This window comes from Mytilus californianus, unplaced genomic scaffold, assembly GCF_021869535.1.
Source record: "Mytilus californianus isolate M0D057914Y unplaced genomic scaffold, xbMytCali1.0.p SCAF_8, whole genome shotgun sequence".
Lineage (NCBI taxonomy): Eukaryota > Metazoa > Mollusca > Bivalvia > Mytilida > Mytilidae > Mytilus > Mytilus californianus.
In genome coordinates, this window is record NW_026262734.1 from 28167792 (window position 1) to 28228739 (window position 60948).

General features: G+C 32.1%; 2 protein-coding genes across 2 annotated transcripts; both read right to left on the minus strand.

Moving 5' to 3' along the window:
- Window positions 1–10637: 10637 nt before the first annotated feature.
- Window positions 10638–26214, minus strand: LOC127711968 (uncharacterized). Its single transcript, XM_052218124.1, has 4 exons — window positions 26126–26214; window positions 16085–16423; window positions 12822–13057; window positions 10638–11405 (listed from the first exon to the last, which is right to left on the minus strand). Exons 2-4 carry the CDS (start codon window positions 16293–16295, stop codon window positions 10638–10640), a joined length of 1215 nt encoding a protein of 404 aa, XP_052074084.1. The 5' UTR covers window positions 16296–16423; window positions 26126–26214.
- Window positions 16410–58395, minus strand: LOC127711969 (uncharacterized). Its single transcript, XM_052218125.1, has 7 exons — window positions 58231–58395; window positions 57623–57800; window positions 56577–56671; window positions 55828–55902; window positions 51839–51850; window positions 51268–51279; window positions 16410–16423 (listed from the first exon to the last, which is right to left on the minus strand). The coding sequence occupies exons 1-7, from the start codon at window positions 58286–58288 to the stop codon at window positions 16410–16412; spliced, it is 444 nt and encodes a 147-aa protein (XP_052074085.1). The 5' UTR covers window positions 58289–58395.
- Window positions 58396–60948: the final 2553 nt, after the last annotated feature.

The following is a 60948-nucleotide window of genomic DNA, read 5'->3' on the forward strand; positions in this document are numbered from 1 at the left end:
TTTTAGAAAAATGTTTTTTACTATTTTTAACTTATTAATCTCCAAATTTGATTTCTCGAATTTACTGGTGTTCTTATAACCTTCGCTCTCTGCCTGCATGCATGCTGCAGTTAGAGCAGACTGAATGTCTATGCTGTTGCTTTTTTTCCATTATCAGGTTTGCTACATAGCAATGTGCATTCTTGCATGCGAAGGTCAATATTTCTTTTTTATTTAAGCATACTGGGAGGATAGCATTAAAAACATTATCAGGAATAAGAGGTTTCTGTAAAATTGAAATAATAATTGGAGTCAAGTCTCTTGAAGTACTGTCAATTTTTGAATAAAGAAAATTAAACAAATCTTTATTACGACAAAATTCATTTGAGTCATGAAATCTATATACATCATCTTCATCAAGAAATATTTCTAGACTGGAATAGGCATCAAATGTTTTACAACAAGATGCAAGATAAACGACTGTATCAAACAACTTGCATTGGCAAGCCGTTCTTATGATGAAGTTAGTTTGAACTACTTCTTGATCTGCAAATCTTTTTATCATCCATTCCAGTGGCTTATAAGATAATGATGACTTAGATCCTATCCAATGCTTACTATAAACCATCTCCAAAAACAAAGGAACATCAAATAGAGTCTCGTTGTATTTTGAAAGTAGGTACTCTAATATGGGTTCATTAAATGTTTCATATGCCTTCCAAATGCAAAATGTAAGAAAAACGTATGTGGTATCACATCTATCACATGTATCACAATTCTAATAAAATCCGAATGTTGTGAATCCTATATGTGAAAGACTAATACCTTGATCAAGTAAAACGGGTATTTTGGTTTCTTCTACTATATCCAAGGTGGCTTTAACAAATTGTACATCTTTAGTAGAGCAGATTTCATATAAAGATGATACTAACGCAGATTTTATGACATAAAGAGTGCAAACATCATTGTTCGTTTTGATTATTTGATTAAGCTCCTGCAATATAAAGTTATACATCTCAAATGTCGTTTCTGATTTGTCTGAATCACTAAGTAAAGTAGTGAGAAAAAATGTTTTGTTCTTCAGATGTACATAAAGATTATTCAATTGACGAGATTTAATCATATTTTCAGTATGTTTATCTTTGATATCTTCCGTTTCAAAAGCCTCTAGTAAATAAGTCAGCAGCAATAAACCCTCTTGTTGGAATATTTCAGAATCATATAACTCCGTTACAAAATCATATACACCATATATATCCTTCACTGTTGCCAAGTGTGCATCCACTAATCTATAAGCCAATAGTTTATAACTTTTAGTTGAAATTCTCAACACAACCTCTCCTTTCTTTTCTTTGTATGAATCTGGTTTTACCATTTTATGAAAAAATGAACAGCTGAGTAAAGGTATGATCTTATATTTATTTTCTTCATCTACTTGAGCAAAAGATAGGATAACACTTTCCAGTAGACTTTGATGGTGGAATCTGTAAATCTGGTGATTTGGAATATTTACTAAATAACTTCCTTCAAGTTCTTTGACAGCATCCGATATGTTGTATTTTTTCAATCTAATGGTCTGTTCGTAGATTGCCTCAATCATTTTGTTAACTTCTGATACATTCGAGGTATCATCAAGGTTAATACTGTTTTCATTAATTGCTATGTAGACCAAAATGGCATAGCGTATCATGAATTTTCGTTCATCCTCACCCTTGCATCTTATATCGTTTATTTCTTACAATATGGCCTCTGTAGGCCTGTCAAAAAATTTACATCCAAGCTGGAAATATTTTTCATTATGGACAAACTGATAAATTGCTAGTGGAAACCCTTTGACTGGATTCCCCAATATAATTCCTAAAACTTCCTCCTCCTCTACAATTACAACTCCATTATAGTCCACAAATCCTGTTTTCATTATGTAGTTTGATTGTCGAACTGTTTTCATGTATTTGGTGAGAATACTTTTTTTCTCAAATATGTCAAGTTCATAATTATCTGAACTAAGATCAATAAACTCAAACTTAAATAACCTATGATTTTCAAACACTTCTTGACATTGACGTTTGACTGTATCTCTGATTGTTATAATGACTTTAATATTACCTTTACATATATATGCTTGGACCTTGTCTAAAATTGGTACATCTTTCTCTCTATTATAAATACAATTTGTTTCCCCGAAAATGTCATCAAGTAAAACCATAACATGTTCATCTCTACGTATCATAGTTTCCCATTCTTCCAATTTATTAAGCTTCAAGTATTTGTATGTGTTGTTTTTTGAACAAACTATATGAAGTATATGACGACTAATCCGACTTTTTCCTGTACCTGCATGCCCAGTAATCAACAAGACTCCATTTTGTTTCAGCAGTAACAAGCCATCTTTCACTGCTTTAGTCGTCACAAACGTATCCTCTTTTATATAATCCTCGATAACGGCTTTAGTATCATCTACGAATATTTTTATACAGATAAATATGTTGATAATATAATATCAATGCAAGTCAAGTACTGATAATAAAATCAATAATTAAGGAAAAAAACAACTTATGTTAAACAGGAAAACTTTGAGTTGACTCATAAATGCATATCCCAGCTTTAAATATCTGACTATCCAGTCACTGGTTTTTGGAGTTGTTATGGATAAAAACTGCTTACCACCATCTGTCATGTTCGTAAATTTATATGTATATCAAAAATGCATATCGTGGTAACGGAAACTCAGAAAATAAATAAGATAATACTTAGTAAGCTTTTCAAGACGACGGCACTTTATAATAAAGATTCTCTCCAACAAATCAAACAGATAAAATAAAGGCAACAATAGAATACCGCTGTTCAAAAGTCATCAATCGATTAAGAGAAAACAAATCCAGGTTACAAACTAAAACCGAGGGAAACACATCGTCTATGAGAGGAAAACAATGGAACAACAGAAACACTTAACTGCAACAAAACCAAACGCCAACATACATAGAAACGGACTATTAGATAACAACTGCCATATTCCTGACTTGATACAGGCCATTTTAAGAAAAAATGGTGGGTTGAACCTGGTTTTATGGCTAGCTAAACCTCCCGCTTATATGGCAATGTAAAATAATATCGCTAAAATGACAACACTACGTGACAGGAATACAGTACAAACAAACGCAAGAACACTCAGTTGTATGAAAGAAACCCCCCCCCCCCCAAAAAAAAGTTTTCAATGCAAAGTGTACATGGACGAAAAAGTAGACGAATGTTTACAATTATTGCTATTGATCACCCAATTCTGCTAGAGGTTTATTAGAAAACTTATGCCTAGAGATGTTGATATATCCTTCTTCGACAGACCAGAGCACAATTAGGTATTATATGACAAGTTCCAGCTCATCCCTATTATTTACCAAAGGTTCCAAGTAGTGAAGTTGTAATCATCCCTTTGTAAATTTAACGGACGAGTTGGTTGACCGTTATGGAATATCTGTTTCGCAGTTGACGACGGATATATTCCAATTGTCGTAACCACAATCCCGTTCTCCTTCCCCTAATGTGTTCTACCGAATTAGACCTTATCACAGGGTTTGAACTTACATAAGCAACATGAAGGTTGTCACATGTGGAGCAGGATCTGCTTACCCTTCCAGAGCACCAGAGATCAACCCCGGTTTTTGGTGGGGTTTGTGTTGCTCAGTCTTCAGTTTTCTATGTTGTGTTTTGTATACTGTTGTTTATCTTTTGATCGTTTTTTTTGCCCAGGCGTTTAATAGTTTATTTTCGACTTTTATGAGTTTGACTGACCCTTTGTATTTTTCGACTCTCTTTCACAAGGTGTAAATTAATTTTATAGATTCTTCAATATATCTAATAACATTTTTAATTCTTAATAGCCAAAACTATTTTAAACGCAAAGCTCACATAGGCATTCATGCCGCTCCCGTTAGATATCTGAAAGTCCATGTTCTTACTGTCAAATTATGAAAATCAATCACCTATGGAACAATATTGTTATTGACACAAGATACTGTTACCATTAACAAAAAAAGTCCCAATAAAAATATACCCCTGGGGACCTACTCTATATATCATTCAATTTAAACTCATTATCTAAATGGCCCCCCCACTAAGAAGTCATCACAATATAAAAGACCGTAAGAAAATATTTGTAAATCGCAACTTGCTTGTTTATCAATTTAACTAATTCAATTTCCCAAAACATCAATATTTTATAAAAATTATCATTAGAGGGCAATACATCTTACATGCAGTCAATTGATATTTTTTTTACATGTTTGCATTTTTGTAGATCATGCATTTGGCTGTTCAATTTTGCTGTTTCCAGTTTTTGCCTATCTATTATAGTTTTGAAATAAGAGGTAAAAAACTCGAAAATGAACAAAGAATCGTTATTGAAGGGCAATAACTCCAATAAAGAGTCATCCTTTGGGTTTGTTCAAAATGGCATTTTTGTAAATCGTGTGTTGATGGACATGTTTTCTGTTTACAGTTTCTACTGTATCTATAAGAATTTTGCAAGATAATGAAGAAGAACCCACAAATTAGTTAAAGTCGTCATTTGAGACATAAAGTTATATCATCATCTGATGGTTTCGGTCTCAAAGCATATTTATAGATCTTTAATTGCTGATAATTTTTTCAGCTTACATTTTCTGTCTTTCTATTTAAAGATTTGGGATAAAAGGCAGAATAACAAAAATTGTCATTTAAGGTCAAGTTACAGGAAATGGGGTATGTCACATATTTTGATAACATTTTACATACATCTTTGACTCGTTGAGCTATAAATGAAAATCGAAAAAAATACTGCATTTCTCTCTTTTATTGTCTGAAATATTACTGATTAAATTCTTTCAAAATAGGTGAACATTTGTATAGAAAGCAGATAAAATCGGGGAAAAATGTTCTTAAATATGTCATAAAATCATCAACTCTCTAATTTCAAGTGCATACATTTTTCTGAAAAAAATACGTTATTGGTACATAAATTTCCGTTTTAATGATGTAAAATGATAATGGGGTCACCGACTTCGTTTTTACGATACCGGTATATGTACATTATTGAAAGAAGTCTTCTATGTATAAATAAACGTCAACATATGCGTAACGTCATCGCGTTGTAGGCCGTAAAACGTCGATTTTTGACGTTTTTCACTACCAACTAGATAATGGATTGGTTAATATCCTAAAAACGAAGTCGGTGACCCTATGGTTATTTTATATCATTAAAACGGAAATGTATGTATCAACAACATATATTTTTAAGAGAAATCTATGGACTTGAATTGGAAATTTGATGATTTTAAGTCAAATTTAAGAACGTTTTTCGCTTATTTCTTGTTCTTTCTCTACAAATGTTAATATATTTTGATAAATTTAATCAGTAATATTCTAGACAATATAAGAGATAAATGCATTATTTTTTTTCGATTTTCTGTTATATTTCAACGAGCCAATTTGTATGCATATTTTAACAAAATCTGTGACATAACCTATTTACTGTTCCTTGACCTAAGGCCAATAACTCCTATAAAGAGAAATCGGATACTTTGGTGGAAAAGGGAAAAAGGAAGAACTTGACATCTTTAGCATGTTTGCCCAGTATGATTTTCTCAACCTATTAAGGTTTTCATGAAATTAAACAAAAAAAACCAACTTTTCCTTATGTTATAATGGTAGCCACGTTTCTGTTATCGATATGAACGACAAGTATGTTGTACTTTGCTTAATACCATAAGAATGATTCACATCTTGACATCCTGGGCCTGTTTGCCTAGTATGATTTTTTCTACCTATAATGGTTTTCATTAGAGTAAATAAATAACATGGTGGCCATGTGTTTTATTGATAGAAAAAAGTTGTATTATGTCCAGTGGTGTCAGATGAGAAGATTAAAAAAAAAATTCTGGACGACGCCGACAGCCAAGTGATAACAATAGCTCACATGACTCATAGTGTAAAGTGAGCTTAACAGAGATCTATAATGACTCTAGAAATAGTCTGTGAAAGTTTCATTGAAGTCCAATTACTTGGTCAGGAGAAATTGCAGATAATAAATGCCTGGATCCTGTTGCAGATATTGAAAGGTTAATTTAAACAGAAACTAGATATGGACAATGCCCCCCTTTTCTGCTCTGCCATATGCATGAGTATAGTTCCACATATTTTAGATTTGACAAACAGTGATGTTGGCATACAACTTGAAATTGTTACGCTGTCTGAAAGACACAAATGATGCCCCGCTTGACAATAGGAAATTATAAATTTAACACTATGCATGATGATGTAACTGTAGGAGGAGATAGCCGCACAAACCATGATCTCTTTATGCAGCTAGTACCAAAACAATGACTAAGTCCAACTACCTGTCATTTTCAGAATATTTGAAAAAAAAATCAAAATCCTGTGGCCATGCACACCTCCATTATGTGTATGAACATCCTACAAAATATTAAAGCTGTACCTTCTAAAACTGTAGGAGGAGATTGCCGGACAAACCATGATCTCTTTATGCAGCTAGTACCAAAAAATGACTAAGTCCAACTACCTGTCATTCAGAATATTTAAAAAAAAATCAATATCCTGTTGCCATGCACACCTTCATTATGTGTATGAACATCCTACAAAATATTAAAGTTGTACCTCCAAAACTGTAGGAGGAGATAGCCGGACAAACAATGTATCCGAATCCGGACGAACAGACGGACAGACGGACAGACGGGTGTAAATTAATATGGCCCCCGACATTTTGTCGAAGGGGGCATAAAAAATCATGGAATGAAATAATTTAACAGGAATGGATGTGTACTAATTGATACTTTTGTCTGGGAAAACATGATTTATCTATAAGTTGTAATGGGCTTCACGCAAATCTATAGAGTCGTCAAGCCATTTCCAACAGATTTTTACCATTCTTTCTTATGTTGTGATGTCATTGGTTAGTGTTGATTGAAACTTTAGTCTGGGCGAACACGGTTAATTTATTAATTGTAATTGGCCATGAACAAGCATTTAGAAACTGCAAGTACTCCTATAGCGGTGTTTTGTGTCTTATTTTTTTTAATGTTAGTTGCTTTTTTGTTCTCCGTACCGACGCGTACCAGTTACAACTGATTTTTAAAAAGTTGTTATAATGGTGTCCTGTTACACCACTGTCCCTGGTAAGAGGATGTTTGAGCTCTCACAAGCACGTTTTACCACGCCACATTCTTTTGGTTCCTGTCCCATGTCAGCAGCCTGTATTTCAGTGGTTGTTGTTGCTTCATGTTTGTCATAATTGATTTTATAAATCAAATCGTTATAAATCAGGCCATTAGTTTTTTCGTATGCAATTTTCACATTATTCTTGAAGGGACATTTTATAGCTGACTATACGGTTTAAGTGTTTTCTCCTTGCTGAAAGTCCGAAAGGTGACCATTTATTGCTAATATTCTTATATAGATTTAGCCCTTGTCATAAATGCTTCTATCTGTCATATTTGTTTTTCGTTTATTGTTTTGCCCTGAATCAGGTGTTTTCTGGTTTGAATTGTTTCAAACTTTGTCTGTTATTACTGTTGAATGCCATATGGTGACCTAATAGTTGCTATATACTGTTGAATGCCATATGGTGACCTAATAGTTGCTATATACTGTTGAATGCCATATGGTGACCTAATAGTTGCTAACATCCACATCATTTGTTGGATGGTTGTCGCATTGCTTGTCATACCACATATCCTTATCGTTACTGAGGTAAAGTGTTCAACATGAAAACAATCTTACCACTGGAGTGTGCAATTGATTACGGGATATCTCAGATATATAAGAGACAGACATATACTTTTCATACTGAATTTACATTTATAGTAGTATTTGTCTGGTAAAATTACTGAGGACGGAACCTCAACCTGAAAACATAACCTGATCATGCTGATCCCTCTAGAATAAAATCAAGGCCACGGTCGTTTAATTTTTTTTGAAGAACATATCATTATATTCCTCCAAACCAAATCGTTGACATGTACTAGGTACTGAGAAACAGACCTAATTATGAACATTACCTATACCTTATGTTATAAGTACTGAGAAACAGAGTTCATTCTTAAAATTAACATTACCACATTGATCAATAAAACGTGAAATGGAGAATACTCGTTTAAAACAACCGTTTTTAACTTAAAACCAAGGTTTCAACTCCCTAAGGCAAAGTTTACCTTAGATGGGTTTGGCTTTTATTTCATGTCCTATTTGTTTCGGTTCTTATACATTTTTGGCTTTCAAATATTCGGCTTTGAGCATTCCTGATAAAGGTATATCCAGAAAAGCGCTTTGGACGGATGCAACTTATAAAGTGTTGTTTTCATTTATTATTGGAAATACTGGGGCACTTTCTCATATACTATTATGTACATGTAATTGAGATACACTGTTGCTGTTAATAGTAATAACAAAATATATAGCAGGCAGCATAAGTATATATTCTGAAATGGCTTAATCAGAAAACTTAATATCAGGAATTCAAGATACAATCGTCATAAAAAAACGAATTATCAATGCCTCAATTCGAACAGACTGGAACAGAATAAGGAATAGAATCAAAAAATGCAAATCGGCATTAAATACCCTGCTTCATTTATAAGGGATTACAAAAAAAAACGTGATAGCAACGAAATGTCACCATCAGTACAAAAACAAAGGAAAACATTGTAATCCTTTTCATGGTGAGTTAAAGATAAAAGGACTTATGTGCACTATACAGCCAGATTATCAGGTTAAACAAATACTTAAACAATGAATCAGAAATTAACACATAAATCATTGTGCACCATGTTGTACTGATTGAACAAAGGAAAATAATTATGAATGACTTGAGATATGGAAACATGAATCACTATACACCTTAGCCTAATGAAAAGGGTAAACATAAACATTATTATATTGTAATGGATCCAACAAAATAAAAAAATGACGGTAAACTTATGAAAAAAAAAATAGTTATTGATAATCTAACTAAATAATTACCCTCTAGTCTTTTTTGTTTTTCTTCAACTGAAAAATAAACATCTGTTATATTTACAATAAAATTGTTGAACACAAAACATTGATAACGTTATCAATTTTTCTATAAAGAAGTTTTCCTTCTCTGAAAAGAAACATACCAGTATCACCTATGTACTATGATGTTAACATTTCAAACTTAATGATTTGCTATTCAAAGGGTTATGTCAAGTACAAAAAAATCACTGATTGAGCATGTCCACTGTATATTAGTAATATGATGGTAACATACAGAATAATAGTTTGTTCTTTGTACTTGGCAAAAGATATAACATTGAAAGAGCGCAATTTTTGTATTAGGTAATATGATGTTATCAGTATAAGAGAGGCAAAAGATACCAAAAGGACATTTAAACACAAACTGACAACATCATGACAAAAAACGAAAAAGGACCAAAAGACAAACAGCAGTATACAAAACACCTTAGTTGCTCCACAAGGGTATGCGGATCCTGCTTCACGTGTGGTCACATTCGATGTAAAGATGGTGGGATTGTGTGTAGGACAACTGGTACATATCAGTCGTCATTTGTGAAACAGATATTCCATAAAGGTCAACTATCTCGTGATGGCGTCCGTAAAATGTTCGAAGGGATGATCTCCACTTCACCTATTGGAACTCTTGTTTTAATAGCTTCCTTATGAGCAGCAACCCTTTATCAAGGAAATTATGATAGAAAATTCAAGATTGTTTTCCAATACTCTTAAGACTGTTGCTCATATTTATGAAAAATCAAATTTACCCAAAAGTATGTGAAAATTGGTATTAATTTATAACATGTTTATGAAGTCACCATGACATCACAGGTGACCAAACTATAATATACAATTCTTTTATCAAAAATATTAAATAATTTTAAAATAAGAAGAATTTTACATTTTTGAAATTCAAAAAGCAGCAAAACAGTATCACTAACTTATTACCAGATCGTGAGGGTAAAAACAAGTTTGTTGTCTTTCATCAATATACAAATAATATGTAATTAACTAACAAATATTTATACGTTTTTGATAATAACTATTGCCAAGAGAAAGCTGAGATCAATCATTTAGTTCTCGTTTTTTGACAATAAAAACTTGCCAATCGTCCTCCATGTTTAATAATGTAAGATTGTAAGTCCGATATACAAAAAACAGTAAAATCCTGTTGGAAAATTGTGAAATTATTTTAAATCAAGGAATATAAGCCCTTCAATCAAAGCCCTAATTCCATTTCCGATTCTTGCTATACTTTTTGTCATTTATGAATTTATCAGCACTTATATTCTGAATTGAAGTTTTGGATTTTCAAATATTTTGGCCTCGAGCCTCACTGAAGAGAAATTAATTGTCGAAATACACATCTGGTACAGTAAAATTGGTACTGTTATTGTTATTACTACCACTGGGTTCATACCTTTGCTTGTGGACTGTTAGTCCCCGAGGGTATCACCAGCCCAGTAGCCAGTACTTTGGAAAATACTAATATTGTCTTATTGAAATTTGCTGTTACAAAATTATTTTAAATTTAAATTACCTGATGAGACATCAGTATCATGCTGTTTCTTCTTCATATTGTCAATGTCTTTTACACATGTTGCCATCTGTGTATCATGTTTTGCCATCTGTTCACCTCACTTCTTCATCTGTTCATCATGGTTTGCCAACTGACCATCATGTTTTGCCAACAGTTCACCTTGATTTACCATCTGTTTATCTTGTTTTGTCATCTGTTCATCATGTTTTGCCAACTGTTCATCATGTATTGCCATCTTTTCTCCTTGTTTTGCCAACTGTCCATTATGTTTTGCCATATATTGTCCTTGTGCCAACTGTCCTTCAAGTTTTGCCAACTGTTCACCATGTATTGTCATCTGTTCATCATGTTTTGCCAAATGTCCATCATGTTTTGCCATCTGTTTACCTTGTATTGCCATCTGTTCATCAAATTCCTTAGACTTTTTATCATGTTTGCAATCTAGTCCAACTAAATGCTGTGTCAATTCATCAACTTTGTTCTGTCTGTCCAATGCTTTTGCTTGTACCCCTTTCATTAGATGGCCCATCTTCTCTATTTCTTTCAAACATGCTTCAATCTCCTCTTGACATTTGTCTATAGTTCCTTTGTGATCAGAAAGTTCAGAAGCAAGTTTCTGTGCCTCACCTTCTCCTTGCTGTAGAGAATCATTAAGTCGCTGAATTTTATTTTCATGTTCTTCTTTAATGGTCTTTTGATTATCAATGTCCATCTGAAGATTATCTATCTTTTCTGTATGTTCTGCAACATTATTCACACAAATTCTTAACTTGTTTAACATCTGTATTAGTGATTGGTCTAAAACAATATGTTGTGCAGACTGAGCTTCCTTCAGCAGTGTTTTTCCTCCAAGACGTTCAATAGCCTGTATAAAATGATAAAAATGTTTTTTGCGTCTATACAGTATATGTACAATATGTCAAGCTCTAAATTGTCCTTAGTCTATAAAAATTGTGAATAATTCTAACTGAAACAATCAAAGATCTGCCAATCAAACCCAATCCTTACAAGAACAAACTACAATAAGATATGACATATGACAGATACTGACTTGAAATAAGCACATAAAAATGTGTTTTTTATTTATCTTTTTAATCTATATCAGTAGATGAACAAAATGTACATAAAAGAATATACAATAAAAGACAAATATTGGAAAAGCATTTTTCTCCAAATAATTAATATGTTACAAAAAACCTTTTTTGACTCTGTTTTGTCAACAGTTTTAGGACCAGAACTTACAAAGTTTTCTCCTTTTTACTTCTTCTGTCAACAGACGCGATAGAAACTGACTCTAAAGGGCTAAATAAACCATAATCTACTCTGACATATAACATTTCGTCAGCCATTTTGAAAAAGTAACACAACTAAAATCATTAAGAAATGCAATAAGTTTGACCATCCAAACATCTTTGTCATTCTTAAAATTGTCTGAAGGATAGAAACCAGTTGCGAAAGTGAGCATTCAAATAGTAAACTCGTATTCCTGAAAATGTTTTACGTGCAACTATAGATGAGAAATCATTTAACAGATTAGCACTGATGCACATGCATTACAATTTACACTTTTGCTCGCAGACATCTAAGCAAATGATGATGGATGCCTGTTTAATGTCTGTTGTATATTCAGGATGAGACCATGGAAATGATTATGAGTGAATACCCGACTTTGTACCAGACCCTCGTCCTGAAAATGCATGAAATATTTGCCACTGGACTTTATATTGAAAACATCTTTCAAACAATTTTTCCAGGTCATGAACAAAGTTACGTTTAGTCAGACTTTAAACGTGCTATTTCACATTGAAACAGTCTACAGAAAGACATGTCACCCTACCTGGATTCATTATTCTGGCTCCACGTCAACCACTCTTTGCCGTTGCTACTAATTGCAGTGTATTTAAAGAAGAAGCAGCAAACACGAATTATTAAGTCTCTGGTTCGACCCGTCAGGGTTCGAATCCACGATCTCCCGCTATCAAGGTGAGCATGCTTCCACAAAACCAACGAGGCAGTCAAAAGACAATGAAATTAGAATCAATTTTGTAAACCATGTTACCATAAATTTGCTTCGTTACTACGTATACCTTAGTACTTGACAACCTTCTTTGATCTCCAAGATAGAACTACCAATCTCTAGTTAAAATGTTGTTATACACAATTTTCATAGGAAAAGTATATATTATTTGTTACAATGGTGTAATAAACACGAAGTCAGTGTCAGAAAAAAAATGCTAACTTCATACCTTGATATTATTGTGATAATGATCTGTATACTTACACCTTCAAGATCTCCCCAGTACTGATTGAAATCTGCTGGAGACAATTTCCCAACCTCGCTATGTGCTAGCTTGTTTCGGTACCATTTAACTCTGGCGAGGTCTGCTCCTGTACTGGTATCACCTGGGTGTGGTAAGTTATCAAATCCTGTTATAGGGGCACACTCACATGGTGTCATGTTACGTAAAAGGCAAACTATCAGTGTTGTATCAAAGTGTTCTGATCTGACAGTACTTCCTGTAACAGAGTAACAGATATTATATAAATGAATCATAATTATAAAAAAACATAATCATGGTTTAATTGCTATACACAATATTCTCATGTTCTTTTGTTGTAAACAAACTGAAGACGCACATCAGGTCTTTGATTATTCTACAGAAATTTCAGAAAAGGACTACAGGTGCCTATTATATCATCCTGAAACTTGATACATGTACTTAATCTAATAAAATGCTTCGCCGAGCGCAGCCTGATACGACCGCAGAGGTCGAACCCTGAACAGTTGGGGCAAGTTTGGACACAATATTCAAGCTTGATACTGTCTGAATTTGGATTGTGATCAAGTTTTTTTACATAATATAGGTTTCTGACACAAAATAAATGTAGTCAAAGATCTTAAAAATTTGAAATGGGAAATTTAATTTACCTAGTATGGTCTGATATCCAAAATCTAACAACATGGTTAGATTCAGCATATAAAAAAAACACCAAAAATTTTATTTTAGTTAAAATCAGACAAAGTTTAATTTTGTTTTATGTTTTAATCTTTTATGCCTTCCCTTTATGAAATTGGACCCCTCAAACCTTAATATGTACTAATTTGAAACTAGAAAAATGCTTGTTTTATGCCCCTTTTTTGCCCCTAATTCCTGATCGTTTGGGGCAATTAGCCCCAAACTCAATCCCAGCCTTCCCTTTATGTTATGGAACCTTGTGGTACAATTTCAGAGAGATCAATAATATATTTTGAATCTGTTCAATATAAACACTGATTTAATCATAAACAAGTTGATTTTTTGTCAAATGTTTAGCATTGTTCCTATTGAGATTTGCATTTTTTTGTTTTTGTTTAGTTAAAAAATACATTTAAGAAGGCCTTAATTTAATCATTGTCATTTTCCAGTTTTTATTTGTAAAACACCAAAAAAAATAAATTCAATAGGAACAATGTGGAAAATTTTGTCAGAAATCAACTTTTAATGTTTGAATCAGTGTTTACATTGAACAGATTGAAAATATATCATTGATATTGAATAAATACAACATCACATGCAGTTTTGTGAGTTAAAACATGTATTTTCAGCTTTTAGAAGATATTTTTTTTACTCAGGTAACTTAACCAATGAGTGATGGATTTCTCTAAGAAGAAATTCAAAGGTCCCAGTGAATAAACAACAGAGAGACCAATAGCTATTGTATTTATTCAATGGGACAATAGAACTGACAAAAGTTTAAATAGATTGAGCAATAGATGACTCTCTGGAGAAGTTGCATTTGGTTTGCAATTAAAGCATTGGTCAAGTGGTTCTTAAGCTAACACACATAAACAGCTGGAACTGCCTGCCATTTACCCTGTCTGCTGAATAACACCAAGACCAAAACAGGAATTTCCTTGGAAAATCTGATTAAAATAGATAAATGAGTAGAAATTATCATTTAAGACAAACACCAACCATAAGGAGTAAATTAACATTTCAGCTAATGATGACCTCTTGTCTTGCTGTTCACTATTATCTTCAAAGTTTCTATCTATTTATATTCAAGATGATAAGGGCCTTGTAAAGATACCAGTCGATTGTCGAAAACAGTTGTTTGCCCATTAGATGTTGTTTTGGTTAGTTTTGATGTTTGGTTACTGTCTCATTAACATATACCCCACAATTTTTTTTTCAATAAGAGTGATAACTTTGATAAATAAATCATTTTAAAAAAGGTAGAATAATGGTGGACAGATAATATGCAGAAACTTGGAACTTTAAACGGGTGGCACATGTGAAGTAGTATCTGCTTACCCTCCCGGAGCAACTGAGATCACTACTGGTTTTTAGTAGGGTTCGTGTTGCTCAGTCTTTAGTTTTCTGTGTTGTGTTATGTGTACTGTTGTTTGTCTTTTTGTCGTTTTTTTGTTTTTTGCCATATCATTGTCAGTTTGTTTTCAACATATGATTTTGAATATCCCTTTGGTATCTTTCGCCTTTATTTTATACATATAATATGTTAATATGGTGGGGCCTGTGAGATGTGTTTGAAGATAAATTATATATTGGGGATAAAATAAATCAGGCAGGAGGAGTTTTTTTTTGGCTGATTTATTCATTTTCACATGTTGCTAGTCTGGTTTATTTATTTGGTGCGCCCAAGTCCAAAGAAAAATATTTTCACTCTTGTTCACAATTCTTTCCAGCATTTTGTGGGACAAATATACATTTTCAATTTATCCATGTACAAAATGTAGTCACTGATTTTTTTTATTTATATACGTGCAAGGTAAACATGACAGGTGCCACTTGTAGCAGGATCAGTTTACCTTTCCAGAACACCTGAGATACGTCCCATTTTTGGTGAGTTTCTTGTTGCTCAGTCCTAAGTTTTCTATGCTGTACTTTATAGATTTTTGTTTGTATTTTTGTTGTTTTTTTTGCCATGGTTTTGCCACTTATGTTTTTCAACTTGTGAGTTTGAATATCCCTTTAATATCTTCTGTCTCTTTTGTTCATCAAGACTTTTCAAAGTCAGAATATTCATTTCCAAAATTCTACTATGAATTATTTTTTAAGTTACAGTCTAAGCAAAATGATTATTTAGATATACTTGTATGTTGGAGTCCAATAACATGTATGAGAAAAGTCCAAGGACATGTACGAGGAAAGTCCTTAGGTCATGTATGAGGAAAGTCCTAGGTCATGTATGAGGAAAATCCAAGGACATGTAAGAAGAAAGAAAGTCCTAGGTCATGTATGAGGAAAGTCCAAGGAGATGTATGAAGAAGTGAGTGGACTTCCAAGGAAAATATTTCATGGAAGTATGAGGTAGTGTCACAATACTTCACACATTTAATGAATTCCATGTATGTCAAAGTATTTGTGTCACCAACGTACATAGAAATGTGTCCTCAGCAATGCCTGAATACAAAGTGGACAAGGTTTGCCATGGACGTTCATGGAAAAGGTTAAAAAGAATTGTAGAAGGGGAATTGGAAATTCTATTTTCATTTCTCTCATTCACACTGGAAAATATACAATATAAGTTCATGCAACTTACCAGTAATAGGGTATAATGTTTGCAGTTGTAGTTTCGTTATAAACCGAAGTCCTTTCAAGGTTACTGAAGTAGAACTCTTTCCAAGCTCTCCTGCAAGTCCAGATGGTGGATGAACAGAATCAAAATATACCCTGACAGCCTTTGAAGCAACTTTCAAATTAAGGTAGTAAAATTTGAGAAAGTTTGACTCTTCTAATGATAACTGACTCATGTTGATTCCTCTAGAAGTTATAATTTCTTAACAATTGTCTACTTCAATGGCTACAGTACTGCCCTTTAACAGCACTCTAGCCAAACCAATGCCAAGTTTCAAACTACATCCTGTCTATATGAATGTACCTGCAAAATAAAACAAACTAAAGTTATATAATGTGTAAGTTAACTAACATTTTGAGGGCAAATTGGACCCACAAAACAAAAATCCTAGAGTAATTTTGTCAGGGCAGCTTTATAGTACAAGAAATATGAAAAAAAAATGCATGTGTTGTCTTGCTAAACTTACCCATATGTATTAAATTTTACCATAGTATCTTTTCTTTAGTCTGTTTTATCAGCTAGGTGGTACCTATTGCTATACACATTATTTTGAAATTTAAATTATCTGCAAGGATCCTATATATCAAATATCGTTATCCTCTTACTCATACATGTCAATCTCGTAATAAGCGAGTATTTTAATTTACAAAAAAAAAATATTCATTTTTTCAAACAGTCATTAAACCATGTGAAAATGAGGCCAAGGAGAATGGACATATGACAGATACTTAGTAACAACATAAGTCATCGGCATACAAGGTATGAAGCATCAAGGTCTTCTACCTTTTGAAATTAAAAGCTATACGGAAAAATGATGCCATCGTCACCAGATTGTAATCCCTATGTTTCGCTTTCTGCAACATTTGTAATTTTGCAACATTTGTAATTTCTATCACAGGTAATTTACCTAATAAACTATTTTGTCTTGCCTGCAACATTTGTTACAGGCAAGACAAATTAGGGTTATTTGGGAAATTACCGGTGATAAATAACATGCTGATTTGTTTACAATAGAAAACCAAATGATATGGGGTATCCATCCATGACACAAAATCAGTACATGCACAGCAAAAAACACACAAACAGCAAAGGATCCCGGAACAGTGCTTTTATCGCAGTTCTTCATCTCAAAGTCACAGTGAGCTTATTTGTTTGCCTTTGTAATTTTAATGTAAAAAAATTACTGTAATGTCACCTAAAAACATTGGTGGCCTCATTTGAAATTATTTTATTAATTCATAATTGAAACAAGAGCCTTTTAAGTACGGAAGTGCCATGCAAAAATAAAGTTTCAACTTGTGCGCATGAGTTACTAACTGGTGCGTAAGAGTTACACAACTTGTGCGCACAAGTTACTAACTCAAGTGTTCTTATTGACATACGCACATTTTGCTTATAGGTTGCAGCTGTTTCACAAGCCACGCCTCTTTTGGGGAGATATATAATATTCATAGATATTTAATTTTGTTAACGTACTGGTTCCCAAATATGATCTCTATGTTTCATCTCATAGAGAAATAACTTGGGAATGTTACCAGTATAAAAACAGATGGTAGCGACGATAATTGAATTCTGAGGGACACCCAAAGTGGAGGTAGAGATAGTACAGTATTTTAGTGTAAGTTTAAACTCTTAGAAGTTCGGGGCAGATAAATGTTGAAAATATGCCGCACAGCCCTATGTTTTGATCTTTGAATAAAAAAGTAGTGCATATCAACTTTCCGTTCTAGGATATAATTTTTTACGAAACTTCATAGTAAAAGTGGCACAGCTTTAGCCGCAAAGGGAGTTCCTATAGGAAATTGCATTGTCTATATTTACAGAAGTGCAACCTAGAAAGCTTAGACCTTCCTGTTTAGACTAACATTTCATAGGAAATTAATTTTTAGGCAAATTTTAATTCACTGTAACCAAGGATTCAGAGAACAGAAATTGGGAACTGTTAAGTGGTCAGTTACCGAAGTTTCTTTTTAATTTGTAGCTTGTATTTACTATATTAATTTTTTTATAAATACTAATGTAATGAGGTTATTTGTTCACTTAGTTTCAATGCAGTGGATGTGTGTATTAACCAATTGTTATTACACCAGATGAAAAGATTATTAAGATCAAATTAAGTCACTGGTAGCTCGTTCGCACGACTTGTAATTTTATTTTTGCATAGCACTCCAGGGCTTCCGTACTTAAGAGCCTGAATTTCTCGCCTTGAAAAATATATATGCCTATTTGATATTTTTATTTTTGCTTTTAGGGAACACAAATTCAACTTAAAGAGGTGTTAGGGTTTTTAGGAAAAAAGTATTGTGATTCCAATGAGAAGAACAATAAACAATATGTCGCAGCATTGGCCAAAAAAATATAGTATGTTACACAAACTTATGGGAAAAAAATTCTAGTTCAGGTGTATCTTCGTTTAAATCAAATCCAAGAGTTGCTTGAAAAATCTCAAAGCATTTAAAAAAAAATATGCTTTAGACCATATTTACATACCCAACTTGCTTCATTTTGAACTTAAGGTGGTAATGGAGTACAAACAAATAAAGAGCTGCGCCATGAGCGGATGATATGCCCATCGCTTTTTCAACGAATAAAGTTCAACAACTCCTCAATGTCATATCAGAAATTTATAAAAAAAAACTAAAGGGAACTTATCTTAAGAGATATAAACCAATAACCAAAGTTTAATGAAAACTACGCAAAGTTTTTTTTGGTTATTGTCTAAATATGGAAAATACCCCCTTTTTATGAATAAAGTCCCAATACTCAAAAATGAAAAATAAAAACAAAAAAACAAAAAAAAAAGGAAAGGGAACTTATGTCAATATATAAAAACAATTCCTCAAAGTTTCATGAAAATTGCTCAAAGCATTTTTCGAGTTATAGTCCCCCATTTCTTATGAATAAAATCCCACAACTTGGAAACGTAAAATCGAAAGTTTATAAAAATCAAAAGGTAGTTTACCCCAATAGATATGAACAGAAATATGTTCAAAAGTATTATAAACATGAAAGATTACTGAGCTTGTTTTTAAGGTACAATAACATTTGGTGAAAAAAGACCCATTTTGTATGAATTATACAGAGAAAAAGAATCATTAGGTGAATAGAAGGAAAACTAAAGAATAGAATTTTAAAATAAAATATGAGAAGATAGCTCTCATAAATTGCTTTCAGAATGTTAAACGAAAAATTGGGGTCACCCTTCATTTTTTTCTGCTTTAATATAAAATAGAAAAAAATCATGTAGATTCCTTTATAAAATATATTATCTATAAGTTACCTCCCCTTAATATGCAAAATTCAAAAATATTGAAATCAAGCAAAACTATTCTACTTTTGTAAAATTATGAGTAATTCTAACTTAAAATCGTATAAATTTGATCATTAAAATGAAATTCTGATTAGTAAGTTGCATTCTTGTATCGAAATTTGCTGACTCAATTAAAAATCTAGACCTATTTAGTGCTGCTATTTTACAATCCAAGATGGCTGAACATACCACCTTAAGAGTTTTTCTTTGTTTGTTCTTTCAAAGCAACATTCAGAGAATAGAAATATTATACCGCCTAATATCAAGACAAAATAAAATAAATAACACCATGTTAATGGTTTCGAACAAACTGTTTGTTTTTTGTTGTTACTTGCCATTTGAACCATTATTGTCCTTCATCCATATTTAAGGATGCAATCAATCGTTCTTATGTGGACTGGTGATCATTCCAAATTTTTTGAATTTTTTCACTTTCCCAAATTTTGGACGAAATGTCTTCATGAAAAATGAAGCCAATTTAGGTAATACTTATGTTAATACCACTTTAATATTTTCCTGTGTATATGGTTTGTATTATAATGCAAAGATGTCCAATGCATTGAATTTGTTATGTATAGACAACTGGTTTCTCTTTCGTATTTATTTAAATATCAATAATAAGACAAAGAAATAGTATTGATTATAATATAGTCAAGTACCATTTCTTTGTTCTTAACCAAAAACACAAAAATATTAAAATATTTTGTCATTTAAGTGCACCAACTCCTTCAGAATTTTTTACTATGATTGTCAGTTCCTGCCAAAGGTCATGGTTTTATCCGGGCATTCCAGCCTCAACCACCATATAAAAGTGACCGCTACGAGATAGCCAATAATGCTGAAAGTGGCATCAAACAGCAAATCAATCAATCAAATACTTAAAAATTCATCAAATGGTTTTTGTCCTATTGCCTTTTTTTGTAGATCTTTTCATTTCTGTTGATGGAGGCTGCCATGTTGTAAAGCATTAGAATTTTTCGCAAATTTGTTTAAATACAATGTATCTGATTACCAAAGAGTATTACAAAAATTACTGACTTTGTCCTCTTTCACAGGTAACACCTGTCTCATATTAGTTTTTTGAGATAACAGCCAAAAACATACTAAACTGTTGACACAGAGATATGACTTGCCTTTATGTAATTTTTATAGTACAATGCAAATGTTGAAATTAATATTTCAATACTTTAACATGTATAAACTATGCAAAACATTCAACGAATCATGACTGAAGGTGCAGGGCCAAATAATTTCCATGGAAATGAGAAATCCCAATGCTTTATACAACTGCATACCATATACCATTGACTTAGCATAAGTGGTTTCCTTTAAAATGACCTAAATACAAACTTTTTATATATGTTAGTATGCAAAAGTTTCAAAGTTTAATGCACCATGATGAGGGAACCACCATATAATTTCTATGGAAATGAGACTAACAAATGCTAATACAACTGCATACCTAATCAACTAACCATTAGTTGTTCATCTTAAACTGACTTTAACTAAGCTAAAGTTTCAATTAAAGTCAAGAGACCATGACTGAGGGGACAGGGCCAAATGATCTCCATGGAAATGAGATGTGACAATGCTAAAACAACTGCATATCAAATATCCTTTATCTACCCCTTGTGGTTTCCCTTCAACCGATGTAACTACAAACTAATAAGATATTAATGCCGCAGCTAGATACAGCACATCTAAGTTTTGGTTGCTAGACTTTCTCTGGGTGGAAAAAATATTAGAAAAATATGGTCTTTCAAGGACAATTACTCCTTTAAGGTGACATCCAATAATTTTGGTTTAAATACAAAGTAGGTAGATCTCATTCTGAGCATTTTGCCTTGGTCAGATTCTCTATCTATTATTGCTTTCAAGATATGAGACAACTCATGCATATTACATTATGTTCTATGCTTAGACATAGGCAATGTTTGTTGATTGACTCGAATAAAAAAACACAAACTTTACACAAGATAACCCATGGATCAGTCATCCAAAGTGTGGATAAAATTTGTTCAGTTTCAGACTTATGTCAGAGACGAAGATCTTTGAAAAAATGTTTACAACATGGCCTTTTATTCTCCCTCCTTATGGAACTACATGTACATATATATGGTAAATACAAAAACTTTTCACAAACCGCACTCCTAACATTGCCTTGTTGCCCCCCGCCCCCTTTCCTTTTTGAAAAACCCTGGATTCACTGTCAGTGTTGCCTTATTGACTCAATACTTTTATAACTCCTTAATATCTGTTTTCTATAAATATACAGAGCCTGTAAGAATCATAGTACAAAATACTATAAAAATGAACTTGCAGCAAAGATATCAAGAAATATATGACCATAAGATATCATCTCTTGATCAAAATAGTAAACTCCTTTTATTTTAACAAATAAAGACTGAAAATAAACAAGAATTTTATTTGACATTCTCTAATCTTGATACAAGAAATATGCAAATTTAGAATTATTAATCATCCCCTCTCTATTGAGACTGGAAGATATAAAAATATTCCACGCCCTCAAAGACTTTGTAATAAGTGCAAAGTTAGATGCATGATGAATCCCATTTCTTGTTATTATGTAAAATAAATAATGATTTGATACATGTCTTTTTTGACGATTTAAAAACCCAATCTAAAATATAACAGCTAGATATTTTTTAGTTATAATGAGAACTAAAATATTCACTTATTAACCAAACTGTGTGTATATATAAGTTTTTAAGTTTTTAAAACCAGATAAATGAAATAATGATATTGTGAACATGCACCCATCCCTAGATTTTCCTTTGTCTATCAAGGAATTCCATGGAAATATTTGTCCATGGAATTCCATGGAGTATTGGAACCTTTTTTCAATGGACTACCATGGAAAATAAAAAGAGAAATAAACTGTTAACACAGAGATATGTCTCGCCTATTTGTTATTTTGATAATGCAAATGTTGAAATTAAAATTACAATACTTTAACATGTAAGTTATGCAAATATTCAAAGTCAATGAACCATGACTGAATGTACTGGGCTAAACAGTCTCCATGGAAATGAGATGTGCCAATGCTAATACAACTGAAAACCAAATACCATTGACTTTTCATAAGTCGTTCCCTTTAAACAAACCTAAACACAAACATTAACTTGTAAACTATGTAAAAGTTTCATAGTCAATGAACCATAATTAGGGGGTGGGGATATATAATCTACATGGAAATGAAACTTGCAAATGCCAATACATTTGCATACCGAATAACATTGACTCAACATTAGTGGTTCATCTTAAACTGACCTAATCACAAACGAATACATGTAAACTAAGCAAAAGTTTCAAAGTCAATAGACCATGACTGAGAAGTAAGGACCAAATATTCTCCATGGAAATAAGATGTGCTAATGCTTCTACAACTTCTACAATTATCATTGACCTACCACTAACAGTTCCCCTTAAACTAACCTAATCACAAACTAATACATGTAAAATAAGCAAAGTTTCAAAGTCAATAGACCTTGACTGAGGGGGTGGGGCCAAATAATCTCCATGGTAATGAGATGTGCCAATGCTAATACAACTGCATACCAAATATCATTGACCTACCACTAGTGGTTCACCATGAACTAGACCTAATCACAAACTAATACATTGTTGACGCCGCCGCCGACGCCGGAAACAGCATACCTATGTCTCGCTTTTTGACTCCGTCAAGGCGAGACAAAAAAAGAAAAAATAATACTTCCATCTAGAAACATTTTCCATGGAATTCAATGGAAATATTTCTATCATTTTCCTTTTAAAATGTACTGCTCAAATAAACCTATTGGCGAAGGTTATCTGTGTAAACTTATCTGTAATAATGAACATAAAAAAACTAGGTGCAATGCATTGTTTCAGTTTGGTAAGGTCTTTTGAGTCTTACGCTGGTCAGTAAAATCAATAAAACTGACTGCCTTTTACTGAAATATCTAGATTCAACTTCAAACATCATTCTAACCTTAACTTCAGATTAATCTGATTAAATATGATAAATACAATGAACAAACACAAATTTTGGTATATGTTTACAGTGCCTTTTTATAACAGGAAAATTTAGTTCATTAATGTCACTTTTGCCGACATGGCTTCAGTAGATCCATCTCGTTGAACAGCATTTCCCATGTTTGGAGTTTCATTTATTCCTCATGATACCTAAAAAAATATAACTTTATTGTGATAAATAATTAAATATACTCTAAATAATGTCCGTAAAGCAATAATGATTAATAACTTTAGTAGGTGACATATTTATTTGAATCTAATTTTATGGGGAAATCTCAACCAAAAGGAATCAATCTAATCATTAATAGAAATGTTTATTTGGAATTTGTAATGTCTAACAAAATATTCTTTTCCCCCGCCCCCTTCAAAATTCTTGATTCACAACTGGTATTTAACTGTAGAATACATTTGACCTCACTTTAGTGTTATATGTACCTATCCCGAGACACTGGTGCATGAATTTTAGAGGTTGTTCTGGCCTTTGTCTTTAATATTTGTTTTTCATTGTATGTAAACATCATGGGTCTTGTCTATTTTTTAAATCTAAGTTTTGATCTGTAGCTGTGTTTATGAAGATACACTTTTTTGTCTTTTGTGGACAGATGTCTCATAGGCAGTCATACCACATATCTTTAATGTTTTAAACAAATTACTTCATTAGTAGATTATTAGTTTATATATAAAACATTATAAAAACAGTTTGTCTTGGAAAGATAAACACTATGTCTCTTGTCTTACACAATCATCATATCTATATGCATAAATCTATCATCTAGGTCTTTTCTTGACTCTTATTATCATTATGTTGAACTAAAGGAGCATGCACACATTCAAAATGGAGGAATCTAATTCATTGTACTTACCAAAAGATATGATCCAAAATACACATAAACATCAATGCTCCTAAATCCACAAGTCATGTCATCAGAAGAATACATCTGCGTGTTCATTGCAAGTTCAAATTTTAAATGTGTTGGGGTTGTTTAAGGACCGAGTTGTCTGATTTCTTTAAAATGTGCCCCGAATGAATACTGTTAATTACCTATATCTTGAATATTTGGTATATATCATAATAAAAATTATCCATTTATTGTTTATTTATCATCTTTATGTTTTAAGTTATAGTAATCGCAGAAAAATGTATAAAGCCATGTGCTCCCCTTCAATTGGCCTCATATTACTTCCTGTCCACTACACAGAGATTAAAGGAAAACAGATGGGTCATTACATTTCTTTCACTGGCTCACATGTCTAATTGATGATAAAAAAATAATGCATGGAAATAATTTGTGTGTACATTAAGATACTTGAAATTTTATAAATTTAACCTGTAACAGATGAGGCTGTATTATACAAAATTCTAATTCTGGTATCTATGACGAGTGTATTCATTTGATCAAAACTAAAAACTAATAACGTTGTTTTAATTGCTGTAAGTGAAAATAACTCACTGAGGCAAATACTATTTTGGATAATGTAGTGGTCAACCAGACAGACAGTTATAGGACAAAAAATATTTAAAGAATAATTTAAAAAAATGAAAGAATAACTATGTAATACTGAATATTCATTACAGAAATGAACAATATACAGAAAGAAATCCTTTAGAATTTAAAAGTAAAATCATTTCAGGAGAATATTACAGAATAAGTGATAAGAGGGTCTGGATGGTGGTTCCTTCATTCCTTCATTCCTGCATGTATTCTTTAATTTTTTTAGGCCATTTTTCTCTATTCTTTATACTTTTTGCCAATTATTCTCTATTCTTTAAATTTTGGCACCTCATTATTCTCTATTCTTTATTTTTTTTGCCCATTTTTCTCTATTCTTTATATTTTTTGCCCATTATTCTCTATTCTTTAAACCCCCATCCACACCCTCAGGCAAGATAATGTAAAATGCCCAAAAAATTTAAGGAATGCAAAAATTATAAAATTAAAGAACCACCTTCCAGACCCTCTACTATTACCCATATCAATTTTAATTTTAATTAAATCTCCAGCCACTCATTTCTTTATTCATGGTCGCTTTGTGCAGCAACCAAACATAAAAAAATGAGTGAGTTGAAATATTAAATTTTAAATAAATTGTATGTGATATAGACAAGTACACAGAGCACATTCATATTTCTTAACAATAATAATAGTGGGATATATTCATACTTCTTACTGAAACATTAACCAATATATATATATTGTTTATTGCTATGTTTTTCATAAAACTTCTTTTGGTTTCTTCTGTGTATAATATATCAAATCATGTATCATGAGGATAGTAAAGGGGGTACCTTCATGACGAATAACGGTAAAAATTCTTGCCAAATGACGTTAACGGTAATTTTTGGTGCATGACGATAAAATGCACACTTTCTTTTAGACGATAAAATCGTCGACTGATTTTGACGCATCACGTTAAATTTTTTCCTAAAATGACGCTAACGATAATTATTGGAGACCTCTGACGAATCACGATAAGGATATTTTGACGAATCACGGTAAAATTTTCACCAATTTGACGCTAACGGTAGCCGAAAATGACCGTTTGACGCCTGACGGTAAAGGGCATTACTACCCTCTATCATGTGTATTGTGTACTATTTTTGGTAATTCCGGTTATCTATCTATATATTTATGCAATTGCTCAATTGAAACACGAATTACCTTTGAAACTGATGAATGAAATACTTCTTTTCTTTTCGTTTTCCGCCTTCTTTTACTATTACATGTATCAGTTCCTGTTGATCAACGGAGTCATGACGACAATCTAAAATGGAAATTCCTACTTTCTTTTTCACATCTGATCTGTTTTGTTCATGTATAAACCTCCGTATTCATCGTCGCACTCTTCGCTCCATACAGATACAGACACAGATTTATAATTATTATTTTTTTAATTGTTTTATTTTTCAAAATGGGACATTCGAAATTTCTCAATACACAGATACAGTATAAGACACAGTGCTGATTAATTTTTACTTTTTGTGCAGGGGTTACAACATATATTTTTCTACACTAATCCGATATTTTAAATATTATACTATCTCACCATTTGTCATGTATGTTGTGTGCAAAACAGATACCGAATTTTTTTTTTTATTAACAATTCAAAACCTTTGAACCGGGGGGGGAGGGGGGGGACATATATATTACAATGTAATTATTCATAACGTAATTAACAAACTAAAACAATAAACTAATAAGAAAATAATGGTACATTATAGTAATAATTGTATATTGATTGTATAAAACCTTTTAACTTAATCATATAATAAAACAAAAACAACAATGTCAATATCAATGTACTTTTTTTTATAATGAGGATATCCAAATGTTCTTATTCCTACATTTGTATACTAGTATATAATTACATTACATGTATTTTTCACGAGGATTCGTTAGATTGATTGCATGGCTAACAACAATCGCGCGTCATTCAAAAATTAACCTTCATATCAAAATGAAATGTTACATTCGTGCTTCCATAAAAAATGCACAGGTAAATAAAAGGAAAACTTGATAAAACGTTTTTCACGGTCTTATTAGCATAGAAATGTAATTATAAGAAATGAATGCTTCTTTTTGTAATTTTATTGGGGTGTAAAAGTGTTGATCGTGCACACGTTTTTAGAATGAAGCGCTTCGGCTGTGCAATTGAATATAATTATACGAATACCAATCTTTTATTTTGATAAATTGCATTTTCTGATTTACCTCGCACTATCTTGAAAAAAGTAATTATTTAGAATATCTGTCTCACAGATGTTAATTGATATGTTCGAATTGTCGTAGCTACGATCCCGTCCTGTTTTTCTCGAATGTGACAAACCGAATTAGACTTATCACTGGGTTTGTACATACATGAGAAACACGACGGGTACCAGATGTGGAGCAGGATGTTCTAACCTTCCAGAGCACCTGATGGGGTTGGTATTGCTCAAATTTCGATGTTGTGTTTTGTATACTGTTGTTTGTCCTTTAATCGTTTTTTTGGGGTTATTTTTCCATGGCATGATCGACTAATGAGTTTGAATATCCCTTTGGTATCTTCTGCCTCTCTTCTGTAACAATAGAAGAATTTATCTAAACTATTCGTATGAAACATAGCGGATGGAACCATTGGGTGAGGGTACATTCCCTTTACGTTCGAAAAATAGTGCTTTGTGTACTTTTTTGTCATTTCTCATTGATGGTTCCCCATAAGTTGGGCATGCCCCTCTGTGCCCTTTTGGAATGCCCGAGCAAAAGCCATGGCTCCTCGATGAAAAATTGAAATACGAACTCATATCAAATAACTCGAATACTAATTCGAAGTTAAATTCGAACTAATTCTAAATGAGACATAAATTCAAAGTTGAACTCGAATTGTTACTCGAAAATCAACTCTAACTCGAATTGAATAATTATAGCTCTAATTATGGTTTGAATTGGAACTTTAAATCTAGCTCGAAAAGTAACGACATGACATCGGTTTGAAAATACAACTTTTGATCTTTTCAAAATAGTCACGTGATTTTACCTTAACCAGTAATGTGATAACTACACAAAAGAGTGACAAAACACCATCAAATTAATGGAACGAACACATTATGTAGTGTAAAATTTCAAATTTTGAAACACCATTATATAAATGTTACAGCCATATCAAAAATTGACAAATCATCATTGCGATATATCAAAACCACATCATGTAATAAAACAACCACATAACGTCAACCCACATACATATCAAGTAATGTTCAAACCACATTGCCTAATGACAACAACATTAAATAATGTTGAAATCATATCAAGTTATGACAAAACCATATCAATTCATTACGAAAGCATATCATTTAATATCACAATATCATTGATCAATGACTATACCATATTGAATAATATCAAAACATCAGACAAAATATTGTCAAATAATAATAAAACCACACCAACTTATGTTAGAAAACCACATAAAACAGCTGTGGTGTTCCATAAAAGTAGATTATTCTACTATTGAAAAGGAGTGTTTAGCACTTGTTTGTGGCAAACAAAAATTTCAAAGGTATTTATATGGAAGAGAATTTGTAATTGAGACAGACCATCAGCGACTTACTTATCTTAATAAGAAAGTAGCAAATGATAGGCTTTAGCTCTACAGCCATACAGATTTAGAATTTTAGCCGTTAAAGATAAAGATAAAGTTGGTGCAGATTATCTCAGTAGAATTTAAGATGTCATATAGTGTTTCATTTTAAAAATGAATTGTAAGTGGTGAGGATTGGATGGTTTTAGTTTTATTGTATCGAACAGTCTATATCACAGTACTAGTTTTGAGTTGGTGACAAACCGAGATGTTGTGGGCAGGATATGTCGGGACATATTAAACACATTGAATAGGTATAAGTTATGAGGCGACAAGACCTGATAATGATCCGTATCCATCTTTTAGGTGAGTATACTACGATTTATTAGTATCTTTACTTGGACCCGGTCAAAAGTCGAGTACTGTCCATTAGAATATAGCAAAGTGCTCTCGACCAATCAAAGTGTTAAATTTGGTGTTCCTTAATTGTGAAGAATGAATGTAAACATGTTCTTAGTAAGGGATTATCCTATTGTATAGGCCTATGTACAGCTCAAAACAAAGAATTTATATAAATGAGTCACATCCACCCGGAGTACATTTATCAAATTGACAGGATTATAAATTGAAAGTCGAATTTTGAAAAAAAAAAGTTTGAACTTTACTTGTGCAGTATAATTGGTATCGTTTATGTTATTATGTGAATATTTAGAACATCAAAATTACAGCCAAAAAAAAAAAAGCAATATCAAAGCAATGTGAAAGATCTGAAATTAAATTTAACCTAAATCTTTAGCCTATTCTGTTACCAAAAATCAGATTACTTTATCTGCAGTTAGTAGGAACATTCATTTCCAATATACCGGTACATACATGAAACAAATTACAAATGTAACTTTCGAATTTCTTAAAAAAACATCATCTTTTAATTGTTAAATTTTAGTTATCCCAGATGCTTGTTAAAACCCAACAACAAATTAGCAGTATTTGGCCACAACCTTTAATATTATTTAAATTTATACATATTGTATATAAGTAATCTCAATATAAATGTATGTATGTGCAACAGATCGCTTGCAATTTAACTGTCACTGGTATATCTGAAAATATGAGGTTACCGGTGTATCGTCGATTATGGCAACCGTACTATCAAATATATGGGTCATTTAAAAAAAATGTCGAATTTTCAGTACACCTATATATGCTAAAATTTTTATTTCTGAAGGAAAATGCAGTTGTACGTGTTTAAACGAAAGTTTGTACAATTCATGAGTCAGAACATAAATAATCAACAAGATTTAGATCTATTTTGATACGATTAAAATATATTTAAGGCCGATTTTTGCGTAATTTATATGCGTACAGTGTCATGATAACACATTTCAAATGATTTTTATTCCTATTTTCTGATTGCCTTGATATCTGTAAAAGGGACTTTTTAAGAATGTTAATAATTTATCTAACGAAAAATCGCAGCTTCTTTATTATTCTATGTAACATTTTTTATACAAACTAAATTCAATTAGCGTACATGAAGTTCGTGTCCATCCTGTTACCGCTACTTAAATCAACCATTAAATTGTTCTCCCTTCGAATATTGAACTAGTGAGTGTTGATTTCAAAAGCGCAAAGCAACCTCAAAAGTTAACACAGCACGCTTCTTGCATAACAGTGAGGAGAAACGAAATTTCAAGACATTAAGTGAAAAAAATTAGTGGGTACCTTTTTGTCATGTCTATGCTGTTACCAACATATTTATTAATTACACCAATATTATACTTGTAAAAAGTGGAATAACTTGTTGGAAACCAAAATCACAACAGAAAAACATTATCACTTCATCAAAGGGAGTAGTTATTTCACAACAACATTCATAAATGAAGAAATTTGTCTATCCTGTTATGTCTATCCTGTTACTATGATTGCTATGGTAACAGTAACAGGATAGACAATATGTGACAGAAACGTCTTTAAAAAGTTTATAATTACATATAGTTGTATTCAAATTGAAATGTTTCGTAATTTGAACTCATCCAAAGGTTATAACGTCCCAAATTACCATTTGCAGATGCAATACTGCTATCGGTAACAGGATAGACAAAAAGGGTAACAGGATAGAACTTATAATATGGTGATATATCATTAACGTACGTTCCCGTTACCAATAAAATAAAGACAAAAGTAAACCAACATGCGAGAAAATTACTTGATGTTGGGTTTATAAGAAAGAAAAAAAAAATGCTGAACATCATGAATTGTTATCTCAGACTTGCATTACTGGTGGTTATTTTTATAACCTTTGAAAAATAATTTTTAGAGGCATTTTTCAGTACAACATGGAAAATTGACAAATAATTTATCATTTCACAGAATAAAAATAAATAGAATTTTTTACCCTTGAAAACTATCTTATTTGCTAAAAAAAACATCCTTGAAATTTTATCGAAACCTTTTCTAAATAACACAAAATTTCTTTTGAACATGGTAACAGGATTGGCAAAATATTGCTCCATCTATCAAGAAATGTTTCAATATATTTTTGTATGACATTATCAAGATTGCATCTTTTTATATGTTGTTGCATAAGTTCTGTTTGTTTCGATTTGCTTATGACGAGGGTTGTTTGAATTAGTAACTTTTAATCAATTTTGCTATTTCAAAATTCGACATTTTTTGAAAATGACTCATATATATAAATGACTACCACAGATTGTAGTAACTGAATATAAGATTAAAACAATTTGGATCACCGTGGGAACACAGGTGATGGATCAAAACCCTTACATAATGACTACCACAGATTGTGGTAACTGAATATAAGATAAAAACAATTTGGATAACCGTTGGAACACAGGTGATGGATCAAAACCCTTACATTGTTCATCTGTAGTGAATGATACTATTCATAAAACGAAATGTTTTTTGATGCAGCGAATTCTGCAAATCCGAGTACATTTGTAAATCATTCATTGAGGACAGCTCTTTTTACATCAATCTGAATTCTTCATCTGTTCATTTCGCAAAATACATGTAGGCGTCCAGAAATGTCAACTCAAACATCACCTGAAAAGATAACATAAACCAAAGCAGTTTCTAATTCTAATTATATTTACAAGACAGAAAAAATGCTAAACTTTTTCATTGCAATTTCAATATCAGTAACAAATTTTTTTACTGATATTCTCCAGTATTGACGCCTTTTTCCTGCATTAACTTCATATTTGAAAGTTTCGATAACATTTATTTTATCTTACTCCTTTACATTTCAGTTTGTGTACGGAGTCTTAGGGCATGACAATTAAATATGCAACATATCAGTCATGGTAATTTTCAAGTGTTTCTTCTGAGAGGTGTCCTTCATTGTTTGTGTATTGTTACATCTTAAGTATCTGTTTTCTATATCGATGTAAAACAGTATCCACGTTTGCAAACCAAACACAACAAAATTTTTGATTACAATGGCATGAGCACCTACAGGCACTTTGCAGAATCAACATCTACACAAGTCATTACAAAAATTGGCCAATCAGATAATACAACTCTGTGTCCACACTTGTTATATTTACAAAATAATAAATTTATTGGGAGGGAGGGCGGGTTTTTGGTTTTATATTTTAGTTCAATTGTCTGCCTTCCTCCTTGGATCCAAATTGAAAAAAGGCTCTTTACGTCAGATTCTAAGGTTCAGTAACCACCAATGAGATTATGGTATACTTAAACTCACTAATAACCAAACAAAATGTATATGATACAGTAAAAGACTTAAATTTTATTATCCCAGATGCTTGTTAAAACCCAACAACAAATTAGCAGTATTTGGCCACAGCCTTTAATATTATTTAAATTTATACATATTGTATATAAGTAATCTCAATATAAATGTATGTATGTGCCGCAGATCACTGGCAATTTAACTGTCACTGGTATATCTGAAAATATGAGGTTACCGGCATATCGCCTATTATGGCAACCGTACTATCAAATATATATATAAATGACTACCATAGATTGTGGTAACTGAATATAAGATTAAAACAATTTGGATCACCGTGGGAACACAGGTGATGGATCAAAACCCTTACATAATGACTACCACAGATTGTTGTAACTGAATATAAGATTAAAACAATTTGGATCACCATGGGAACACAGGTGATGGATCAAAACCCTTACATAATGACTACCATAGATTGTGGTAACTGAATATAAGATTAAAACAATTTGGATCCCCGTGGGAACACAGGTGATGGATCAAAACCCTTACATAATGACTACCATAGATTGTGGTAACTGAATATAAGATTAAAACAATTTGGATCACCGTTGGAACACAGGTGATGGATCAAAACCCTTACATAATGACTACCATAGATTGTGGTAATTGAATATAAGATTAAAACAATTTGGATCCCCGTGGGAACACAGGTGATGGATCAAAACCCTTACATAATGACTACCATAGATTGTGGTAACTGAATATAAGATTAAAACAATTTGGATCACCGTGGGAACACAGGTGATGGATCAAAACCCTAACATAATGACTACCACAGATTGTGGTAACTGAATATAAGATTAAAACAATTTGGATCACCGTGGGAACACAGGTGATGGATCAAAACCCTTACATAATGACTACCATAGATTGTGGTAACTGAATATAAGATTAAAACAATTTGGATCACCGTGGGAAAACAGGTGATGGATCAAAACCCTAACATAATGACTACCACAGATTGTGGTAACTGAATATAAGATTAAAACAATTTGGATCACCGTGGGAAAACAGGTGATGGATCAAAACCCTAACATAATGACTACCACAGATTGTGGTAACTGAATATAAGATTGAAACAATTTGGATCCCCGTGGGAACACAGGTGATGGATCAAAACCCTTACATAATGACTACCATAGATTGTGGTAACTGAATATAAGATTAAAACAATTTGGATCACCGTGGGAACACAGGTGATGGATCAAAACCCTAACATAATGACTACCACAGATTGTGGTAACTGAATATAAGATTTAAACAATTTGGATCACCGTGGGAACACAGGTGATGGATCAAAACCCTAACATAATGACTACCACAGATTGTGGTAACTGAATATAAGATTAAAACAATTTGGATCCCCGTGGGAACACAGGTGATGGATCAAAACCCTTACATAATGACTACCATAGATTGTGGTAACTGAATATAAGATTAAAACAATTTGGATCACCGTGGGAACACAGGTGATGGATCAAAACCCTTACATTGTTCATCTGTAGTGAATGATACTATTTATAAAACGAAATGTTTTTGATGCAGCGAATTCTTCCAGATTTACATTGAAACCAGACCTTGGTTACACTGTCAACCGCCATAAAATGGGGGTTCGCTGCCATGCTGTGTGCCAAATACATTACTCAATAATCAAAACAGTTCAAACTTAAATTATAAAGTGACGTCAATAACTGAAAAATTAAAAATATTTTTTATGTAACTTAAACTATACAAGCTAGATAATTAATCATACATATATTTTTATATCAATCTTCAGTAGTTGAAAATATATACTTACCAATTTCCTTATGCATGAACAACAAAACCACCTTAGGTCGATATAAGAAAATTCCAAGAGAACATGAACATAGAGTGTGTAAAGTTTGCAATATTTTAGATGAGGAACACTCTTTCCTTCATTGCCAAATCAGCAGTAATATTAGAAATCCCCTTATAAATACAATTAAAACCCATTATCCTAAATTTAACCAGCTTAACTCAAACTGTAAACTATTTTAGATCCCAATAAAGATATTTTGTCTACTGTTGTGGCTATATAATAAAAGCAATCCATGGAGTTTAATGCGAAAATAAGGTCCACAGTGGTCAATTATCTATGAACGTGTATATACAAATGTATATTATTAATATTAACTTTTACTTGTTTAGAACTTTTTCATGTATTGTATGTTTCTTGTGTACATGTCTATTATCTTCTAATTTTAACCAGTCAGGGTTTTACTTTTTGCAAATAAGTTATGTATTAGGAAAAAATTATTGTTTCTAACAAATGAAAGATGTACCCCATCGATTTTAATATCTTTTCACTCCTGGGAATGTTTCACACTATCCAACAACCAAATCTTGACAGGTCAACCTACACAACTCTTTGTTGCATTTAATTAGAATTTAATTCTTATTTGTGGTGGGAAATTATCAAAATTTTACTTAACTGCGACTTTATTATGACAGAAAGGCTTGAAACATTTACCATAATTATTGAAAGAATAGCTCTTCAACCTTTTATGCAAATTAGCATTGGCCGACAATGCACGAGAAACAGCAGAAAATATTTCTAAATATGGCATGCCAAAAATATCCTGCATGTCTAATAACCAAAGCTCTAAATCCACTTTTCCGCATGAACTTTCTGGATCAAATTCTTTACATAAGCTGAATTGCTCATCATACAACTTCCATATAAGAATGTTAATATTTCGCTTTGCACCCAAACTAACAGTCGTCATGTACTTTAGTAATTTCTGGATCTGTTCGGACTTGGCTGTACAATATACATGTACATTTATTTAACAGATGCCCATTGCTCAATGAAGGAAACGAAATTTATTTTGTGTATTGTGTAACTATTTTACCTCCTCTAAAACTAGGTAACGTGTAGCCGGCTTTGAATTATTGTTTGAAAACAATATACCAACATTAATATATTGACATTTTACAACTTTTTCTCAGATACTTCCAGAAACATTAAAAGATATATCAGTGTGCATGCTAACATTAGTTATTTGATAAGACTGAATAAGGTAACATTACCTAATGAATGATCTCGACTGGTTCCAGTCTTAAAAAAAATAATAAAAGTATATGTAGTATCATCTGTACTTGTAGTGGTGTATACCCCTGCAGTTGTATTTAACATTCGGTTATACTATGTACCCCCGATTTGTAACAGGAGTAGTTGCTGTTTAACTGTGGTAAAGGTTTCAATATAGCTGGTAGCCTTTGGTTGACTTTCTTGAAGAAGCAGTTATTGGTGTAGTTTGCTTTTTCTTGCTGACTGTCTGAGCTAAGCAGAAATAGTTACTAAAAATAAACTCAGAATTTTGTAACACAATATAAATATCAATTTGTATATATATATTTTTTGTTTAAAGCTAGCTACGAGATATAAAAAAATTATAAGATATGATTGTTTTTGTTCAATCATTAATAAAAGTGGAATAGTGAAATAATAATTCGCTTTTAGCAGCCAGTATTGTCTAATTTTGTCAAAATAAGCAAATAAGTATTGATGATGAATTATTCACTTGCAAGTGAATAATTCGACCTCATTGAATCCGTTTTCATGTGAACTTCAATTTAACCCCTTAGATAGAGTTGGATAACGCATGTTTGATCATTTAAAGGAAAAGAATGTCAACATTGAAAGTAGCCAAAGGTAATTCATTTAATTGACTGATTCGATCCTCAAAAAAATCATTCTTATACAGGTAAAAACGATGATTAACATATATTTTTAATCTATATATGAAATTAAATAGACCTAGAAAAATCCAATTGCACGAGTTGCGCTATCTATTTATATCTTTATTTATGTTTATATCCCTTATATGGGCATCGGTGGTTTTCGGGAGGTCAACTCGACAGTCAATTAGAAGGCGTTTAGACTAAAATACACACAAAACGAAGCTACATATTATCGACCCTATGCCCTGTAAATTGTTTATTTTAGATTTTTTATAATTTGGATAAATGTTTTACATTGTTATTTAACAAATATGAGGATTTGAGTCAAATCGGTGAACATGAATTTGACAGCTAGTGCCCCTTTAATACTTCAAGTTGGAAATCTAATGACAAAATATGATCTCCCCTGTAAACACTGAAAACTAGATCTTTTCAATGTTTGTCCCGTTTTAGCCAGGACGCTATAAATTATAAATAGATTGAAACAAAAACAAACTTCTATTTAGTGTTATTTCCCTCTGTAAATAGCAAACGACTAGTACAGCAAGCTATATATAGGAGCTTTGATATAAAAATCTTTTTAAATGTTGCTCGCAAATAAATTCCCGGAGTACCATGCAACTTCAATCTACTTTTCTACTGGCTGTATACCTCTCTGTGATATGCTTATTATCCGGATGTATATGCAGCTAGATCAAAAAAGTTCAGGGAAAAAATTCTAAAGGAATGATTGATAAGCAGCAAAGATTAATACTTTGAAAATAAGTTACTAAGCAAATTCAAACGGACCTCATCTGATGTAAACATGAATGTTAATAGATCGAAAACACAGTTAATACATGTAAAAAAGACGACCTTTTCTTAAAATTGTATAAAAATTAGTGAAAAGATGCCTACTTTTTCAAAATATTGAACTTTAATTTTTGAACATGCACAGACAGACTTTCTAGATGTTATATTCACGAAAAGACAATCTTTATATCGAATGCTCACGTGACAAGAGCAGACCGGTGTACTCAAAAACGTAGACGTGAAAAAGAAGCATATTTTTTGGAAATTGTAACGTGCTGTAAGATCTTTATATTTTATATGTGCATGATTCCCCCCGTTCACTAGATTGTCCACTGCTTCACAACAACAAAAACATGTGTTTTGCTTGTCAACAAAAATTACGAACACTTATAAAATTCTAAAGATATACATTTTGGGGCCGTATGTTGCTAGCTTCACGTAATGCAAACATACATATAATGAAATCATGAAACAAATTACCAATGTAAAATTTGAAAATAATCAATAATCACAAACAATTCATCCGTAAATATGAATTAGATAAAACAAAAACAATCTCTACATGGTGTATGTTATATGTATTTCTATGTAGCAACATTCCAGCAGCGCCTGCATACGGAGTATATATCTCCCAACTGATACGACATTCCCGGGCTTGTGTTTCCTATCATGATTTCCTTGATAGAGGATTGCTGCTCACAAGGAAGCTATTAAGCCAAGAGTTCCAAATGGTGAAGTTGAAATCATCCCTTCGTAAATTTTACGGACGCCATCACGAGTTGGTTGACCGTTATGGAATAACCGTTTCACAGATGATATCGGATATGTTCCTTATGTCGTAACTACAATACCCTTCCCTTTTCACGAATGTGACTTACCGAATTAGACTATTTACCGGATTTGTAATAACATAAGCAACACGACGGGTGCCACATGTGGAGCAGGATCTGCCAACCCTTCCGGAGCACCTGAGATCACCCCCAGTTTTTGGTGGGGTTTGTGTTGCTTAGTCTTTAGTTTTCTATGTTGTGTCATTTGTACTATTATTTGTCTGTTTGTCTTTTTATTTTTGGCCATGGCGTTGTCAGTTTGTTTTCGATCTATGAGTCTGACTGTCCTTCTGGTATGTTTCGTCCCTCATTTATATTCACAGTTAAATGTAGCAGCCACAGGCTTGTTGCTCATTTAATTTTTCGTCTTCTTTCTTTTAATTGCACATTTAATTGGCCTATTAAAAATCTATGTAATAAAATTGAGAATGGAAATGGGGAATATGTCAAAGAGACAACACCCGACCAAAGAGCTGACAACAGCCGAAGGCCACCAATGGGTCTTCAATGCAGCGAGAAAATCCCGCATCCGGAGGTGGTCCTCAGCTGACCCCTAAATAAAATTGTGTACTAGTTCAGTGAAAATGGACGTCACACTAAACTCCAAAACATATAAATGAACTTAAATTAAAAAAAAACATACAAGATTAACAAAGGCCAGAGGCTCCTGACTTGGGACAGGCGCAAAAATGCGGCGGTGTTTAACATGTTTTGTGAGATCCCAACCCTCCCCCTATACCTCTAGCCAATGTAGAATAAAGAAACACATAGCAATACGCACAGTAAAACTCAGTTCAAAAGAAGTCCGAGTCCGATGTCAGAATAGGTAACAAAAGAAACTAAGCAAAATGACAATGATACATAAATGAACAAAGGACTACTAGCAGTTACTGACATGCCAGCTCCAGACCTCAATTAAACTGATTGAAAGATTATGTCTTTATCATATGAAAATCAAGTACAATCCCTTCCGTAAGGGGTTTAGTATCATACCATCATAAAATATATGAGAAGAACATAACCCGTATCATGCCAATAACTGGTTTTAGAATAAATGTGTTTATTTCCGATGCAAAGACCCTATGAGTGAATCAATATTAATACCAAAATATGCAATCCTTAATGACTTGACAACAGTATCGTAACTATATCCTTTCCGAATAGGTCTGTTTAAAGGTTTGGATAGCTTTTGCGGTGAATGCCGACATTTTTGTGCTTTGTAAAGAATATTGAACGGATATATCATGTTATGGATGGGTATTTGCGAAAAATACCAATCAAGGGACGATGAAATTTCCCAAGCCGCTAGGCGAGGGAAATTTGGTCCCAAGACTGGTATTTTTCGCAAATACCCCTCCATAACATGATATATCTGTTTAATTACACCGAATAGATTTTGATTGAAACTGTCTGTACATGTGAAGGGAAATCGTAGTACCGCGGGAATTATACATGTACTTATACGCGTTAGTGCTTCTGATTTTATTCATGTAAATGATGTCCCCGATTTCATTTTTGAAGATTTTAAAGATATCAATGACCTTCTCTTTCTTGTCAGACATATGATATGCTTATAGATGGAAAAGAAAATTATAGTTAGTAGATAGTTAATATCAAAATAAGCTTCATCTTCAATTTTATAGTCTGTTACTAAACTTTCAAGACTAAGTATATAGATATAAGAAGATGTGGTATGAGTGCCAATGAGACAACTCTCCATCCAAGTCACAATTTGTAAAAGTAAACCATTATAGGTCAAAGTACGGCCTTCAACACGGAGCCTTGGCTCACACCGAACAGCGAGCTATAAAGGGCCCCAAAATGACTAGTGTAAAACCATTCAAACAGGAAAACCAAAGGTCTAATCTATATAAAAAACGAGAAAGGAGAAACAATTATGAACCACATCAACAAACGATAACCACAGAACATCAGGTTCCTGACTTAGGACAGTTGCAAATAAATGCAGCGGGTTTAAACGTTTTAATAGTTTTAATATGCTTATCAATCCTTAAAAATATTAATAGTTGGTCAATTTTATGCCAATAATTAACATTATATGAACAGGAAAAAAAGAGGTGTTTATAATCCCCATGTTTCTTACAATGGAAGCACGAACTACTTGGTACTATTCTCCATTTATAAAGTAATTCATTACAGGCTAATATATAATGTATAATTTTCCATTTAAACATTTCAAATTTGTTGTTTTCAAGGTAGTTAAAAATAAAGTTAAATGTGGACTTAAATTTTGTAGCCATTTTTTTCGCAACTTCTAGGCATCTGAAACCTTCCTCGAATATGATCTTCTTGAATATTCCAATGTATTGTTGTTCCATAACAGTTTCCTTCTTTACATTTTACAATTTTATAAATATATATTCTTATTCAAAGATTGGTGGATTTGAAAACATAAATTTAATTTCTGTAAACAGCATATACATGCATATGAAGTATTTTTAACCATTCATCTAATACATAATATACAGGTTAATATCTTAATCCCCATCAAAGGAGATGAACGCAGAGGCCAAGTAGTATTTTTTATCGATTCGAAATATATGTGTAACACTCAGAAACGTGTTTATCCATTCAAACGTATCCAATCCCCCAAACCATGTACACTTGACGTCACTGTATGCTCAAATATGTAGAGATGGTGTTCGACTTTAAACGTGTCATTTCACTAGCGCCAAAACTATATGTACGTCTGAAAACGCACAAACGTGTCCACATATATGATACAATACAGTTTCCATGGCTGTGGTTCGAAAACATAATTATCCAGACAGGTAGTTTAAATGGGACCTGATACCTGGTTGAATTCTCAAATCCTCGATGGTTAGAAAATGACCTTCAAAGAATGTTGTTTGTCAATAACTTAATGATAATTTACGAAAGCACTAAAATTTGGGATTTTTTTAAGTGGGAAAGCTTAACAAGGTCGTTGCTTTGTTCAAACTACAGAAGTTAAAAGTCGTTGTTTGTTAAGTTTAGTTTACAAAGAGACAACTAATTGCAACAGAAAGGTTTTGAATTGTTCGGGATACTAAGGATTTTCTACCCCATGAGTATATCACCTTATCTGTATTTAACAAAACCTAACGGAACTTTTGGCCCTCGATGCTCTTCAACTTTGTACTTTATTTCGCCTTTTAACTTTTTTGTGATAACAGCGTCACTGATGAGTCTTTTGTAGACGAAATGTGCTTCTGGTGTACACAATTATAAGCCTTGTATCTTTGCTGAGTTGTCTACCCCCCCCCCCCCCCCCTTTCCCCCTCCCGAAGGTATCACCAGCCCAGTACTAGCACTTCTGTGTTGATATGAATGATTATATTTATATTTATCAAGTAAATATTTAAAAAACTTTGAATTGTTCGAAATACTAAGGATTTTCTATCCCATGAATTGATTACCTTAGCTATCTTTCGCAAAACCTTTCGGATTGTTATGCCCTCAATGCTCTTCAACTTCGTACTTATTTTGACCTTTTAACTTTTTTTTATTCGAGCGTCACGGATGAGTCTTTTAAAGAAGAGACGATCGTCTGGCGTACAAAAGTGTAAGTCTGTTAAACAGGTCAGCATATCAAGTCCCATCTACCCTGAATATTAATTTTAATCTGTCCACTCGTTTTTGTGTAATTGCCCTCGAAATGTTAATTGTAATTTTTTTGGCATTTCCGTTACATTTTTTCATATTAATCTACTATAGTTGCTGGTTTAAAAGTGTAAATTGCAAAAAAAAAATTAGCATGACAAGATGCATCCACCCTGAAAATTGGAGAAAAATTTGTGAACCTTTGTTTGACTTATTGCTCCTGAAATATCCATTTTTTGCAGTTCTTGCTGTTGTGGTAAAAAAAGAACTAGAATAAAAGTATGAATTTCAAAATTTATCAACACGACAATATCTATTACCCCAAAAAAGTTTCGTTGAACTTGTCAACCTGTTTTAGAACTATTTATAATCCCAGAATTGTTGTTTTTACTGTGTTTCTGTCGAGACTGCGACTTCTGTCGCAGAAAGCGAGACATAGGGATAGTCATTATGATGGACGGATTAACATTTCTAATACCATATTTACTTATAAAAAAAAGACATTAGATACATAATGGATAATTAATTATATTAACAACAATGGATGATACAAAACTATTCATTTCAAACTGTGAGTACTATGACATATCTGATTATACAGACAAAACATCATCAATTACTGTAACATTTGCAAATGCTGAAGTGTTTAAAATACTGAATCAAGTTTTATTTACCAGAATTGACAATTGTCTTTTTGAAAATCGACACAAAAATGGATTAGTACATGAAACCAAATTTGACAATAAAAAAGTTGTACTTCACCTACACGAAACTACAAGATTATAACATATTGAAGGAGGTGTTTGTATTTTGTGGTTCGAAAACATTTTTAATGATTTTGGAAAGAAAATTCATAAACAAATTCAAAATGATTCTATCTATTTGGAAAGAGATGTAAATGATATATCTGAAACTGATCCCAAACAGATGTTAGACAACACAGTGGATCTCTTATCAGATACAATGACAAGCAGTATAATGTACATAGTGCTATAGAAATATCCTGTGGCTATGGCAATTCTGTATTTATATCTACACCGCAAACAAATCGGTCAACATCTGGATTATGTCATCATGAAGACAGTGAACTTATCCAAAGTCTTATTACTAAAATAAATGATCTCACGGAATAATGTAACAGTCTAGCATATCAAGTGTCAAATTTAACACAGCCCATAAAATCAACAAACATTATGGAAACACAGACGGTAACAGATATAACTGTATTGAATGTCAACACTATGTTGACACAAACTGTGGCTACACAAACAGAACCCGAACCTAAGCCAAGCGAAATAATTAAACAAAGTGTAGAAAATCACTCAGACTGAGCCAAATACAGCAACGGCTAGCTACTCACAAATCCCGAACAAATCAAAATTAGACAAGCCCAACAAACAGACGCAAGAACAACCTAGAGTAAAAGTAACGGGGAAAAGCGTGGGAAATAATGAAAAAAAAAGAAACGCTCATCATTGGCAGTTCTATTCTCCAAAGAATTCGAACTCGTGATCTATTAAAAACACTATGGTAAAGACTATTCGTGGAGCATATACATCACACATACAAGCCGAGCTCGAAAATATCAATTTAAAAGACTTCAAAAACGTTGTCAAACAAGTAGGAGGCAACGATGCAAGCAATTACAGTGACCCGGAACTTGTTGAATGTGAATTCGTCACAATGATTAACATTATTCGTAATACATCTAGAAATGCTAAGATAATTTTATCCGAATGTCAACCACGACGAGATGCGGATGTACAAACTGTAAACAACATTATCGCGAAAGTTGCAGTTAGTTACCATGTAGAATGTCTACAAACTGTTGGAAAATTTACAAGGGAAAATGGTAACCTCAACAGCGAAAATATTCAAAGATAGAGGCACAGCAACGCTAATCAAACTGTACCACTCATTGGTGAAAGTTATCAAAGAAAGAAGGGAGAATACAGTAATGACGACCAACCACTCTCACAGCGGTGCTTGTTTTTTCTGTGGCGAAGAAGGGCACAATTCTCGATTTTGCCGCCATGAAACAAAAGTACAATGCTGGACCTGTTCTAAATTTGGACACAGAATGAAAAATGTTGGTACTAAAATTAGGACACCGACAATGCATGCTATGCCGAAACTTACCCTGGGCAAACAGTGAACAAATTTGAATGTTTACTTGACATATGTACCTTGTGCGATGACATTAATTGTAAATGTAAGGAAACTGAAAATATTCAATGTATTTCTTGTATAAATGATGAAAAAACTTTACACTCCCAAAATTCTATTTTAGGAAAATATAAATCCTTAATTGACAATAAAAACAAACCAATGGGGGCAATGAAAGTTCAAAAGAATAAGATAAAAGTACAGAAGATACATGTACATATTTTGGCTTAAAGAAAAATGGTTTAAAAATTTCACACTTAAACCTAAGAGGGCTTCTATCTAAATTTGATGAGATGAAATTATTTCTAAATAAAAAACAATAATACCCATATTATGGGAATATGTGAAACATTTCTAACAAGTAACACCGAAGAAAACTTTATATGTATTAAAGGATTTGATCTTGAACGCATGTTTCTAGCTCTTTAAATTACAAAAGAAGAAAAAACTTGGAAATAAGTTCACTAAAAAGCATTTGGCTTCAGATATATTTTAAGAACTCTAAATACCTTATTTACAGACCCATTCATATGCCACAATCTTGGATTAACGAATTTGAAAAAGAAATTGATAAGGCAAATGAATTAGAGCTAGAGATCATAATCATGAACGATATCAATATTGATTTCACAGGAGGGTGCACAAGCAATAAATGGGAAAATCTTTTACACACTCATTCTATAATCCAATTAGTTAATACTCCAACCCGTATCACATCAACATCAAGTACTATCATCGACCATGTTTACACAATTCACCCTGGAAATATAGTTGAAACAGTTGTCCCAAAATAGCCCTTAGTGATCACTATCCAATATGTATTACGAGGAAAATAAACCAAAAAGATATGCCAAGATTACGTCATCAACACATAAGATATCGATGTCTTAAAAACTTTGATGAAACCAATTTTTTTGGAGGATTTAAATAAAACAAATTTTACACAAATAGAACAAATTATTGATGTTCAATCTGCCACGAATATGTGGTATCAATTATTTCTGTCAGTAATTAACAAACATGCTCCCATTAAAATGAAAAGAATAAAACATGTAAGGCAACCAGATTGGTTTACAGATGAGGTGAAAGAAGCTCAGAAAAAAAGAAATTTTTACCAAAGCAAAAAGGACTGAGATAACTTCCGTTATTGGCGCAATACATGTACAAAAATAGTAGAAAAATCTAAACAGTCCTATTTCAAGCAGGCAATAGAATAACAAACAATCTAAAGAAATTTGGGCTTTACTCAAAGATTTAAAACCTAAAGTTCAAAATGGCATTCCATCTACCATGACTTTCAGCAATTAGAAATATGATAATATACAAGATATAGTAAACAACTTTAACACATACTTTACAACAATAGGAGATAAATATATTACAACTAATACACCCTTTCAAGCAGATAAATTAAATAGCTTCGTGCAAGACAAATTCCTCAGAACGTTAAATTTAAGATTCCATTTATCAAAATAGATGAAACTAAAAAATAACTTTCTAAGTTAGAAAAGTCCAAAGCAACTGCCCTAGATGATGTTGGCCCATTTTCCCTTAAGATATCAACAGAAGCTTTAGCACCAAGTATAACATATTTAATTAACTTAAGTATACTAAAAGGTGTATTCCCAGAAAATCTAAAAATAACCAAAGTGAATCCAATATTTAAAAGTGGTGATAAAAACATACCTGAAAACTACAGGCCTATATCAATACTTCCAACTATATCTAAAGTATTTGAAAAACATGTTGCAAAACATTTTTATCTTTATCTGTCAAAATATAAACTATTACACGAGGCACAATCCACATTTAGATCAAACCACTCATGCCAAACAGCCCTTACCAAATTGATAGATAACCGGCTTAAATATATTGATGACGGCAATGTTGTAAGAACAGTCTTTCTAGATCTGAAAAAAAAAAGGATTTGATCTTGTTGATCATCTCCTTTTCTGCCATAAATTACATTTATACAAAGTCTCAGATCATTCAGTGAAATGGGTCAAGTCATATCTCTCAAACAGACCACACAAAGTGTGCTCAGGTAATACAGCTTCAGATTCCAATATTAATAAATATGGCGTTCTTCAAGGATCCATTTTAGGTCCCTTACTGTTCGTTTTATTCATAATTAAATGATATGACTTTAGAGGCATCAAATTCAGTCATTGACATGAATGCTGATGATAAAACACTTCATACCCATGATATAAATAAGGAAAAGATAGAGAGAAAACTAAACCATGATGCCAACACTATAAATAAATGGTGTTTAACAACAAAATGGTAATTAATCCTTTAAAAACAACTTGTAGGATGGTCGGAACGAATCAAAAACGAGCTTTGATAGGTCATAAACTTAATATATCAATACAAGATAACCCAATAACATCTGTTGAAACACAAAAGCTTCTAGGTATATATATTGACAAAAATTTAGACTGGAAATTTCAAATTGATCATGTATGTAAAAGCATAAGTTCTCGTATTGCACTGTTATCCAGAATTAAGAAATATCTAGATATAATAGTAGTAGAAAGTTATTTTATAATGCTTATATTCTGTCCATATTTGATTTTTGTTGCTCAATATGCGGAAATTGTAATGCAGATGGAATTCAAAGAATTGTTAAGATGAAGAAAAGAGCTGCCAGAATTATACTTAATGCACCAATATTAACACCTACTGTAAATATTTTTAAAGAGCTGAAATGGTTAAATTTCAAATCTGGGATTTTTTTTATCATAAATTGATTCTTGTTCATAAAATTCTCAATAATAAAGCACCTAATTACCTTAAAGAACTATGTTGTCCAATTATAAACCTACACAGCAAAAATTTAAGATCTTCTGCAAATAATAATCTAGCTGTAGTGAGACCTAATACAAATTCGATGAAAAAATAATTCACATACAGTTCCTCACTACTTTGGAATAAACTACCAAATGAAATAAAACTATGTGAAAATCTAGGTACTTTTAAAAGAAAATGTGTAGATTTTTTTAACTATAAACATGATAAATGATATGTAACAACTCTCTAACTCTATCATGTCGTTTTCATGTTTGTGTATAATGTATTATTTTCTTTTTCTTTTTCTAAAGACAATCATCTAGCATGAAAGTTTAATTATATGTTCAAAAAGTGTAATATCTGTAATATTTGTTCTGTATGTTTTTTTTTGTGAGGGCCTCAAGGTAGATTAGTCAGTCAGGGGCATTACTTAAACAAGTAACTTTTATAATTACCTATACAATTAATGTTGAAAACGAGGCTATTTTAAATATAACTTATATAAGTAATTTTCTAAATATTATTTGTATATGTGTCCTATTATTCAGATTTTACTAGCTTTAACAAATTTTCACAGTCATCTGGTTATTTTTCCCATGAAATATAAAATCTAATCCTTCTGAAACACTAATTACTTTTCTGACGCACTTATCTTTCATATCGACGCTTCTGGGTCAAAGATTGGTCTCTTGGGACTATCAAAATATCATTTCCCTTGAAAATCTTGAAGGTAGACAGATATAATTAGATAGAAACTTGTGAATTAATTAAGACTTGAAGTTATTTATAATTTGTAACCCAAAACAATTACATATGTTCCTTAAATAAGTGTTATTACTAATTCTTTCAAAGATATATAAAATAACTTATTCAAGTAATATTTTTGTTATTATTTTTAACCCTTTATCTCTATACTCCTCTCAAATCTAATAAATTCTTTATTTTATGATATAAAATAATGTAAAAATTCATGAAAACTACATTTATTCCATGCCTCTATTGAAATTTAAAATAACTCTTTTGAGTAATTTTATAATTTTTAAAAACAAAAATTACCTATATAAGTAACTAAAAAATTACTTGTTTAAGTAACGCCCCTGACTGTTAGTGGATGCTAATTGAGTCACCCTCTTTAAATAAAGTCATTATTATTATTACTATTATCCGGCGGCGGCGGTGGCGGCGTTAACTAACTACTTAAAAGCTTAATATTTTAGAACGTAGAAGATCTGGATGTTTCATACTTTGTATATAGATGCATTACGTTATGAAGTTTCCGTCTGTCATATGCACATTGTCCTTGACCTCATTTTCATAGTTCAGGGACTACTTGAAATGAAAGTTCAGAATTTTGTAAGGTTTTTTTCTTTCTTATTAAGAGTAGTAATATGAAAAATATATTTGGTATGTGTGTTCATTGCAAGGTCCTCATGCCTGTCAGACAGTTTTCACTTGACCTCAACCTAATTTCATGGATCAGTGAACAAGATTAATTTTTGTGGACAAGTCCATGTATTAGATACTATCAGCAATAGGTCTTTTATATTTGGTATATGGAATGATTGTAAGGTGAACATGTCCAACTGGTAGGTGTCATCTGACCTTGACCTCAATTTCATGGTTCAGTGGTTAAAGTTAAGTTTTTGTGTTTTGGTCTGTTTATCTAATACTATATGCAATAGGTCAACTATATTTGGTGTACGGAAATATTTTACGATGTACAGGTCAGTCAGGCAGGTTTTATTTGACATCGACCTCATCTTCACGGTTCATTACTCAATGTTAATTTTTTGTGTTTTGATCTTTTTTCTCAAACTGTAAGCAATAGGTCAACTATATTTGGTGTATGGAATGATTGTAATGTGTATATGTCTGTCTGGCAGATATCAGATGACTTGACCTCATTTTCATGGTTCATTTGTCAATGTTACGGCTTCCTGTTTAAGTTTGTTTCTTAGATACTACATGCAATAGGTCAACTTTATTTGATCCACGGAATGATTTTAAGGTGTACATGTCTGTCTGGCAGGATTCATCTGATCTTGATCTCATTTTCATGGTTCATTGGCCAATATCTATTTTTCATAGTTTGGTCTGTTCCTTGTGTACTTTACGCAATAGGTCAACAATATTCAGTGTATGATATAATTGTAAGGTGTACATGTATTCTGGCTTGGTTTATCTAACCTTGACTCATTTTTTTTTATCATGTTAAGTTTGTGTGGTACTTGTAGTATAATGGTATATTTAGGGCTATCAACATAAAAACAATTGTCAATAAAGCAGGCGGGACATTTCAGCGTGTGCACTCTTTTTTTGGCAGTTTTGGCTGTTTATCAGCAACACAAAGAGTAACTTTAGAATGTACATCTAAAAGTCCTAATATGCAATTTTTTCTCAACAAGTGTGCCTCTTGTTTATTTTTCCACACTTTTCATAGTCTGACATCCTTTTATATGAAAACAAAATCCCATTTGCTTGTATTTTTACTGCATGCAGTGTTCAAGTATGGAGCCCTTGTATATCCGAATAACCATTTTATTCCTACAGTAGTCAGTGTATTTATCTTTTTTCACGATATGGTTAGTACAATAGCCAACTACATCGCCTTCATTGGGATTATTATTATTATCGATACCTCTGCTGGTGGACTATCAGTCCACGCGCGTATCATCAGCTCAGTAGTCAGTATTTTGGAACTGACATGATTTATAACAAACCTTCCTAAAATTGTCCGTAAATAAATTTTGAAATTGTTGAGAAGCTAAGGTTTCAACTCTTTCAGGCAAAGTTGACCTTAGATGGATTTGGCTATTTTTTTTTAGGTTCATTTTGGTTATATAGCTCTTCAACTGTTTAGGTCCTTGGCTTTCAAATATTCGGCTTTGGTCGTTCCTGATGAAGGTAAATCCAGAAAAGCGCTTCGGACGCATGAAATTTATAACGTGTTGTTTTCTTTTTTTTTTAGTTTCCTTGTTAATATATTTTTCGCAAAAGCGTCTCACAGCTACACTGAAGCAAGTTTAAAAGTGTTCTTTAGTTCCACGGTAGAAAAATATTTTATCAGGCTGGTCTCCTGAATTTCAAAGTAACTATAACTAGAGCTATCCGCGAAGCGAACTAATACCCATATTCAGTATCGAATTTAATGTGATTTTTGAGCGAAATTTGCAATGTCAACACGATTTTTGAACAGGTTGTCTTTGCTGAATATTCTACTTTTTGTTCAATATTCTTTGGACTGTTGTATCAATCTTATTCCTTTCAGCAATGGGTGTTGTATGTATTCCATTTACTTATGAAATTAATTTAATAACCACCTTTGTATATCCTGACGTTTTTAGCAAATAAAAACTGATAAGTATTCTTTAACAGATTTGAATGAGAGATTATTGATTTCACAGATGAAAGAATGAACCTAGGATATACGACAAGCAAAACAAAATGAAAACAATAATCAATTGAACATGTTTGTTATTACTGTGGAACACAAGTCATTAAACCTTTACATATGTATCATTTTTTCGTTATTTGCACGTAAAATACCAAATAGCGAAAGCACTAGCTTTATTTAATTTGTGCTTTGTTTGTCTTAGTTTAGACTCCAGATAAAGGTATTTCATTAATTAAATAAAAAATGTAGTTAGAATATGGTTTAGAATGTTGATCGAAAAAGAAAGGCGAAGGATACCAAAGGGACATTCAAACTCACAAGTAGAAAATAAGCTGACAACGCTATGGCTAAAAAGAAAAAGACAAAGACAAACAAACAACAGTACACAAACACAACATAGAAAACCGAAGACTGAGCAAAACGAACCCCACGAAAAACTGGGGATGATCTTAGGTGCTCCGGCAGGGTAAGCAGATTCTGCTCCACATGTGGCACCTGTCGTGTTGTTCATGTTAGTACAAACCCGTTGATAAGTCTAATTCGGTAGGTCACATTCAGGGAAAAGGGGACGGGATTGTAGTTACGAAAATTGGAACATATCCGACCGTTGTCATCTGGAATAATAGAATTCGTACTAAACTAATTTTGTTATTCAAGTAGTACGAAAAGATTACTGGCTACAAATAATGACTCTGTATACTGAAATCACATGTTTATTTATTTAAAGTTATCATCCGGGTCGGAGCAACATAATCCATCATCAGAACTTTCAGAACACTCACATCCGTTACATTGAATTTGTGTGTTTGGATCTGTGACTGGGCATTGCCTAGGAAGGGTGCATCCCAATTCTGGACAAGAAAAAGGGAACAAATAAACAAGCAACAATAACAAAACAAAAACCGTTTCAATTTTTTTTTTTTTTGAATATATGTGCTTAATGTCACCAACTGCACGATCGTTTTTAAGGCAGAAATTCATGACAGAAATGAAAAGCACTTCCTAGTTCTTTAACTGAAGATAAAATACTGTTATTGCATATTTTATACATATCTCTTAACTACCCAATTCTGAAAAATATATTGCTATTCCTATCATTTCATCTTAATCTCGTCATAGATGTAATGAAATTACCTGAATTGTATCATTGTATCATTTCATAGATCAAATTCATCTGTCAGTAAAAATATTCTAATTTAGTCAACAATGAGCACAACCCATCAAGTGTACTCTAATATTGTGTATTGTTTTACATATTGTCATGGCAAGGCCTTTTGTTCATTGTTGAAGGCCGTACAATGTCCTCAAGTTGTTCGTCTTAGTATATGGTGAATAGTTATATCATTGGAACACATTAGTTTTATATTTATTACACATACACTTCAAGATCATTTCTTTGAGCTCATTAAATCAATATAAATAAACCCCTCACAAATACCTCTACCAAAAGGTTTAAAAGAGAAGCAAAATATACCAAAGGGACATTCAAACCCATAAGTCGAAAATAAACTGACAACGCCATGGCAAAAAAAGTAAAAGATCAAAAGACAAACAACAGTAAACAAAACATAACATAGAAAACTTAAGACTGAGCTAAACGAGGGTGGTCTCAGGTGCTCCGGAAGTGTAAGCAGATCCTGCTCCATAATGTAATTATAACCAAAAGGTTTAATTAATTTCACTTACCATCCGGTATAACTAAAAAATTAAACTTAATATTAAAAAAACAATGAAAATGTATCTGAGAAATCATTAATCGAGTAACATTTTGACCAATGTCTATAAAATAAACTTAGAGACAATTACGATCTCAGAAATGTGACTGTATCCTTGTATCTATATTCAACATTTGCATTGGAAACTGTTTAAGTAAGTAATTAGATATAAGAAGATGTGGTATGAGTGCCAATGAGACAACTCTCCATCCAAGTCAAAATTTATAAAAGTAAACCATACTTATTTGAAGTACGCATAAAAGTATAATATTCTTATTATGTAACCACTAAATGTGTTATTGCTTCAATTTGTAAAGTGTACGCTTTTTCCGAACCACAACTACAGTTGATACTTTTTCTAAATTTATTTTACTGGTTGTTGTGAGCACCAGGCAATATCTCTACTTTAAAACAACTACTAGTATTTGATCGTTCGGACAACATTGAAAACGACCCTTCAAAATTATTCAACACAATCCTATTATATATATTTGTCTAAAGATACATTGTAGTTTGTTATAATATATTTTGATTTAACTTACCAACTTTACAGGCTGAAATTAGAATGCATTAGATAAATCCGATATCAGAATTAATTTGCAGAAAACTGGAAATTTTTAAAGATTGCATCTCAAAAGCTTTTAATCATTCAAGTCATTATAATAGAAATAAAGCATTATTAAGTAAATAGTAACACTAGCAAAATACTTTATACTTAATTTTCTTTCGTCATCTGGTAAATGAACAAATATAACGATTTTAGATGATTTCGGAAGGCTCCGCTACATTCTGCATTGGAGTACGTATCAAAGAGAACTCATGCATGCACTGTACTCCTGAGTTAATGACCCTAATACGATCGGGAAACGAAAAATTCAAATACTTGTGCGATCTAATTTACATTAAATCCTTTTATTGTTCCCGTTCTATATATCAGAACGGGAGCAATTAAAGGATTTAATTTTAATTAGATTGATACGTGTGTCGATATAAGAACTGGATTTGCGTCAGTATATGGTATGTACTTGTAAATATCCAAAACAAAAAAAAGATATGATGCAATAAAACCGTGATATTTGATGCATTAATATTCCAATAAATCATGCGTTTGTGACATTATTATAATCTTGTATTTATAATTGCTGTCATCGTAAATAGAATGTACGAATGCAATATTTAACATCGAAAACTAAATTGAAACTATGCATTTATTGTTGTTTATGGTTCGTTGAATCAAATATGACTGAATTGACTACTGTTTCTGTATGAATTTTAAGTTTTGGTCTTTAATAATCGTTTTGTTTCAAACTGTGTAAGACATGGAAGCACACATTTCAGGAATGCCAAAGTGTTTTATTTTGAAATAAGTATCATTAATGACATGGGTATATACTAGTAGTTAAATTGCAAAAAGGTGAAACAGGCCCTACTGAAATAAATTTGCTTAGCATAATGTGTTTTGTAGATGTTTCAAATTATAAGTATTGATATATGCATTCTCTGATTTATCTATGAGTCATATGTAGACAAAATCCGCGTCTTGTGTAATAAATATTAAGCCGTGCATCTTTAATGAGCGGATTTCGTGTTGCTCAGTCTTTAGTGTTGCTGCTGCAAATTTGCAGATTTAAAATTGAAGCGCTAAATTCATGAAGAATAACACACATATAGTTACATAATTATTCATACTAATTGATTAAGGAAACTGTATTTTTACTCACCGGCATCATCCGCTGTAACACAAGATAATGTTTGTTAAAGTCATGTTTCGATCATTAATTTCTACTTCAGAAAAAACACACAAAAAAACACAAAACACATACAAATCCAACAGAACAAACAAGCACACTTAAAATTGCAACCCTAACGAAACAAATTATTTATACAATGAATTATAAGTGATGTTTTTCTTTTATCTCAATTATTTCTTTTGAAATACTTTTGTTAGTTTACCTCAAGAATAAATTCATAGTTCATACATGTACTTTTCCGGGTTTATGTAATCAACACTGTGAAACCTCGTTTGTGATAAAACTGTACCTTTTTTAGCTATTTACCTCAACGAATCATTCAGAATTATTGATTTTCAAACATATCAACCTGTTCACATTGCGGAGAAAAAAATTCTTGCCTGTCTTTTAGTTAATTTAATTTTCCCAAAAGTTGAATATCCAAAACCTTTAGTTTTATATTTTGATATTAGGATGACGGACCTTATTTTCTGGAAAAATAAAAAAAAACCACAAATTGTCTAATTCAATATAATTATCTGCCCTTAATTGTACAACAATTTCTCTGAAAATTTTAAATACACTTAATTTTTTATAGTTTAATCTTAAAATTTCAAGTTTTAGATAATTCTGTTGTATATTGAATGATACTTGGTAAAATATTTTTAAAACTAAAAAAGTATGTTTGCAACATGCCCAGGGAGTACAGAAAACATGTATAGACTTAAAATAGTATTTGGCGATATTAATTTTTCACAAGCATTTACATAATTGTGCATTTTGAACGAGTGGAATTTTTTAAAAGCTTTTCAAAATTTAGTTGATTTGTCTTAAATAAGCATCCAACATTACACGGTAAATTGTGAACAAAACAAGGTTCAGAAGGAAATAATTTCTGTTGTAACTGGAATTTTTGTTCAAGTGATCAAGCTCTTTTAGATATTTCATACATAATTCTATATAATTAATTGACCAATTTGGTATCTCCTGCCCTTTTTTTAGATAGGTTCTTCTATGTATATATGCAATTACAAGTCAAAGACTTGTTTGATTCGAGATATATAACTAGCAATACAAATAAAAGATTTCATTAAAGACAAATTGTAGACCAATGAAAATAAATGTATTCGTTGAATTGAATAAACCGGTGATACTGGGGAACGAGTTTGAATTATAAAACAGATTTCATTGAATTTATGAGTTGTATTATCAATAAAAGCCCTCTATATACAATACATACATGCATGTAAGACTCAGAACGATGTCCGGTCTCTTATCTTCGTCTGTTCCTCAAATCGAGGGCGGATCAGATGTAATAGTCTCAAATCTAGGTCCAATACATGTTATCCTCTAATAAACGTCCAATATAAACAATCAATAATTGCAGGCCTTTTGGTATGAAATTCTCTAAGTTGTTCATTGTTTACGATGCCAAATTCTTCGATAATAACATGACCAGCGGGACTGTATTTGTATTGGGGCGATAAACGAGAGTTATCGGGAGGTTTGGTTAAGGTCTCTAATATCCTCTTGTGGGTAATCGGATATATTTTGACTTGTAATTTCATACATACATAGAAAAACATATCTAAAAAAAGAGGGGCAGGCGATACCAAATTGGTCAATTAACTATATAAAATTATGTATGAAATATCTAAAAGAGCTTGATCACTTGAAAAAAATCCAGTTAAAACTGAAGTTATTTCCTTCTGAACCATGTTTCGGTCACAATTTACCGTGAAATGTTGGATGCTTTTTTCAGATAAATCAACTAAATTTTGAAATATTTATTTTGGGGCAGTAAACGAGAGATATCGGTAGGTTTGGTTAAGGTCTCTAATATCCTCTTGTGGGTATCGGGTATGTATTTATGCACATATGTTTGGTGGAAAATATTGCTAAACTTGATGGCATATAAACCCTTATATACGAATTCTAAATAAAAACTAATTCTTTCCTCATCTTTGGAATTAGCTGTCACGGGTTTGAACATCCTGTGATTATCAATGTTTGTAATCATTGCAAATAGCATGTACATAGTACAATAGGAATCAAAATAAAACCAGTTTACATACTAAAACAATTAAAAGTATGTTCCCTATAGGAATTTTGTCATTATATTAAAATATTAATGGCAAGTTTTCAAATTAAGGCTTGAGCCCAAGACTTATACCCTATGATCATCTTGAGGATATTATCTAAGATTTATTCTACTATTTGATTTTCTAATTTAAGTGACAAAAACGGCTTTATAAAAAGGTATTACCAACTCTTTTTTTTATATTTGAACTAAATATTTCATGTTTTCAAAAGAGATCAAGATAGCGGAAGGCAATGAAAAGCTATTATTATCAAAGGATCATTTAGCTTAATTTTGTTTAATACCAAAAAAGTCAGCAAAAGGCTTAACTTATATCATTGTTTGCATTAATGGCTATAGAATTGTTGTACATAACTGCATAAATTATTTTAATAAAAGTCGTCATCTTAATATGTCAAAAAGGACAAGCAGGTCGCAAGGTATTAACTGACTGGTATTTGTTGATTTCATATTTTTACATGGTGGTTGTAGTGTCATTATCATGCTCCAAGAAAAAAGGAAGTAGGTTAGAAAAACAAGATTTGGACTTTTATTTGAGAAAATGAAAAATTACATCAAAATGAGGCGATCAGAATTGGCAGTCAATTTGAATCTTACTTAGACGTATGTCGTCAAATTCAACTTCGATTTGACGACTGGGCGTTGATCTGATTACAACAAATATACAGTTTTTAATATTAAGGTAACACAATTGTCCTACCTTTAACAACATGAACTTTTCCAAATCCAGTACCATTACAAACTTCACATATCGAAGGTGGTTCAGGAAAATATTCTAAATAAAAAGAATGGTTATTTTCAACAAATGCTTATTTATATATATTTACAGGTAACACATACATTTTTTTTTTTACTTTACAAGGGGCCTATATATACACTTGTTTATATTTTTTCGTTTGGGCTTGTATTATATTTTCCTTCGGGTTTATATGATCCGTTCACCCTATTTCGACTCTTTAAAATTCAAGTGTCTATCCTAAATTGAGGTAAATTATATGGCCTTCCAAATACCGTTTCGATCCCTAACATCACTGAAGAGACATTAATTGTCGAAATCCGGATATGGTGTACAAATTTTTGCATCTCATGTTTGCGGTATACCATCTTCACCGCAAGTTTATTGTTTTCTGTTTGGTATTAAATTAATAATTAAGATCCATGTTACATCTCGTGATCAATTTATTTGGCAATCGGTAATGACAGTCAGCAGGGTTTAAGAACATCAGTTGTTCGACCTGTTAGTTAAATGCGATTTGTTAAAATATACTTTTCACTTTTTTGGTCTTTTGGAAAATGTTGTTTGTGCTGTATTTAGACCCCTCTACCAAGAATTTTTTTTTACATGCGGTTTTTATCCAACGCAATCATAGGTTTGGACGTTGTTTTCAATTTAGACTTGTTTATATATATATATATATATATATATATATTTCAGGGCGATATACTTACCCCATTCAGTAGCATACCAAACAACGACGTCGTTTGATGTTTCGAAGGCTGTATCTTTTTCACATCTGTACATATATTTGCCATCCATAAGACGACTGAAAAATAATGTAATTGGTTAAAGTCCTTTTTTGATTTTGACATACAGACATGTTTGACGATTGGTTATACAGTATAATATAATATAATTTATGAATTAAATAAATTACTTTTATTGAATGCATATACACTGTTTGTGGTTGGCTTTTATTATAGAGGAGGTATTGTGCAGATACAGTACATATAATTTGTTCAAGTGTTTAATTTTGAGAATTGACGCAGGTTTAATTAGGCAAAACAATATAAAAGTCCTGTGCTACACAAATGAATGAATCAATATTGCTTTCTCATTGCCTAAGTAGAACGGACTTTATATGGGTGCATTTGAATTATCTTTTTGTTTTGTACAATTTTGACTTCTAAGAGTAATCTTGGACTCTCTTGGTCGTTATACTAACTACTCAATATGGATGGCACACCGTACTATATGACACAATATCCTGCAATACAAAATTTTCCCATCAAACATGTTAAGCTCCTTATAAACTGTGAGGACATGCGCAATAAAACGAAAGCAGCATGTGCCTACTTCACTTGTAAGCCACTATAGAGGACTACATTGAATGAGCTTTCATTGCTTTGTTTATTAATTATAGAACATGTTTTGGAAGGGGATATAATATGTTCTTTCTCTCTTTCTTTTCATTGTCTCTTATTTTAGATTCACTTGGGTTGTCATTGTTGTACATACCGTGGTGTTTCTTTCTTTCTCAATTTGGTAAGTCAGATATTGTATTTACAAAATATAGCAAATTTATCATGAAAGAGAAGTAAGTAAAAGGTCTGAGCCTCCAATAAATGACAGTTGAGTGATAAAAAAAAAATATCCGAATATTTCAAAGTTGGAACATGATGTATTGCAAGATATTTAAAGCATGATAATAGGGATACATAAGGTATGCGGGAAAAGTGTAAATTGCTGATGAAAAATGATGTACATAAACGCGTACCGTATTATCATAAATGGACCAGATCGTTCATAGCATTCAAAGGATAAGGTGATATTCTCCTTCGTGGATGTAAAAACCGATGGATCTCCAGTGCTGAAACTCGTAGTCATTCCATCACTTAAGCTTGTGAATGTTCGGTTTTGTCTCCTACATGAAAAAAAACACGGATACGTATTCCCTAAAATATAAGACATGCATTTACTTTTCTTCGTCGATTTTTAATTTTATTTATTTTATTATACCATTTTCAAACTAAGTAGAACATCAAACAAATGAATAGAGCGGAGATGTTTATAGGCAAATAAGTTTTTTTTTCAACTGACAGCCTTTAGTGATGAAAATATTTATATTAATTTGATCAACATCAGAAAATTATTGTACAGTTTTCTATTACAAACAGTTTCACACTCAAACGCTTACCAAAAACCTGATCTTATCAAATGAAATTGACCTCCACCGTATGTTTATATGCAATACGATATTTCTACTTCAAATTTTTGTTGCAGATTTTGTCTGAATTTAACGTCTTTGCTACACCCAATCTTGAAAGAAAAAGTAACCAAATAGTACTTGTCTAAATGAAAAACAATTATTTATTCGAGACTAACCTGTATTCAGAAGAATTGATCCAACAAAGATAAACAAAATGACAACTCCAATTTTCATCTTTTGCTTTTAGATCGACGTATAATTTCAAATTGTCTTGAGGCGACAAGCGATTGCTTTATATAGTATGTAACTCCAACTCAAAAACGTCAATAGTTTGCATTGAATAAAGCACTTGCCTCATCCAATAAAATCAATCCACGTATATTTATTCAAAATAATAAGCTCATCCTTTCTTCCCTTCCAAAACGCAGGTGTTGTAATAATACAAAACTGTCATTTTACTCATAATTTCTTCCCTGCCAAATCGCAGGGTTGTTTTTTAATAATACATTTTTACAACACTTGTTTATCTTAATATCAATAGTTTTTACACGTCATTAAACAATTATTCTAGATAGTTAAAAAAAAACACATGGTATCATAAATTCATTATTTGTATTAATCTTATTGAAATATTCAGTCTTTATTGTTTCATGGTCAATTCCTTAAGAATTGCTAATTTGCTTCATCGTAATGCTTCCTAGTAATCATTTCAATTTTAATATGTTGCATTCAACAAATCATTATCTAATACCATAAAGAAAGCATCTTGCAATCCATATTCATGTATAATCATTACACCCTTTTTTCGCCACGGAAATTCAAGAAAAATATTTTTTAGTTATTTGTTAAAACTTTGTGAAGTTTTAAGTTGTCTGATGTTGTTTCCTATAATTTGTGCTAATCTGCCTATTTAAGATTAAAGCTTTAGCCATATCATTGAATTGAGAATGTTCACGTGCTAAAAGATCAAATTGAAAATTCGGATTGATTATTCCTACAAAACCAATAAAACGTGACATCACTTTGATCAATATAAAACCATAGTCAAATATTCAGTTGCACTGGCATTTCCCTGTCTTTTCTCCTTTGAAATAATCAGCCGCAAACTTACAATTAAAACAGTCAGATAACCTTACCCCTCATTACGAGTTCTAACTTAGTAATTAATCTCAACAATTCTATAACAATTATCTATTTATGTGAGCTCTATATATAAAAATTCTGAAGGGGGCATGTGCTTATTCTCAGATATTTTCAGTTACTAAATGAACTTTCCTTTCAACTTGTATTGCAAGATAAAATACTGACCACATTAAAGGATATATAACAAATTTACAAACATTTGACACTAAAAGCGAAAACTGTACAATTCCAATATGTCTGGGTTCAAAAAAAGGGAACGACTTTAAATTTAAGGCTCTTAACAAAAAAATAGGACTAAACTTTTGCCAGTGAAAAGTAACTAGATCACGCCTAAATATAAGTGAGACTTACCAGGAAAAAGTTCAATTTAGTAGTTATAGATCCATACACTGATCCAGAGGTAAACGCAAGGCGGTGTGCTTGTGCAGCATAAGTCTGATTAGGACTATGTTCCAAAAAAAATTTCCAGGAAACGTGCTGTTAATGACAGAGGGTAAAGCAAAACTAATTAATCTAACTTCTAAATAGAGAAAAACATTTACAGACGAACAATTAAGTAATGTCACAGTACAAAATATGCGGAGGTAAAATTCTAAACAATACTGAAATTCCATGAAGTTTCACATTTCGTACACTTTAAATACATCAAACTCTATCTTTTCCTTCTAAAAATTAGTAATTTAACGTTTTGTTTGAATGAGACAGAAAAAAAATTGCCCTATAAAGCTATATCAAAATGTAACAGTTTGTTTTAAAAATTTCATTTCCAAACAACAGACAGGTAACTCTAATTTATAATTTTATTTGTTGAAAATATGATTGATACAACTGTAGATGTGCAATATTTTGTATTTTCAAGGCCTGACTTCAATTCTTGTTATACGGTGTGTCTACAAGATGGACAACATTTGGAACAGTTCCTTAAATGTGATCTAGAGAAAGAGGAGAAAAAAGCATTCTCGCCAGACTTGATTTGTGCAAGATGCAGATACAAGTCGGAGAAATTTGTACGAAGAATATGAAACGAGAAAGCCAGACAGAAAACCAAACTGGATACATGCTGAACACCAATAGCTTCCACCAGTATGAGCAAAATCATTTTCAGTGGCAATACGCAGCACTAGCAGCATCAAGCCTACAATAAAGAGCAAATAAAAGTAAGTATTAAAAAATAGTAGACAGGCATAAAATGGATATGAGAAGGAGAAAAAATGGAATTGTTGACATCAACTGCCTCAGACGCAAGAAAAATCCAAACACAATTAGTGTGCAGATGAACGGAATGTATATCAAACCGCCGTATTCCGGTGTAAGACTCCATTTCAACCTGCAGCACAAACTGTCTACACAGTTAGAATATCAATAGACCATAATATATTAAGTATAAATATAAAAAAAGCTCTGCGCCAAACATGAAAGTCTTGAAGTGGTTCCTGACTCAGGCTGTCTACATGCAGAGTGTACAGATGAGTGTATTGCCAATCGCAAACATTCCAATGGTGAAAAGTATTGGGAATGTGTTCTTGGGCCAAAAAGTGTATCCTGGACCTTAAGACTGACAACATTGAAGTTGAGTACCTTGTCACTGGTCCTGACAGCTCTGCATGCAGGGCTGCACAAGACTTGTATGAAGAAGACACGACAAATACTCAGCCTGAACATTTCCTTGATAGAAGGCATGTGTCTCATAATATAAGAAAATGTACGAAGAATAATAAAAACCTTTCTCGTCCTTTTGCTAAAAAAAATTC

Excerpts from the sequence above, each read along its gene's own strand:
- LOC127711968 (XM_052218124.1), bottom strand. The coding sequence starts at position 16,295 with ATGAGTCAGTTATCATTAGAAGAGTCAAACTTTCTCAAATTTTACTAC. Across the intron at positions 13,058-16,084 it reads AACATTATACCCTATTACTG|GAAGTACTGTCAGATCAGAA; the intron begins GTAAGTTGCATG and ends ACTCTGTTACAG. Across the intron at positions 11,406-12,821 it reads ACTGGGGAGATCTTGAAGGT|GCTATTGAACGTCTTGGAGG; the intron begins GTAAGTATACAG and ends CATTTTATACAG.
- LOC127711969 (XM_052218125.1), bottom strand. The coding sequence starts at position 58,288 with ATGAAAATTGGAGTTGTCATTTTGTTTATCTTTGTTGGATCAATTCTT. Across the intron at positions 57,801-58,230 it reads ATCAATTCTTCTGAATACAG|GGAATACGTATCCGTGTTTT; the intron begins GTTAGTCTCGAA and ends CTTATATTTTAG. Across the intron at positions 55,903-56,576 it reads TTGGTATGCTACTGAATGGG|AATATTTTCCTGAACCACCT; the intron begins GTAAGTATATCG and ends CTTTTTATTTAG.